General features: G+C 32.2%; 2 protein-coding genes across 2 annotated transcripts; one reads left to right on the forward strand and one right to left on the reverse strand.

Moving 5' to 3' along the window:
• Window positions 1–5,259: 5,259 nt before the first annotated feature.
• LOC139519412 (tryptophan 2,3-dioxygenase-like) lies at window positions 5,260–17,277 on the forward strand. Its single transcript, XM_071311486.1, has 13 exons — window positions 5,260–5,469; window positions 5,640–5,734; window positions 8,945–9,035; window positions 9,627–9,697; window positions 10,763–10,828; window positions 11,547–11,608; window positions 11,984–12,059; window positions 12,404–12,517; window positions 13,461–13,541; window positions 13,695–13,734; window positions 14,000–14,152; window positions 15,327–15,417; window positions 17,125–17,277. Exons 2-13 carry the CDS (start codon window positions 5,642–5,644, stop codon window positions 17,201–17,203), a joined length of 1,017 nt encoding a protein of 338 aa, XP_071167587.1. The 5' UTR covers window positions 5,260–5,469; window positions 5,640–5,641; the 3' UTR covers window positions 17,204–17,277.
• A 5,785-nt stretch (window positions 17,278–23,062) lies between these two features.
• On the reverse strand, window positions 23,063–28,344 carry LOC139513785 (uncharacterized). The gene is made up of 4 exons (XM_071302626.1): window positions 28,227–28,344; window positions 24,839–25,122; window positions 24,379–24,511; window positions 23,063–23,520 (listed from the first exon to the last, which is right to left on the reverse strand). The coding sequence occupies exons 1-4, from the start codon at window positions 28,342–28,344 to the stop codon at window positions 23,063–23,065; spliced, it is 993 nt and encodes a 330-aa protein (XP_071158727.1).
• Window positions 28,345–57,143: the final 28,799 nt, after the last annotated feature.

Genomic DNA, 57,143 nt, shown 5'->3' on the forward strand with positions numbered 1-57,143 from the left:
ACTGTCATATTCCTGACTTGGTACAGGCATTTTCAAATGTAGAAAATGGTGGATTAAACCTGGTTCTATAGCGCTAACCCTCTCACTTTAATGACAGTCTCATCAATTTCCGATATTTTTACATTGATGCGTTAAATAAACAGACACAATAAATATAATAGTCAAAATATGGGTACATCAGTCATCATCGTTTAACAATTTTAAAAGGAACAATTTAACAGAACACAAAAACATCTACTATCTACGAACACATTTATTGATTTGAGTGTCTGACGTCAGAAAATTTTATACGTCACATAAATTTGTCGTTCAATGTACGTACTAACCATTTTAGAATTTTCATGGGAATGTTAGCATACATGGTTAAAAAATCAAAAGTATGTAAGAATGAATTTAAGAAATAGACCTAGATTTAAACTAGTCCAAAAGTTATATATAGAATTTATAAGAATCCAAAAATAGTTAATTCCACTACGCGATTGAATGATTTTGACGTTTGTGGTTCAACGTATATTGTAATTCATAATAGAAATATATCATAATGACATATAAATAGAACAATATCATACTGACGGGATCTTTTAAAGTACAGAGTCACGTTATAAGAACAAAAGAAATACAAAAAGTCGCAAATACAAAACAAACCACAAATAAATGAAAGCCGATACAAACACATTGACGAGATGTATAAGTACCGAGCCACGTGAAACGGAAATCACATGAAACCATTCAACAGTAAAAGTAATATTAATAATAGAACAAAGACAAATGAAAGAACTATAAAACACATTGTTAAGATGATGAACAACATCAGTACGAAGAATCTATACATCAAGACCATCGTGTATTATTTGAGAAGTTGATACGGAATATTTATATACAAGGTCTTGGTACCTTCCGATGAACTTTTTTAGAAAAAGAACGAGACGTTCTTTGACATACCCCTGTTTCATCAACTTTCTACTCAGACACTGATGACGTATTACAAAGTTTGAGTAGGAGCTGCAAGCTCTTGAATATCGAATAAGTTGGGAAATATATATCCCATATGCAGGTGAAGTTGCTATATTGCTACTAAGGTGGGGGAAATTTATGATTTCAAAATTAAAATCGTCTCGTTTGTCATAGATTCTGGTACTGAGATGACTGTGTAAGTCAAATTCGAGATATAAGTCTAAAAATGAGGCGGAGGAAGCCGTGTCTGTTGTTTCTTTAATCTCTAGTTCTGGGGGATATATTAATGGAACCCAATCAGAAAAGTAAACACGTACCCTATGATATGATCCTTATGATGTTTATGCACAATTAGACCTTTGACCCCAATTTCACGGTTCACTGAACAAAGAAAATGATAGTGCGATTGGGGCATTCTTGTTCTAAAGCCACATTCTTCTTTTTGCTTAAATTTTATAAAAACTATAACTTAAATGACCATTATTTGAATTTACACCAATAATTCAAAAGACAATGTTCATGTTATACAGTTTCTTCCTCAGACCGTTATTATAGACTTTTAACTTTAAAAACCATCTTGCTTCCCTTTTTGTTATGTAATAACTCGTCTGACAATGTTATCTCGTGGTAACAATATGCGTTGACAACCATCAAATATGCGTAATTTATGTAATACTAAACTACAAAGAACAGGAATATCCCCTGACAGAACGCATAATCTGTAAAATAGAGATAATTAAAAGCCGCAGGTTAAGCGTTGTGATAGTGTTCCTGTAGCTAAAATTCTTAAGAAAAACTTTCTCTTGTTTCTGAAGGGAAGTGAAAAATATAGTTCCACATTTAATTTGAAAAAAAATGTTGGTACCTGTAGGCTCTATATCATAAATTGATAAAAGTGGTTTTTTTAATAATACAAAACACATTATTCTTCAGGAACGTAAAAAAGCGGGTCCAAAATGAATTGCAACAATGGAATGCTGAATACTATCGCTTAAACAATCAGCAAGCGTAGTAAATGATAATTCTATTTTACTTTATATTGTACAATTTTTATTCGTGATATTTATGTAATTTTTATTTTATTTTTTGACTTCCCTAATTGGTTCTGTAATACGGACTTGCTAGAGAATCTCACAGAGTATCCATTTCCATACCAATGATTGCAAAGAAATAAACTGGAGTTAAGTAAAACTTGTTTAAAAATGTAGTTAATTGTTTGTTATTTATTAAATTGAAATTTATATAAAATGATTTAAAATAAACACAAGTGCCCGATTCCGCAACGTTTACGGATAGTCAGGACGTCCCGTAAATATTTTCTGGTATTTCCGGACATAATCCGCAACGTTTACGGATGCGAAATCTCCGCAGCTTTTGTAAATACGAAAATTCAAATTCCGCAACGTTAACGGATACTTTGTGAATAAGGTCCCAGGACAAATTATCTGTAATAAAACAATATACAGAACACGTCTCATTCGGCCGAAAGTTCCGCACTTTTTAGAATGTACTTCTAGTCCAAATTTTCACTAAGCTGTTGGTTATGACTCAAAAGAAAATATTCCTATCTACACGTGTGGATATAGTTATTCCAAAGGTGGTGAGAAATATAATTTCTGCCAGACTCATCAATACATATCTTGCATATTATGAGGATCAAACCTGTTTCCCAAACTGCAGATGTTTGGATTATAAGGGGAAAAAGTAGTTCAGTTGAACAATCTAATGGCATCCTTAAATCAACAATTAACGTTCGAAATTAAAGGACACTTAAATTTTGTTAAATATTTGTTTGTTTTGATATTGTGACACAGTGATGACTGCTGTACCCATATTTTTTTACCTATTATGTCTGTTTTCTTCACGCACGCATCGTTGTAAATATAATGGAATTTGATACGACTTTCATACAAGTGAGAGGTTTAGCGCTATAAAACCAGGCTCTACCATTTTCTACATTTGAAAATGCCTGTACCAAGCCAGGAATAGGACAGTTGTGGTCCATTCGTTTGATGTGTTTTATCAGCTGATTTTGCCATTTGATAAGGGACTGCCCTTTTGGACTTTTCCACAGAGTTCCGTATGTTTGTGATTTTACTTTTTTTTTAAAAGGCAATAACCAAGCATTGAACATTGCACAGTATACAGCTTCAGTGACCCTAAATCAGATGTCAATGTAGTGATTGAATTGCCCTGGCAGTCAAATGATTAGTTCTAGTAAATAAAAACAGTTTATCAAATTGTAGTTAAAAGAAATATTATATTTTAATGTAGTACTCAAATTGCCCTTGCATTCGATTGAAAAACATAATTATTTAACAAATGGGAAAATAATTTCATAAAAGGGTTCAATTATACTTTACGGGCTCATGTCATTCTTTCACTGACATACTTATGGTAATACAGGACACACATAATTGTTATGGTTGAATGCGACTGCCAGTAAGGAAACTCTACTTTTGAATTACTTTTATAATTGTGTCTACATAAAGTTCGTATAGCAGCTATGCAATTAACTAATAAGTAATCTTGGGGGAAATGCCAATATTAAAAAGATGTAGAATTGATTAATATTCGTAAAAGAGAGGCGTGGTGAATGCGTTTGTTGAGTGAAAATGAATGAAGAAGTTGAATGCAAATTTAATACTTATTTCAATCAATAAAACTTTATGAATGTGAAACCCTTTTTTTTTTGCATTTGTTTACAAACAAAATAAAACATTTTAATAACGTAATTGTTCATGACGAATATGATCTAATACAAATACTTAAATAAACCACCGACCATTGTACATAACAAGTTAATTTTAATATGCAATGCCGGAGATCTACAAACCGCAGGAGAGATATACAAGCAATTACTTCTTATTGTGCAAACAATAGATGTTATATACCACAGTATAATGATGGAATTGTTTGTGCAATACAGAAATATAAGCATAGTTTGAAGTCAACTTATTGAAAAGGTCGACGATCCTTTTAGACGAAAAACCCTTTACATTACTATTCTTCTCATCCAAAAAGCTAATATTTTTTTGGCAATACAGTAAAGATTTATATGATATGAGTACCTCTATACTAAACAAGGGCGTTACAATGTTATTTAGAAAATATTTCTGAAGAACTGCAACATGATTATGAAAGTAATTATGAAGTTTTGTGTTAAACCGCCGAGTAGAAGTCAAAACATGTTTTAGCTTATAAGCAAAAACGTTCATTCTTTTCATATATTTTAGTTTGAATATAACATTTCATGACCGTTTATTGTAAAAAAAAAATAAGACATAACAAAAGCATTTTTGAATTTGAATTTATAACTCCCAATAGATTGGTTTAATTGTGAATGATAAACTATACGCATGCAATAATGGCGTGATTTTTTTCAAACCTTTTCCAGAATTGTTTGTAGTCTATAACACATTATAACAGTGATGTCATTCCAACCTAAAGTTTTGACTGCAATATAGAAATATGACAATTCCCTGGACTTTTTTTTTGTTCCGAATGTTAATCTCTCCATTTGAATGTTGATGCGCAAAAACACAACCACGTCCTGTTGGAATGACTGGTGAAGATTGGGACCGGATGTCACCTGTTGCAACGCAAATGTTCTGCCAAATCGGAAATCCCGTTCTCAATCATGTACAACATACATGTACCTTACACTTACTACTATTAATAATTTAAATTTTATCTAATCGTAAATAAGCAAGAAATATTTTTCACCGAAGATTAACCAAGCCAAGTCAATTTATTCAACCAGTAACGTAACTACTTGTCTATATTTTTTACCTTTACAACAAAATAATTATTTATTAAATATGCCTTTCTGCGATATACCTGTAATATTTTGCACTTCGTTTGCGAAAAGCAACTCTTGAACAGTCAATACCTTAATCTGTAAATAAATACTGGATTGTTCAAGAAAAATAAAACCAGTATTGACGAATATTCAGAGACGCTTCCAATTGTATTCCTCTTACATGTAACCATGTTTTATGTTTATGAAAACAACTGTCATAGTTCTGCCATGCTACAGCGGTAAACTACGGTTGCCTTTATTTGCTACATTCATCACTTTATGAAGAAAAATTACTACAAAGCAAATTATTAAGCTATCTTTGATTGATAATGTGAAATATCAAAACGGAATTTAATACGGCTTAAAAGTTAAAACATTCTAGGCGTGACATATGACTACAATTTATCGATTAAGAATTAATTCATCTTCAACAATTTTTATCACGTGCGCAATCAGAAACTAATTAAAATCCTTTACTGACTATGATATTCATATATATCCAATGAAATTCACGAGTTGCGGAAAACGGTTGGCCTGATGACTAGCCAAAAACAATTATGAATGGACAATTTAAAATTGGCGAATGACAAACCTCAGACTTATCACATACTGAAAAAAGTAATATATAAACATACATATTATATTAACTGCATTCAGCACTGTCATCTCTTTAATTTTACATCAATATTTTCGAAAAATTAGTGACTGCATAGGTAAGTAAATTGGTTATGACCTAAAACACCAAATGAATTGTTCCTTCTTTAGCCAAAAGAGAATATTCAACATGATATTCAGAATGAAAATATAATATTTGAAGTTTGATGATTATACCAATTATCATATATAGGCATATATTTTTAAGTAATATATATTTCCTTTACAGGAATGGAAGGAAAATCAAGAACGTCTGCCTCTGGAAAAGTTAATGGTGGAACTACTGAACTGGAAAAGGCAAAGTCATATGAGAGTTATTTTCAAGTAAGTCTGATTATTGAATCGTGATGCACAAAAAAAAATAATTCTCACTTTTACCTAGAATTTGGTTATTTCCTCAGACATGTCACAGCAAATTAATATTCTTACTTGGACATTTTATGAATCTCAGGAAAAGTCACAATTAAAATTTTGTTTTTGAATTGATTGTGGTCATAATAGTGCAACGGTATGGCGTTAATTGTGTTAATTTTCGAGTATACATGTGTTGCATGTCCAATAACTAACCAATGAAAAGAAATTAACAGTGAATAGATCTACCATTACTTTTTATATACATAACATTTTTATAATAGGAAAATCATAATATTCAACCTAGCGATCTAATAAATCGAAATGGTTTAAAACGATTAAGTCTGTATTTTTCTATTTTTTTTATTCATCAAGCGGATTTTTTTCAGCAAAGGAACGCATGTGCTCAGTGTAAATGATATATTACACGTGAAGACGAAAAACGAAATTGTGTTATTTCTCACTATCAAAATTTCATTTTCCTTTAAAACTATTTTCAAATATGTAAATGAGGTCTTTGAATAAAACAATCAGTTAAGAAGTTGCCTTGTCATTTTCTGGGATTTTTGTCAGATTTTCGGAATCCTCTGTTTTTATCCTTTTGAATGCCTTACAATGCCCCTTGGCCCCCATTTTTCTTTTTATAAATCTTTTACATGCATAATGATAAGCCATCTGTAAAAGTCTTATAAAATTTTAATTATTTTTTAACAATTTTTGAGAACTTAAACTTGTTAATGATAAAGCTATGAAAAATCAAGCGAGAATATTTTCCCGCAAAATTTCAATGGCATATATCTGGAAAATAAGCACATTGCCCTAAATATTTTTTTTTTTGCTTTTTTGATTCATATATATTAATCCCCTATCAATATACACATGTGCTTTGAAAAGTTAATCACTTTGAAACTGAGAAGCGAACTCCCTTAAGTTCAACATTAAAGTACTTACTTTAACTCTAGATATAACAAATAAAAACAAATGGAAAAGTAAATAAGTGGTGCACACCTTTGCTTTTTATAAATGAAGTTATTAGAATAATCTCTGTCTTCTAAATTTGGTTTGAAATATGCACTGACACATATAATTATAACAGAAAATAATGGCAACAGTAGTTTACCGATGTTCTAATCTCGCAAACTGATTTGGAAGAGACATGAAAGTGATTACAAGAAAAAAACCGAGACGGGGTGCAAGGCATAACTGGACATGCGAGTTCAAATTCAGTCAAAATGTTACAATCATTAACATTATAATTAGACGACAATACTAAAATTTTAAATCACGAAAACATGTCGGCTACCAGTTAAAACTCCGTCATATCATATCGGTCAATCAAATCTTGATGGTGAAAGCTAAACTTATAGTCGGTTGACTTATTTCTTTTTCCAAAATTTGTTTCAGCTGTTTAGATGCAAGAGAAAACATTGAATGTACCTACTAACACATGTACTCAGTGGAAATAGTTCTGATAGGTATTCAAGCTTTCCTCACGTTTTCATAACCAAGGTTGATTTTGATAAACTATTTATTTGGTTATTCATTGTAACTGACAAATATATTAAATGGGTACATGTATGCTAAACAACAAATTAGGAATACGCTATAAGTTTGGGTATCTTTACAAAAGAATGGACCATGTCTTGCATTAAAAATGTACATTACTTCACCAAACATATCGTTTTCTTGTTATTTTAGTGCAATTACCTATATTTCATCTTAACATATGTTTAAAATATTCTTTCAATCAATATAAAAAAATCATCTAAGTTCTCTTGAATCAATGCCGACTACTATCTTGGCATAAACACACTATCACTATTTCTGAGATGATTTTTTGTTTGTTTGTTATTCTATCTTTTTTAAATTTGAATATTCCTTAAAGTTCAGTATTTTTGATATTTACTCTTTTAATTAAATATTCCCTCTTAGCAAGCGTACTTATTTAGACTAAAACCATACTACGAAATAAATCTACAAATAAATATATGTTAGAACTACAAACGTACATTATATTGCCTTTAATGAAGTTCTTTTGGATTTTGTAAAGAAAACAATATATATCAAAGCAAAAAATAATTTGTTTAATTCAGTTCTGAATCATTCGAGCAAAAGCATTCAAACATTTTAGCAATTGTAAATATTTATTTTACCAATTGTATAATGGACTTATATGTAAAACGTCAGTAGTTAAAACACTCTTTTAAAGGTTCAAATGAAGAAAATGTAAATGGAGAACTGGGCGTATGAAATTGATTCAGTGTTGATGTCATATTTTGAGTACCACACAAAACAAACATTTGTTTCAATTATAAATGAAAAAAAATGATTAATAATTCTGTCCTATTAACAAAAGTCAAATTCCAAAGTGAATGCGTCGTGAAATGCTGTATTATGCATATTGAAGGTTAACTAATGATGTAAATGTTTGTATATAGAGGCAGTTCTTTATCGATATTTATATACCAATAATATTAAAAACCCATTTGATTAAATATTGTTTACTCCTCCCTGTAAACCGTGGATTACTTTATTATGTAATAAGATATTTGTATATGTTAAGAATTATATTACAGTCATTATAAATAAAAATATAATGAAGGACAGACTCAAGAGCCAAAAGATTTTCTTTTAATTTCCTATTAAAAATGTACCCATCAGCCAGGGTGACGCGTGGTTTATTTGAGTCAGCATTTTCATACACCAGGTCGAGATCAATTGCGACCCAGGTTCAGGTCACGTAGGCAACAGTAGATTAAAATAGAAGAATAATTCACATTTCATGGTAGTTAGTCAGCAAGTTAATGTTTTAATATAGTCTTGCTCAATTTGATGAGAATTCTTTTTTTCATTTTTCAACAGAATGTTATGAAAAGGAGTTCGGTACGTTGATGTGGTATATTTTCCGCAACTCTTGTGCTATCAAACCCTGTTTTAACTTTGAACCTTAATGTGTCTTTGAATTAGTTATGCTAATTAGTTATGCTATGTTTATTTTCCCCATCTTTTAACCTGGTGATGGACTTTCATTTTATGAAGTTATAATTTTTTAATTCCTAAAAATCTGCAGTTTTGAATTTAACCATGTCTGGTGGTCTATTTTTGGGCTATTTGTTCCATTGGAGGATTTTCTCTCTTTCATGGTTATAATTATAATTAGCTCAATCATATTTTTTTCTGTAGCTAGAGAAAGTTTTAGGAGGTGTGAGACTCTTGAGTGTAGCTAACAAAGATCCTGTTCATGATGAACATCTATTTATTGTCATTCATCAAGGTATTTATTAATCTTTAAAAGAAATCATACTTATTGAATATTTGAGAGAAATATAAAGGATAATGATGTAACAACGAAGCATAACGTTGTTTAGAACAAACTAAAAGTCGGTCTGAAAAGGCAAGCAGTTTTACCCTTTTATTTCGAAAATTAAAAAAAGAATTGTGAATGCATTGAATGACCACTTTCGAAGTTCACACGAAAAGAGTTTGATCGAAATCCAAATTTTAATTTGAAGTAATGTCTTACAAGGGGCGATATAGTTTCATAATAGAAATATGTCTATACACTATAACATACTCTTAATCGTCGATATCATATAATGGTTGTAAATATAGGAAACGGTTATTTTAACAAAATGTATCAACGCAATAATCTTCACTTAAAAGAAAACATGACAACTAATGAAACTGGTCAGACTCTAAAAATTACAAATTGTTGTACAACCTCAGACACTGAAATCTAGATACGAAACTGTGTAGGTAATTAACGATCGACGAACCATTAAATACTCCGATTGAGTAAAATTTTGTTGTATAAGGGGAAGTTGTCCTTACCACTTTGCTATCTAATTGTATTGTCTATTTTAAGCATATGAATTATGGTTTAAACAGATGTTATATGACATGGGATCTATAATTGAAATTTTTGACGGTAAACCGGTAAGTGAAATCTATTTACCAGAAATACATATATCAAAATCTATCATGTTATGTCTTCCTTTTATATTAAAAAGTAAAATAACAAAATAACGAACGCCGAGGAAAAATAAAAAGACCAAATTAAAAGCTCGAACACATCAAACGAATGGATGACAACTGTCATATTCCTGATTTGGTACAGGCATTTTCTTGTGTAAAAATGGTGGATTAAACCTGGTTTTACATTTACAGCTAACTAAATAGTTATCAAAGATACCAGGAGTCGATTTCACAAAAACAAAAATACGATAAAGATTTATCGTTAGTATACTGATTTGTTCATGACTTAAGGTGTCAGACCACCAATTAAAAATCCCTATCTGTTCAACCAAATTTTGCAATTTTCACAGCTTTCTAAATATTTTACCTGAAGTTTAACTTCATAGAAACCAGGTATATCCTTAATTGTACATGTATCAGCTTTCTACATGCCAATTTTCACTATACCTTTAAAGCCTTCTAACAAAATAACTGACCTTCAAACAAAAGTGCTCCAAAACAAAAACCTGGTTTTCTAGAAATCTAAAATTAGTATACTATGGAGCGCATTAATCCTCAATTTTTAAAGCAAACTCATAGACAAGTAAATTTTGGCTCAAAATGATCTAGATATATTTCTCTTTCACCAAAAGTTTCATTTCTGCAAATTTGTTGGTTAGTTTAAGTAAACAGGGACATCAAAAGCACTATTTTGTGTCAGAGTAGCGCTACTATTACATACATTCTAAATTGGAGGGAGTAATTGGTGGTCTGACACCGACCAATCTTTTTTTGTGAAATCGACTCCTGGATTATAATTAAATACGCCAGACGCGCTTTTCGTCTACATAAGACTCATCTCATTTGTATAACAGTCGCATATATTTTGTAATAAAAGCGTATTCCAAAACATTAAAAAACAAAATAGAATATCGGTCATCGCTTTATTACAAAAAAATAATTATGTTTTACCTAAAAACAAAACCGCTTTCAAAATGAAAATAACAAACTTTAGGTTTTTGTTTAAAGGGGATTTCTTTTTTTCAGGGACGTGAAGAAAAGCACATGTTGACCTTAACTCATAGGTTGGAAAGAATTGTTCTTATATGGAAGGTTGTCATATCTAATTAATTATTGTAGATTTTCTTCACAGAAATGATTTGTTGTTTAATTTTGTCAATGGTTTTTAATATTGATTTGTTCTGCAATATTATAAAAAGTCCACATTCGAAACAAATAATTTGAAGCATCCTGTCTTTCATTAGCTTGCTAAGCAATTGATTCTCCCTTTGATTGTACAAATAGTAAGGGCTGATTTGTAATATTTTGATAGTGATACACAAAAACCAGTGGACAAACATTCAAAAAGTAGACACTACTGAAGACGGCATCTCTAAAACCAGGAAGTGTAGATTGTCTGACTTAAATAAATTAAACCTTTCATGATGGATTTTGTCATTATTTTACGTCGCAACAGTATATCTCAATATAAAATAATCTCAATACAAAATAAAACTCGCACAGTTCAACAACCAACGGGATGATCTCGAACTAACGGCACATAATTTCGAGCGCAGGATTAAAATGTCCTCACTTCTAAAGGAGTGCAGCAGTATCTCTGCTCCTGACTTCTGATTTGTTAAAAAGAGAAAACAGATCTTCAAACAGTTCATAAAGTCTGGTGAAATCCAAGTAGTAACAAATATTCTTTAAATGTGAGAAAACTGACAAATGATAAAATGATCCTTAATAAATCTGTTTTGCTATCTAAACCTGAATTGTGATTATCATTACTTGTGGTGTTGTAACGGCAAACATTTTTATTTCTTAGTTGATGATCGATCAGTTATTCATCCTTGAGACCATTTTACCATCGAATTTCTTAGAAATAAGGTACTTTTATTAATGTGTATGCTTTTGATTTAAATACATAATCTTATTAAATGATATGTTAAATATTTTATGTCCTCCACACGTCTAAAATCTGCCAAATGAAAGACCAGAAAAAATGTGCCGATCACGACTTTACACTGATACGTATTTCTACATGGGACTAGAGAAGTTGATTTTATTTAGACACGACATCAATATAAAACATCGTCATAATTTTTATTATGAGTATGATATATACTCGTTTTTGAACGGTAAATTTGAACTCCATCTATAAAGAACTAATATACTATGTTATCTTTCATTTAGAAAATCGATATTCTGGTCGATTTTGTCAAAATGATTTATAAAAAATATTGAGATTGAATTTATTTTCAGACATCTCCTTCAAACTGCATCTGGATTTCAAAGCTTCCAGTTTCGACTGCTTGAAAATAAATTTGGAATTCGTGAGGTATGTTAATTAAAAAAAGGTTGACGCATTTTTGCTTTTTTATCGAGTTTTAATTTTAAGCTAGCAGAAAATGCGACCCTTGTACCGCTTTTTATAAGTGCCTTACTATTTTTTAAATTTGTTTGTACGATTGAAATTAAAGCCTTAACACATGCATCTGTTTTTGAGCAGGAATCTAATTTAAGAAACAGTATGTTATTGATAAAAATCAACACTTTATCATACAATAAAATAAAGGTATGCAAGGTTATTGTGGACAGTTATGCACGGAAAACAAATTGAAATTATTTTTATAATGAAATAACTTTCTGGTTAAAAAAACTATGTTATATTTTGATTATCAGGAAGACAGAGTTAAACATGGCAGCAAAAATTATATTGACATGCTGGAAAAAGAGAGTGCAAAAGAAGCACTGAGACAATCAGCCAAAGATAAAACATTGTTCAGCGTTGTACAGGTTTGGCAATTTAAAAAAAATTACATTTGATTATTTTTTTAATTTTTATGAAATTAAATACTGAGTGAAAACAAAACAGTAAAACGTATATCAAAAGATTAACAAAAAACTTTTAAATGAATATTTCTGACTTTTTAGAAAGGTAATTAGTTTTGATTATCAAAAAATAGATACTTGCTGTAAATATGATGTAAGTACTCTTAATTATCAAACATACAATACAGTACGATTGATACGAGTTTTGTTTTCATGAGACACGCTAGTGGCGCTTAAACACTTTAAGACCAAATCATGTATGTAATCACAAAAATACTAAACTCCGAGGAAAATTAAACGTAAAGTCACTACTCCAATTACAGAATCAAAATCTCAAACACACAAACGATTGGATAACAACTGTCATACTCTTGAAATTGTGTAAAGTATATTAATGCAATTCAAATGTGTTTGCTTATCTATTCATCCCTCTTAGTTTTACACACATAAGGGATGTTTGCAACGTAATATTTAGTCAAACAAGTTCTAAAATTATATTGCACATTTATCTTTTCCCTGGGTTTCTTTAATATATTTTTTTGGTGCTTACTAAGTCACAAATATTAAATGCTATATGTGTCAGTAAAATGAAAACGGTTTTCCTAACTTATTGCAAATATTTATTTAGATTTTCCTGTAGTCTCGACCGAAAAGTCCCGTCAGTATAATTACTATAAATGGCTACTTGCATTGACATATAATATTATCATACCACCACTCTAAGGGATATATTGCAACCCTACCCCACTCTAATGGCTATATTACAATCCTACAGTCATTTATTCAATTCTCGTTTTTCGTCACACTTTTGATTGACTTTGACTAACTAATCAATATTATTTCCATTTGTTTTCGAGACGAAAGCAATCGCTTTGATTGATTTATTTAGCCTTTATATTTTTTTCAGGCATGGCTTGAAACTATCGATGATATTGATCCAGACTTCTGGCAACGGTATGTGAAAGCTGCTGAAAAAAGTGCTGACAAAGTAAGTTTTTCTCATTAGCAGTAGGACATAACATTTATTTAGTTCCGAATCAAATAAACAATTAACACACTAACTGGCGTTAAGCAGTATTGTACCTAACCGTTTATCCAATATATTTATTTATTCATGTTAATAAGATGTTTTTAATTGTAGGCATCATTTCAAGGTGTTGTAGACAAAGCCACATATGAAAGTAAGATTTAATTAGAGTAAAAAACAAATAGACTTGTTTTATCAATGGTTTATTGCATAAGACATAACTGTAAATAAGTTCCATAAAGTTAAATGAATTTTTGAAGCACTTCAAAAGGGTTCTTCTGAATAATGGTCTTTTACAATAAAACAAAATTACATTTGTAGAAATAAAAAAATAAAGCACTGGATTCTTTAGTACTTGAATACTAGTATATGATTAGTTCCAAATTGATTTAAGCATTTGTGACAAATATGTTTTAAAGGTGATCATAAGAAAGGTATAAGACGACTCAGTCATAAAGCATTCAAAGGTGCACTAAAGATTACTCTTATGAGAGATGAACCTGGTTACTGTTTGCCGTATAAAGTCCTCACCCTTCTTACTGATGTAGATGGTTTGATCATGAAGTGGAGATGTAAGTTTGAATTTTTTTTATTATCTGAACATCTTTTAAAAGACTGAAAATAATTTATTTAGTTACCTCCAGTCTTTCAGTTAATTTCTGACTAGTTATAACTATGATTGGTATTTGTTCCAGGGAAAAGTATACCATACATATTCAGAATAAAACAACAAGGATTTCTAGTAGTCAGACTATCAAACGAAGAACAAAAGTTAAGACTACTGATTGTAAAACAGGTCATTTTGGCTTGTAGTTTTTACATAACCATTTCAACCAGACGGGGCTATATACGTAATAATTCTATATGCTCAGAAGCCAAACTGTAACACAAGTTTTACTGTCGATTGGATAACTGCACATATAATGTAGTACTATTCATCAAAGTATGGACATTCTGATTCCTACTAATACACATCCAGTCCATATCGAAATTCCTATATCTACCAGATAAACACGAACAATTGTATGGTCATTTTATAAATTTTCTGTAACAAAACATTGAATTTTCGAAAAACGAAGGATTTTCTTACCCCAGGAATAGATGACCCTAGCCGTATTTGGCACAACTTTTTTTATTTTGATTTTAGGGTCCTCAATGCTCTTCAACTTTGTACTTGTTTTGGCTTTATACTTAATTTGATCTGAGCGTCACTGATGAGTCTTATGTAGACGGAACGCGCGTCTGACGTATTAAATTATAATCCTGGTACCTATTAGTACCATAATGATCTTCGATTGAACTACATTTCTTGTCAATTCCAGGATATTACTCAAAATTGCAGATTGTATGATTCCGAAATGTACTAGATATATTTATTCATTAGAAAACACAAGCTTCTGATTTGTTAACTTAGCCCATTACAATATACTTCAGTGGTCCCCTGTATGTAGTTGTAAAACATCACTGTCTTGTTTGCTTGACACTTATATTTCAATTCAATTGCATACAAGAATGTTAAGCTTTGTTCTTATAATGATTTATCTAGTTTCTACCACAGCCTACAAATATCCCAATTAATACAGAAGATTTTGAAATTTTGATTTGTACCGAATATGAATTCGTCAGATTCAGAATTCCGACTTCCAGTGCTAATAATTACTTTTTTACTTCTTTTTTTCTAAATGTGAACACTTTCATTTTAATGGCATTGCATCTATTAATCATCTTTTATTATTTTTACTAAAGACGATCACGTGTTAATGGTGCATAGAATGATAGGAAGCAAAACCGGAACTGGAGGATCATCAGGCATTCAGTATCTACAATCTACAGTCAGGTACTGGTCAAATATTACAAATTCACGTAAAAGATATTCGTTAGCTGGTGTAAATTTTTATTAAAAAAGGACATAGTCTTATGATTATTAAACAACAATTGTTGAGTGATAAAACAAGTATCAAAGCACAATTCATTTGTACTAAAAGATTGTTTGGTGTCGAACTTTGCTATTAAATGCTCCGAAATGACAATGTAAAAAAAAATCAAACGAGAGAGAGAACTTACACTTTGATTTGAGTACAAAACATTAACGAAAAACAAATAATATACATCAATAAATGTCAAACACTAATTTGCAAGTTCCTGACTTTAGACAGACACTTACAGAATGTGGCGGTTGCCGAGCCTTCCAATATCCTTAAGCACAGCAGTCCACACAGTGCTTCATCTTTATACCTGATCTAAAAGATTATTTTAAATTGATCGTAATTTATTTACTTAAGAAATAATTCCTTCATGTCATGCTCATTTTAACATGGGTAGGCATTATATTTGTCGATATTTTACACTGAGCGTTAGCGAGGTGTAAAATGTGGTCAAATATAATGCCTACCTATGTTAAAATGAGCATAGAGCATGACATGAAGGAATTATTTCGATTCTAATAGGACAAATACAGTATTTTTATAGGTCGAAGCGTACGAAAAATCCGTAAAAATGTTTAGCTGTTCCCGTTTCCTCCCCGAGGAGTCTGTACATTACATTTCATATTTCATAAGTTTAAAAAATACGAGCAGGGTAAATATATGTTGTTCGATATAACATAAATTATAAAAGTTTATGTAAGCTACTTAAATGTATATATTTTATAGGATAATGATGGAAATAACTTTAATATAAACAGTAAATTTGTGTGCATGTGTCAAACATATTTTGTGCTCATTAGGACACGGCTTTGTTTACAAAGCGTAATAAGGACGTCATATTATAATTGTTATTAGTACATAACAATACACATAGTATTACGTTAAATGAACAAGGATATGACAACGAAAATGTTTTATCGACAAATGGATCATATATCCGTTGATACACACATTTTAAATACTTTATTTTTAACATTATATTTTTATAATTCTAATTAACCAAAAAAATCAATCATTGTATCATCTGAAATTGTTTTGTAAATAAGGTAAAATTTTGTTAATTGGCCTACATATTGAAGTCAATATTATATAAATAACACATAGCAGGGAGGGTGATAGAGTAGATTGGTACCCCGAGAAAACATTGTAAATCGCGGCGAAGCCAAGGTTTACAATGCTTTTTCGAGGGGTACCAATCTACTCTATCACCCTCTCAGCTATGTGTTATTTAATTTATTATACTGAATGTTTAATCATTATTGTCTTTTACAGATACATTTTATTTTAAAGTATTTTCTAGGAACGTCACGTAAATAACAACGTTACGGGTATAAAAAATCAACAGAAGGGAATCAAGATGGTTTTTTTATTTTGCAGTCAAATAATAGAATATGAGCTAAAATGTAGAACTTTATCATTGTCTTTAATAACGTGATGTAAATTCAATTCATTGTCCTTTTAATTATCGATTTTTGATTGGTCTAGACGAGAGGGTAACATTAAAAAAAATTGTCACCCTCTCAGCCATGTGATTGAGTAAATTAACACCCTCGTATCAGCCAATCAAAATATGGCATTTTAACGTGAAGTATAATAATACGACATATTTTTATTTTCAGCGACAAGTACAGAGTATTCATCGATTTTTTCAACGTGTCAACTTTTCTAATTCCACGAAAGAATTTAGAAGCTGTATAAAATACTGACAAATCTTGAGATTATATTTTTGTTTTTTTATGAAAACGTCTTACAATAACTTTACTAATCTATAATAATTAAATCTTTTATTTAGAATAAATGTAATTTTTGGTAGATTTGTTATATCATACTACTATCTTTAATATTCTATTGTAGTTCTTTTCTTTCTTTTAATAATATGAATACAAATAAAGAGTTTACAATTATTGTTGTTGTAATTAAAAGGAAATGTCATCTGTCGCGGAACTGAGGAACTTCAAAATTTAATCATAAAAAAAACAAATCTACTGCAATCTGATTGAAATAATGATCATTTGTCTTAAATTCGTTAACAAGGACCCGACAATGTGTCCTGCTTTTGCCCTAATCAATGCAGCTTAAAATAAGGAGACCGATAAGGATGTATAGATACGCGGCCACGTCCGGCTAAAATTGAATAACTAAATTCGATGCATACGGTCTACCTAGAAGAATCTTACATATATATAAAATGTTAAACCTTTGATGTACACGATGTGTGGATTTTATTGGAGGTTGACCATATGCTTGTACCTCAGAGTACACACATGAAAGTCTATCAGGAAAATAAATCTATAGTCGCCGTCACGTAAAATTGGCACCATGTTTTTTGTTAAAACATTTTTAAATATCAGCCGCGTTTACTCGAGATGATGTTTTTCTTTTAGCGAAAGTAAAATCCTGTCCAATTATCCACTACTGTCCTACCTTTTATTGTGTTTGCACTGTATAATCCTGACCTTCACATTTTTCAAGATTATTTACATTGTATAACCGCCATCTTGGTTTCTATGAGGGTCCCTTATTCCATAACATTCGTTACTCTCCGGTAATATCATTGTCATTGATGATACAATTTCCCGCGCTTTTTACGTAAAGATGACGAAAAGCTCCGAGAGACACACGAAAATGGAGAGCACGTGGAACTCCACGGCAACACTTCCGGTAATAACAATGTCAGATTCCACCATACAAATTAATCTTGGATTATGTGAAGGTTAGGATTATACAGTGCAAACACAATAAAAGGTAGGACAGTAGTTGATTTTTGGAATGATATTTGATTCCGCTAATTGAAAAACATAATCTTTAGTAAACGCGGTCGATATTTAAGAAAAATTTTGACAAAAAACATGGTGCCAATTTTACGTGACGGCGACTATATGATTTTATTATAGTACATCAACAGGGGTGGATAAGAATTATTTTGTTAAGATTTATTGTTGGTTGCTTACCGTGCAGAAGCAACTATTTCATGCATGTTCAACTAGAAAAAAATAATATTATAGAAGCCGTCTGGGATAAAGGTAAGGGGGAATTTCGAATGCAACTGGAAAATGAAATTGCACGGGACAGAAATATCGCCTTGCAACTGCAGGACTTCTACGAAGGATTCTGAACCTGCAGTGAGAGTCCCACGCTCTACATGAGGATTTAAATTTAACTTACGCATTCTGACTGAACTAGACTGTGTACTTGTACATCCAACACAGCCAAAGGAACGCCCCACTTTGACGAAGTTTTTATAGCCGTTTGGAAGAAGACCTGCGGTTACCTTAAATCTATTCATAGTCGCCCTTTGATTTCTTTTTTAAGATAGAGGTTAGCACGATTAACACTGCATTTCTCTTCACTTTCAGAGAAAAAGTGAAGTTCTCCTATGTCTCTTCATCTAATCATTTTCTGTTCATGAAGATAATGTACTAGTATTTGCCGGAACACTTAAACTGCTTGCAATTTGGACCGAGGTTATGCGGACCTTTCTACCTCTAGCGTGGCGTAGAATTATGTCTTCAATTGATTAAACATTAAGTTTCCTCTAAGCCGATAAATCCACTCTACGCGCATTAAATTTACCAATATGTTTCAAATTTCCAATAATAACGAAGAAATGCATAAACAAATGCCTTTTATAACTGATTTAAATGTAGCATAACATGTAAAATACTGAATATTGAAAATGTGTTATCTAGAATCAAACAATTTTGCGTTATGACCAATTAGTTTCAAAGGTTTGTATTGGACATGTTGAATAAACCATATTTCAAAACTTTGAAATGCTGATTCGCCGTTGATTGCTTAGATTGTGTTACAGTTGTTACAGGACAACCATTCATTTGTTACTTTAGCAACTGGTCTGCTCACCTTTGAAATATGACCGGTAAATGTAGTGTTTACCAAATACATTCATTCTTGTTAAATATACTGGCAATCTGTAGAATCTCACAATCCTCTTGTAACGAAATCTTAGTGATATTGTTCTATTTCGGTATCACAGGTTACATAACTTAATACGGTGTCCCTTCTACTTTCTGTAATTCTAATTTAGCTTTCATTGTTCGTTCTTCTTTTGATCTTTACGCCTTGTCGCTAAACTTCAATTTTTGCTAGTCAATAACCCAACCCAAATTAAGATCTAAAATGCATTGATATCCAATAGTTTTTGTGATACCCAAAGTGTGTTTATTGGTTTGTGTTGTCTGAAATTTCAAAAGCATAGCTTTTTTGAAAACATATTATGACAGTAGCAAAAATTTTGCGTTTCTCTTGATGTGAGTTGTGAATTGGGTTTAAAACCGATAGCATGAAGATGAAACTCATCTTTTCTTAAAATGTAAAATTAATAAATCTTTACGTAATCAGCTTGAAAAAGATATAAATAATATATGTCCAAAAAAATTGAAATTGTCCGAAACAGATATATTACAATTACTTCTACCTTTATTTAAGATTATGCAGCTTACTGTTCCCTTCATTAAAAAGTTTCTTGCACTGAGGGGATTGGACACAACACCTGTATAAATAGTACTGGTTTAGCACTTTATATATGATGTTTAATGTGTTATAATTTTTACATTGTGTATACATTTTAATGGTTTTGTTTATGTGATGCTTGTGTTTTGTCAGAATAACAGTATAAAGATACCATTTTGTTTTAAATGAATGGGATAGATTTACTCGCAGAATATATTCTAAGAAATTTCACAGAAAGTAAGTTATAATAAAGGCAACAGTAGTATACCGTTGTTCAAAACTCGTAAATCCATGGACAAAAAAAATTGGGGTAACAAACTAAAACTGAGAGAAACGCATTAAATATAAGAGGAGAACAACAAACAACATTAAAATGTAACATACACAGAATCCGATGAGAATAACAAATATGACATCAAAACAAAATACATGAATATGGGATAGAAAAGTACCGTGACACGTCTTATAGTAATGTGAATTCACACTCAAATATAAGAGAAAACAAACGACACAACGGTAACAGAACGTTAAAGTGTTACACACAGAAACGAACTATAATATAACAATGGCCATTTTCCTGACTTGGTACAGGACATTTTTAAAGATAAAAATGGTGGGTTGAATCTGGTTTTGTGGCATGCCAAACCTCGCACTATAATGGCTATGTTAAATACAACATTGAAATTGAAATGACAACATAATATTACAGGGCTACAATACAAATAAATAGGAAAACAGATAACCTGAACAACATCTATAAAGTAATTAATTGTGTTCTACATTTTAAGCACTATTATAGCATCTAGTTATTTTATCTGAACGTTAGTCATACACCACATCTCCTTGTCTTTATATTGTTGTTAAACAGGAATGGTCATTAACTTGAGGGGGAGGGGGGGCTGAGTTGCTTCCTGGACTTTCATGATGTTAAAAATCAATTTCAGAATGCCATGCTTGTCAGTCTAGTACAAACTAAAATGATTAACTTGACATGTTCATGTCCTGATATACATGTCATGTTTGCTACTGGACATTAAACCTCAGTAACCAAATCTTCATCATATTTATCATAAAGACCGTAAAGTACAGTTACAGTTACATGTCTGAAACGAAGAAACCATGTATTCCAATTCAGGCAAAGTGCAAAGATATTAACGGTACTTTGCTATCCCAAAATGTATGTATTAAGTTTTGATCTAACATTTGTAATTCTAATCGGATTTTGTCAAATATCTTGACGTCTTTTCTGTTATATTCATGTGTTATGGTAAAGAAACTTAGACCCCGTTCACACTAGCATTTTTTTTATCGTTCTAATTTGAATCGATCTAAATAGAACCAGTTAGCGTTCACATTATCTTTACTCCCAACGATCTCTATCGGTCTAATCTGAACCACAGCGTTCACACTACAATTAAAAACGTAATCGATCTGACCTAATTAACCGTAAAACTGTAAACACTGTGTATAAATAGAAAATAATTAATAAAATGTATGTGTTAATACACTGATACACATACTTGAAAAGAAAATGGACGAAGTTATTGTTTCTGTTGAATGTCAAGTTCAAATTTTAATACTTGTGTTCTTCCAGTTTTTATTCATTTTAAAGCAAACAAGAGTAGCAAACAAGTTGCATAATGAAGAAATGCTGCGGTTCATAAAAAGAAAAAAACAGAAAAACAAAAGAAGACAAAGATTTCGTCAATATATGCTCCGGCGAAGAAAACTTTTTTTCCGTTTGTTTGCACTTGCCTGTACCCGAAGGTCTGTCCACAGAGGAATATGGGTAAAACCAAGAACTACTGATTTATACCGGGATGTTATGAATTGGACACCAAATGACTGGTATGAAAATATACGTATGTCTCAACAGTCGTTCAATCATATTTGTGATCAGCTCTCTGTGTTTATCGAAAGAAGGACTACGAAATTTCGATCTCCTCATCCAGTTGGAAAACGTGTTATGGTGACACTTTGGCGTCTAGCAACGAATATTGAATTTAGAACATTGGGTCATTTATTTGGGATGGGACTTAGTATAGCCTGTATGATATTTCATGATGTGGTTGATGCAATTAACTCTATTCTTCTTCCCAAGTATATAAAGTTTCCAACAGGACACGCCTTGCGGAATACTATCGATGGATTCCGAACTAGATGGGGATTTCCTCAGTGCTGTGGGGCAATCGACGGGACCCATATACTAATCATCGCACCAAAAGAACATCATGCGGACTATTACAATAGGAAGTGCCATCACTCTGTACTTTTACAAGCTGTTGTAGATTACAACTATCGATTTTCTAACATAAATGTTGGACATGCAGGGAAGCATCATGATGCGCATGTTCTTCGTGAATCATCGGTGTTTCTAAAAGCAAGTGCTGGTGAGCTATTACCCAACTGGACTGAAAATTTAGACAATGTTGAAGTTCCACCTTTTATAATTGGAGATCCTGCCTATCCGTTACTAACATGGCTGATGAAAGCGTATCCCGGAAACAATTTATCCCAGGATAAGCAAAAGGTTTTCAACTATCGTTTAAGTAGAGCTAGTATGACCGTCGAATGTGCTTTTGGTAGACTTAAAGGTAGATGGCGTTGTCTCATAAAAAGATTGGACAATGAACTGTACAGTGTGTCGGGGATTGCTAAAGCCTGTTGCACTTTACATAACCATTGTGAAGTGCACGGAGACTTTTTTTTAATGAAAATTGGCTTGAAGATATCGACGACAATGTTAATGTGCCAGCAAATCGGAATGACGACAATGCAAATACTGATGTTAAACAAATTCGAAAAGCCATAACCAACTGGCTCAAAGATAATTAAAACAATCAGTTAATGAAAGTAGTTGTATTCATGCAAAGCTCACATGTCGTCTATATATTAGTATTAATAAACTTAACGTCAAATATTTGTCACTGATCTAAAATGAACTCGATCAAACATTAATAAATTATTTTAATCATATTTTTTTCAGAAAGACTAATGCACAAAAAAATCTTATTAACAATTTTCATGGGAAAACATCAGTATTACTTTTCTTTTTAAATGAGTTAGATAATTGCCCTCCTATGAACATCAGAATTCCATTTGATTTCTCACATTCTGTAAAACATCAGATGTCTGATAATTGCCCATGTTTGATGCTTGCATTGGCTGCATTTCAGTGTAATGTTGTTGATTCAGAGGACTTGCATTAATTTGTGGAGGCGGTGGTGGAGCTTGTTCCTTTTCAATGTAGTGCGGTTGATACTGGTGACTTAAGTTATTAGGCGGAGGCGGAGATTGTTGCATTCTCATTAAATTCATCTGCATTTGCATAAGGTTTGCCATGAATTGTCGGTCAGCATTCCTTTGTCTATCCTCTCTGTCTGCCTCTTCCCTTCTTCTTTTTTCCTTCTGCTCGTTGTCTAATTTCAAGCGTTTTTCTTCAAAAACCCAAAACTGTTTTTCTGATGTTTTCTCTAATTCTAAAAATTGCTCCATAATTTCAGCTGGGTCTGGTTTTTTTCGTTTTGTTGTTTTCATTCTTGTTCCTAACAATTGCAATAGAGTGTAAAAATGTGCTAGTTTGCAAACGTAGTTTAGATTGCATTATCTCAACAATGATTTTTAACGTTTTTAAACAAGAGGCTCTCAAGAGCTTGAATCTCTAGAGCCTGAGAAGATTTTCAAATGTTAGCAAACTTGATGAACAAATTGTGTACAATTGTCTGTAAAGGGCAATAAGTTTAAGGGGTCAATTAACAATTTTGGTTATTTGACTTTTTTTTAGATCTTACTTTGCTAAACATTATTGCTGTGCACAGTTTACATATATCTATAATAATATTCAAGATATGAAAAAAAAACTGGAAAATTTCCTTAAAACTACCAATTAAGTGGCAGCAACCCAAAATGGTATTTGGCCTAGTAGTTTCAGAGGAGAAGATTTTTTGAAATAGTTTACGACGACAGACGACGACGACGACGGACGCCAAGTGATGGAATAAGCTCACATGGGGATCTTCGGGCCCCTGTGAGGCTAAAAAAGAATCTAAAAAGGATCAAACCAAAATATGCACAAGACAGTTTGTCGGGCTATATTATCACAGCATATGGCAGATCTCTTTTTTTTTTTTAATTTATTGGCATTACTCCACAGCTGCAGTGATGTTCAAATATAGTGATAGTAGTCATTTTGCAAAGAATGCTACTCAGGCCTGTGCACGGAGTTGTCTCAAATATTTATAGAGAAGTAAGAGTTTTTGCTCCGCGTGGAAATCAGTAAAATGAAGAACAACAATAAAAGCGCTGTTACTTTGCTTTTTGCGATTTTCCCTGTAATTTTTTTTCTTTTTCTCAAGGATAGATAGACCATATGTTTTCTTTATAATTATAGTGCTATAGTTCACCTCTGCTTGTTTGCATTCCAGAAGACCCTGGTCTGGAGGGTGCTGGAGTTTCAGGTTTTGTTGGTCCAAGTATTGCAATTTTCATTGTTATTAAATCATACAATGTAATACCAGTATTTAGTACAAATATAATCTGAAATCAATCCAAATTCCATCTTATTTTTGAGAAATAGTTTTAGACATTCAAATGTGACGTCATATTTTAGTGTGCTGTTTTAGAATTTCAAATATGACGTCATTTTTTGTGCTTTTTTACGATTTCATATGTGACGTCACTTTTTTTACTTTTTGCGTTGAGGCCTCGACTAACTCGGGTGTGTATTTTTTCGTGTTGGTTTATGTCCTTTGTTTATAAAGTACACAAAGAGATAGACACAATAATGACACATACTAAGCTGGTTACATTATAATCTGATGTATAATAAAAATGGAAATATATATATGTCACACAAAATCTTACCGTAAGCTGATTTTTATAATCTTTAAAAACACAAACAGTTACATGCCAATTCATCCCCTTCTGTCCAAACCAATCGCTTTGTTTTTCTCTGAACAATAAAGGGAGGAATTTCATTGCCCAGTCCATAACAACCATGACTTCTCCATTCTTAAGGTTTAGAAGTTTCTCTTTTCTGCAAGAATCCTGGGCGGCCAATCTCACTATGTGGCATTTCCAACCAAAAACTGCGCTTTCTGATGTGCTTATATCGTGCTCTAACTCTCGCTGTTTTTCTATAGACAAATCTGCAATTATGATGAAAAATGTTTGTCAAGTCAATGAACAATAAAATTTTGCATTCGAGATTTCTTTGTAAATATTGCTATAAACTTATTAATACAGATATAACTTGATAATTCATTGACAAGTATTCTTTAGTTTTCTATGTTGCGTCATGTGTACTATTGTTTGTCCTTTTCATTTTTGTCCATGGCGTTGTCAGTTTATTTTCGATTTATGAGTTTGACTGTCCCTCTGGTATCTTTCGTCCCTCTTTTTTTTAGAGCCAGTGCAGAAACACACATTTTAATTTTCGTTTTTATTTTTTCCATTTTGAAAGAGTTACGTCAATGATGAGAAGCTTGCATTAATAAAAACATGGACATATGTGTTCCTCCGGCAGCAAGAGGGTTTATGCTCCAAATATATCAGAGTATTATACATGTAAATATTCACATTAACTTGCAAAAGGTCAATTTCCACCAGACACACCTCATATATGTTTAGATACACCTTGAGTTAGTTAGCCTGAATTGATGTTACTCATCCTCGGATTTCAAATGTTTGGCTTTGAGCGTTCCTGATGAAGGTAAATCCAGAAAAGCGCTTCGGACGCATTGCAATTATTAAACGTGTTGTTTTCTATTTTTACACCAAGATATTATTATGAATTCAGGATCAATTGTTTTCAATAATTTAATATGAGGGTGTGTTTCACAGATATTATATGGTTAAATCTGTGAAACACATGATATATAATTGAAAGCATTAATTGATGAATACAGGATATCCAATTTCATTACGTGTTTATTATAAACTCAAATAATCATGACCATACGTGAATGGTCAACATACTCATTTGGTCCGGAACATACACATTAATGTTATTTAGACCGGAGTAAATTTGTTTTGAAAATCAACCATTCCCAGTTAAAACACGCGGACGTGACAGAAGACACCATTATAAGCGTCAACAGTTAAAAATTAATCGAAATAGTAAACTATTTTTTTAAACACAACTTGTTTGACTGTCCCTCTGATATGTTGTGTCATATATACTTTTGTTTGTCTGTTTATCTTTTTCATTTTTAGCCATGGCGTTGTCAGTTTATTTTCGATTTATGAGTTTGACTGTCCCTCTGGTATCTTTCGTCCCTCTTTGATATGAAATTATGGTTTGAGTCGAGATATATATGTTTTTTTATACTAGATAATTCACCATTTTTAAGTACATAGCACTCTCAGTCTACAAGAAAGACAGTATATTATTGCTGAAAGACATAATCTTCCGTCTTATCATATGGTTATCTGACGGAAGATACACGTTAATTTACAAGCTTTTATTAATCTATGTCTCCCTTAATAAAGGAGATATTTGTGGAAGAGTTGGTTTTATATAAAAACACAAGACTTGTATACTCTATTCATCTCGGCATCACAAATGGCTTGCACATTCAAACTGTGGAATTTTTTTCTGCATACAAAAATCTGCTCGTCCTCACTTGGTCTTTTTATTGGTATTAACGTACCGTCAACTGCTCTAACAACATTGGACATAGTATACAAATAATGCTTGATTTCTCTCACAGAAGTCTGGTCAAGAGGGAATTTTATTTCGTGCATAAGAGTGGCAACCAAAGAAATTGTATCTGAGGATATTATTCTTCTTACCTAAGAACGGCTTATTGCATGGATGTCTCCTATCTCGGACAGAAACCCTCTTTTGCATAGTACCTTAAAATTGTCAAAACTTGATGCAAAAGGGGCGGGTGACGAAGTTTCTAAGTCAGGGGCAAGCACATCTACTAAGTCAAAAATACTACGTCTGTCTAAACGGTATCTGGAAATAAGTTCTATGTCACTTAGATTGTCTATAATATTGGTCCTATCTCTTTCCCTCCGCCGTGCCCTGCGTTCATTGTGTCCGAGTATAAGTAATGCGACGGCCATCTCTGACGCTGCGATTAATCTGAGATAGGTTCAAGTACAAACTAATTACGTTCGCGATTTGCACGCAATGTACGACCATCGCAAAGTACGATTGTTTTATCAAACAGAACTTTAGCATTGTGTTTGGTTAACGACCAAACGTACGCTAACGATTGCCAGTACCGGGTCATGATGAAAGTATTATGACAGTTGTTTTTCAACGATATCAATCTTACTTTCGTCAAGCTTAAAACTGTTTTAGATATGAGGAAAGACTAGTAGTAGTAACAACATGATATACAGATCATCAAGTGTTTTCTTTACAGATATCGTAAAATATCAAAAAAAGTTAAAATTGTTGCTAGCAGCTGATATTTTACGATATCAATGTGTAGAAAACCGATTATCTATACTTATTTAGTTCTTTTTCTTTGTCTATGTTATAACTTTTCCAATGAAATTATAATTATCAATGATAGACTTTTTTCTTAATTATGCGTTTGTATCTCAAAACAAATTATATTCATCAATACTAATTCAAATTATTATGAAGAAAAACTTACCATTATCACTTTTTTACGATAGCTGACTGTATTCACAGTTGTTTGATGTAAGGTGCTGGCAAAGCTTTTAAATAGCTTCCTGGTCATCGCTTCCCTTCCCATGTCCATATTTTTTTGAGGTACAAATAACATTACAGAGAGAATGGAGGAGGCTCAGTGTGAACAATACAATCACATGTATATGTCCCTTTTGCTTTAACTTTGTCATTGAAATAGTTGATTCTCTTTTCTATTTCTGATAAATTCAAGGCATTTATCAAATCGACATTATTGAAAATAACGCATTTTTATCTCATTAAAACTAAATGAATACAATTTATGATTCCATTAGCACGAAGTAGGGAATCGCTACTTTTAAAAAGCACCACTGCACCTCTGCAGAGATATGCATTGATGTCGAAATGTGGTTTTGAGCATTTTGAATAAGTTTCATAAAATTATATTGAGACAAACTAAAGTAAAAATAAAGAAGTTCTGAACGGAAAACAAATGTTAATGACTTACGAACGTACGAAGTACAGAAGGACCAGTATTACAATAATATCAGATTTTATATTTATATTATGCTAATGTATAAAGACAGCCCTTATTTAAAATATATCTTACAGTTCTATACATAGCAGGTCTGTACTCCATACCGAATTTTCCTCTGATATATTGCTTTGCCATTCTTATTTCTATTCCTGTTGGAGTCCTGCTCATTTCCAGCTCTATCAGCTGCTTGATTTCCTTTAAACCATTACTTTTTTCAAGCATTTTGTTTTATACTGATAAGCATAAGATTGATTACATGTTTAACAAGTGAAACTGCGAGCTACTGCTCACTGATGATACCCCCGCCGCAAGTGGATAATATTAATTGTGTAAAAAATATGCAAGTGTTCGGTAAACAGGAAGTTGTTGAGTGATGAATCTGAAAACGCATCACACGGTATAGCTGACTTATATTTACCCTTAAACCAAATTTCAGAAATCCTTGTATTGTAGTTCCTGAAAAAAATGTGACGAAAAATTTTCAACTTGGCTATCATGTATAAAATCAAACAAGTGTTCGGTAAACAGGAAGTTGTTGAGTGATGAATCTGAAAACGCATCACACGGTATAGCTGACTTATATCAAGCCTGAAACCAAATTTCAGAAATCCTGGTAGTGTAGTTCCTGAGAAAAATGTGACGAAAAATATTCATGGGACGGACGGACTGACTGACAGACTGATGGACTGACGGACTGACGGAAGGACAGACAGAGGTAAAACAGTATACCCCCCTTTTTTGCAAAGCGGGGGTATAAAAATACACCTGAATATGAATAAAATGCCTCCAGAACGGAAAAATATATCATTATACATAATATATTCAGGTTTTTTTTATTCAAACAAAGTAACATTTTTGCATTAGTTTCCGTCGATATTTTTCGCCTCATGGGCAGCAGGAAAAAAATTAGATATCTTTGCACAAATTAAGACCTGCAAGTATTTATGTTTAAACATTGGATGACAACTATTGTAGTGCTTGAGCTGTTCGGTAGTCTGCTCCCGAGACTATTTCTGTTTATTAAAAGAGTCAGATAACATTTCAGCAGCGTGAACATCTTCATTTGCTTGTTTCAAAACAGGAGGAACACATACAACTTGCAATTGCTGAATGGAATGGATTTCAACATGAATGTGAAAACTCATTTATTCATTACCACAAATCAAGCTAAGATAAGGATGTCAAAGCGCCAGTAAATCTGTAAATTGCTATACACTTTACACTACAAATTTGCAAATTGTTAATTCATTTTGTACTCGACACAGAACAGGAATTGCCTGTAACATAATATATGTGAAAAACCCAATCAAAGTCGTTAAAAAAATCTAATTAGGATTAGAATTGGTTTTTAAGTGACTCTCTCCTGAAATTTGGTTTTCTACACACTCCATATTCAAGGAAGTTGAAGGTATGAAAGATTTTAAGTCTTTTAAACGCGCGTCTGGCGTACTAAATTATAACCCTTGTACCTTTGATAACTATTTCTTTGAATTTTGGAATAAAAGTTTAAGGTGATTAAAAGTTGATACCAGTGTGGTGCTGAACGTGACCAATGACTATGTATACAACATAACTTGTCCATATCCATGCGACTGTTAAATTACAATACTAAAGTATACACGTACAATACTAAATTATACACGTGTATCAAGTGTATCATGATTTGAAAAGTACGTTGACGTTGCTTTATATACAGAATAACATCAACGATATATATAATTTTATTTGTACAAATTATGATTTATTTAGATAGTCAATTTAATAGAAAGCACCTTCAAGAATAAAGTTACATGCATATGTCAACCCACATTACTTCAATTAATAACCATTTGATACTTTAAGAAAGGTATTTATATTATTTTAAGAATTGTCAAGTACATTACACAATTAAGTTTGAAAATTAAAATTAAAAAAATTAGATTCAATGAAATACACCTTTTGTCGGTTAAAAACATATATCATTCCTCTATTTAAAACAATACAATTCTACTCATAGGTCAATTGTTGTTTAAACAGTTACTTGAGTTATTGCACAAGTTTCTACAATTTTGTTTTCTAACAATAAATTCTTTATATACTTCCTCTAACTAAAGCTTACGGGTGTTCGCTACTCAGTTTTAAAATTACAAGCTTTTAAAAACATTTCTTAATTGAAAGTACAAAAATGTATATAGATAAAGGAACTAAAAAAGCAGAAAAAAATGAAGGGTTCGTGACCTTGCTTTCAAGACACAAGCCATTTAAAAGTTGGCGAGAAAAAGATTCTCTCTAGACTTGCGTTCATTGGTACCTTTTCCCTTTCCAACAAGTAAGAAATAATAACAAGGATTTTAGAAGACTTTCAAATATGTCTTTTAAAACAATTTGTAATAAAAATATGAAAAGAAAAGAAGGGGTTTGTGTGCAAAAAATTTCAATTGCATTGAATGATGGATAAAATCAGAGGATTCCGAATGTCTGGCAAAAATTTAAGAGGAGCAAACATTCTTAATTCTACTGTATACATGAAAAAAACCCAACGATAAATGTCATTTAAAAAATCCATTTCTTCTAAATCTTGTTCTTCTCTTTCTGCATATCAAAGGCATCCATTATGTCGTAAATTTAACAGGTTCCTGGTACATTCGTGTACCGAAATTGAAAATAAAGCCTTGTTCACATGTTGAACAAAACATGAATCATGTTTCATGTTTTGTCAAACCTATAGATTTACATCATATTCGAATTTTATCAGGGTTTTGTCAAGACGTTTGAACTTAACTCAGCACTGCTTGGTATCTGTTACGCCTTATGCCCTGGCAATATTCTGGCTATAATCTTTAAATCCACATTTTTTCTTAACGCATCCAGCTTCCATTCCTGTGACATACTTCTGGTCAGCTCTCCACCAGAGGTTGTTTCTCACACCAGAGTGTTGCTCAGTAAGGTGTCTTCTCACAGCTGTTTTTCTTGTAGACAATTTTGAACAATGTTAATAATTAGAACATGTGCAGGGTTGTAGCAAGTGTTTTCAATTTCTTCTATGTTTTCTGTATAAAATTTTCTAAATTTAATGCAAGATGGTGAATTTCTTGTCAAATTTATCAATTTCCTCCACCTTAGTAGCATTATACTAATTTCACATGCATTTGGAATAGATATTTCCCAACTTATTCAAGAGCTTGTAGCTGCTGCTCAGATTTTGTTAAACGTCACCAGTGTCTGAGGAGAATGAATCAGTGGTAAACAATGCATGTCAATACACGTCTCTTCCTTTTCCCCAAAAAAGGTCATCGAAAGGTACCAATACCTTGTTGTTAAATATTCAGTATCATCTTCTTAAATGATACAAGAAGGTTCAAAAAATCAATTGATAATTGTTAGCTTAACGTCCAGTGGCAAATATTAGCTACATGATCCGGACGAAGCTTAACGTATAGTGTCAAATATTTGCTACATTTTCAAGACAAGAACAAAGTAATAATAAAGACGATATGGATGTTCTTTTCATAAGGCCATGGAAATTTGGATAGCCTGTCAGAAAATAGGGATATCATAGAGAAATATTCCTGCCTTGCAACAGACCCTTTTTGTACGTTTCAAAGAGCTTTATCCTTGATTCTTAATATGGACACAGCGTTGAACTTTCTCTACACGAGATTGAATATCTTCATCCTGACTTGACGTGACTGCGTACTTGGACATCTTGCACAGTCATACGGAACCCCAAACTTGCAATTAGATAAGGGATTTACTGTAAGTCAGCAGGAGACTGAAGTGAACATTTGTCTATCCCTCAGCCACCTGTAATGGGTAACCCCCAATTGATAAACTTTTATTTTTAAATGTTGTTTCTGTCACACGTTCTATCAATTTGTATATTTCACATGGTGTTCGATTTTGTGTTGTTTTCGTCTTATAGTTGATGTGTTTCCCTCGATGGTTTGTAACCCGGATTTGTTTTCTCTCAATCGATTTTTGACTTTAGAAAAGCGGTAAACTACTGTTGCCTTTATTTTCTTCAAATAGAATACGAAAGCAAGGTTTAGAAAAAAAGAACTTAATACGTGTATTGAGGAAAAAGACCAAGGTAAACCATTCACTCTACCAAGATGGAAGGTCGGGAGCAAAATCAAACTAAAACCAAACTGTTGGTCTACTGTTTAAATTTAATAACTGTGTTCTAAGATATGAAATTATGTTCGTTCTTGAATAACAACTGTTCTCAAAAGTGGTTATTAGGTTCTTGCATACTAGTAGTTGGATGCCTTTTCATTACTGCAATGTGTACAACAAATGTAATTAAATAATTTAAAAAAGTCTACCAAATGCTTGGTTTCTGTCTGAAAGATTGGCAAATTTTATATAAAAATAATAAAGTACATGTGTTTATATGTATTAAGGTTTATTCTATGACGCGGGACATAATTCAGGCACGAGCACATGCAAACATTGAAGATCAATCGACATCTTCAGGAATTTTTTTTTTATTGTTATTGGTTTTGAACAAAATGTTGGTAACTGCGACCCCCCCCCCCCCCCCCCCCCCCCCCCCCCCCAAATGGTGACTGGGGAAACGTAATATGGTCACTAGGTCTTCTTCTGTGCGGGATGTTCGCAGTCACGTCCAGTCTGAATGGGGACGTTAAATCCGATGTCTGGTGTTTAGAGGGTGCCACGTTTTTTGCACGTTTAGAGCCCTTGCAACAACTCTTTGAGGGGTCCGTATGTGGCCTGTTGCAATGCAAAATTGCTGTCCCTATCCAATATACCCTCATTTTCCAGTGGCAGTCCGAATTTCTCAGACCATCATCCCGAATGGCCTCTTTTATGACAAGACCTGCATATTGTTTTTATTGTTAACTTGTTCTTGTCCTGAACATGCATTACATATTTGCCACTGGACGTTAAGCAACAAACAATCAATGGTAACTGCGAGTACTATCATAGCTGAACTTTGTGTCTTTTTGTTGTTGTTGGGATGCAAAAGTACCTCGCCACGTCCACTGTATGTTTTCTTATTCTGTCAATCTGCTGAGTTAATAGTTATTTTGTACTGTTACACCACTGTCCCAGGTTTGAGGAGAGATGAGATCCCGTTAACATGTTTAACCCCGCCAAAATCTGTAACTCAGTGCTTGTCCTTTGTCTTTCGTTCATTATATTGTACATAAATTAAGTTGTTAGTTTTCTGGTTTGAATTGTTTAACATCTGTGTTTCGAATCCCTATATTTCTGAATTTGCGGTATGGGGTTTTCTTATTGTTGAAGTCAAAACAGTGATCCATAGTTGTTAATTTCTGTGTCATTTGGTTACTTGTGGAGAGTCGTTTCATTGGCAATGATACCACGTCTTTTTTATATACATAAATAAACGAATATTATTAGTTACATAGTGTGTAGTGATCTAATACGGTATATATGGGGTCAGTAAATTCCCTATGGGGTGAGATCGATGCTCGAATCCCCAGTAAATTACATATGGAGTGAGAGCGAAGCTCGAATCCCCATTTGGAATTTACTGAACCCATATATAGTGTGCTAAAGACCTAATACGGTGTATATGGGGTCAGTAAATTCCATATGGGGTGAGAGCGAATGCTCGCTCTCCATATGGAATTTACTGACCCCATATATACCGTATTAGGTCATTCGCTCTCACCCCATATGGAATTTACTGACCCCATATATACCGTATTAGGTCACTAGCACACTATGTAACGAATTTATCTTACCGACTATCTTAGCTTGTGAAATTTAGACTAGTGTCCTATCAAAATGAGCAAGTCTTCAATACTGTTAGCATTAAGAAACTACTTCCATTGATCTACAAAAACAGATACAACAATAACAACTAGTTAGGTTTAAATGTGTTTTATGAATTTACTTTCTTCGTCTGTTGAAACCTTTACGATTTTTTTCTCAGTACCGTTTTGTTTTTATAAAGGGACGTAACACCCCTACTAACCGTGTATGAAATAAGCCCCGCCTCCCTACTACCTTATAAGGAATATTAAGGGACCTAACTCTCCACTACTAACCGTGTATGAGATAAGCCCCGCCTCCCTACTAACCTAATATCAAATATACACGGTCTCCACGAGCCTCGGGGCGCTTTAAACCAATCACATTCCTAGAAATGTATAGGAGGTAAGATAAAATATTATAACAATGAACATTATTGACCTAAGTAAATAGCATGAATATAATTAATAACAACCAAGTAGTGGAAAGAAAACAGAAATATATACGCACAATTTCAAAGGTCGCTGCATAATAACGCAAGTCGCAGAATGATTGAATTATTAAACACGTACTACAATATGCACTGTTTGCTGTCCTTTGTTACAGGACACAATTTGCAACTTATAGAGAGTATATATAAACATCTCTTTCTACAACCATTATAAGACAATAAAATTGAGAATGGAAATGGGGAATGTGTCAAAGAGACAACAACCCGACCAAATAAAAAAAACAGCAGAAGGTCACCAACAGGTCTTCAATGTAGCGAGAAATTCCCGCACCCGGAGGCGTCCTTCAGCTGGCCCCTAAACAAATATATACTAGTCCAGTGATAATGAACGCCATACTTATTTCCAAATTGTACACAAGAAACTAAAATTAAAATAATACAAGACTAACAAAGGCCAGAGGCTCCTGACTTGGGACAGGCGCAAAAATGCGGCGGGGTTAAACATGTTTGTGAGATCTCAACCCTCCCCCTATACCTCTAACCAATGTAGAAAAGTAAACGCATAACAATACACACATTAAAATTCAGTTCAAGGGAAGTCCGAGTCTGATGTCAGAAGATGTAACCAAAGAAAATAAACAAAATGACAATAATACATAAATAACAACAGACTACTAGCAGTTAACTGACATGCCAGCTCCAGACTTCAATTAAACTGACTGAAAGATTATGATTTCATCATATGAACATCAGGCGCAATCCTTCCCGTTAGGGGTTTAGTATCATACCATCATAACATATATGAGAAGAACATAACCCGTGTCATGCCAACAACTGTTTTTAGAATAAATGTGTTTAGTTCCGATGCAAAGACCTTATCAGTGACTCAATATTAACGGCAAAATATGCAATCTTTAATGACTTGGCAACAGTATCGTAATTATATCCCTTCTTAATAAGTATATTCAAAGGTTTTGTAAGTTTCTGAGGTGAATACTGACACCTTTGTGCTTTATAAAGAATCTTTCCATAAAAAATTAGATGTGAAATACCTGAACGTATTAGAAGTCTGCATGTTGAGCTATATTTACGAATGATGTCTTTATACCGATGATAAAATTTAGTAAATGTTTTGACTAGTTTGTGATATCGAAAACCCTGGTGTAATAATTTTTCAGTAATACATAAATTTCTCTCGTTAAAATGTAAAACATTGTTACATACACGAGCGAATCGTACAAGTTGAGATATATAAACACCGTAAGATGGTGTCTAGGGAACGTCACCATCTAAAAACGGATAATTAACGATAGGAAATGAAAAATCATCCCTTTTATCATTAATTTTAGTATTCAGCTTTCCATTAGTGATATAGATATCAAGATCGAGAAAAGGGCAGTGGTCATTGTTAGTATTAGCTTTATTTAAAGTAAGTTCAACAGGATAAATTTCATTAATATACATACTGAAGTCGTCATTATTGAGAGCCAAAATATCATCCAAATATCTAAAAGTATTATTAAATTTGTTTATCAGATGTTGTTTCGATGGGTCTTTGCTTATTTTTGTCATAATTTGTAACTCATAACAATACAAAAACAGGTCCGCAATAAGTGGTGCACAGTTAGTCCCCATTGGAATTCCGATAAACTGACGATATACGGAATCCCCAAAGCGAACAAAAATGTTATCTAGTAAAAATTCAAGGGCATATATAGTATCAAAGCATGTCCAATTAACATAGTTTTTTTGTTTATTGCTACTAAAAATGACCTAAAAGAGTTTGAACATATATATTCACATTCTGATTTTTTGAATGCCCATTTAATTAGGTGTGTGAATTTTTTCTTAATGAGAATGTGAAGCAATGTTGTATACAGGGTAGAAAAATCAAAACTTTGAACAGATTCAAAATCACCAATATAAGCATGCAATTTATCAAGTACTTCCAACGAGTTCTTGACACTCCAAAAGTAATTTATTCCACTATTTTCGAAGGCTTTATTTGAACAATTTATTATCAGGTTTTTAATTGTACCAAGTGTGCTGGTAAGAAGAATAGACAATTTAGTAGTTGAACAATGGCTTGAAGACGAAATAAATCTATATTTGTAAGGGGTTTTGTGTAGCTTCGAAAGCCAATACATAGTTGGGACTTTCATTGTATTTGGCTCTGCTTGTAAAGCGGTGGCTAAAAGTTTATGTTTGTTACAGATTTTGTTTTTTGAAAATGGAGTCAGTTGGAATGTTGGTGAATTGGTGATTTCCTTTTTCAGCACTTCAATGTAAAATTTACGTCAAACAATAATAATATTATTAGCAGCTTTATCGGCCGGGACAAAAACAAATTCCTTGGCTAGTTCTTTTAGTTTATGTTTGATACGAGAAATAGAAATAGGTTTATTGTGGTTATGTTTATTTTTTATTTTATTTTTATCTAATTGAGTTGCATAAAAGGAATATATGAAGCCATAGATATTACATTATTACAGTTATCATCACAATACAAATTAAGTGCCTGTAATCTTTCATTGCTTTTTTTATTTTTTTATTGTTTTAATATACTACAAATGCTGTTTTGGGTTGAACATCTGATATATGTATGTGTCGTGTACAAGTTGCGATTTTGTACAGGTTATAACATGTACGAAAATATTGTACATGTTATAACTTGTATAATGCAAAAATACAAGTTATAACATGTACAAAAATACCTCGTTCATGTTATAACCTGTACAAAATATTGCTTAAAAATGGTTTTAACTTGTACAAATTTGAAAACTCAAATATCATGCTTCTATTATTGCAACAGATGTTATTAACCTCAATAGGTGCAAATGTTTGCACCTGTCCTAAGTCAGGAATCTGATGTACAGTAGTTGTCGTTTGTTTATGTAATTTATACATAGCCAGAAATTAGTAGTGGTTTTGCTAATTAATATTCATAATATGTAAATGAGAATTGTACCACGTGATAGTACTTTGACCTGGACTGGCTTGATAGGCTTGATATCATTAAAATCTTTAAAACACGGATATTATAAGTTGCCCGTCACAGAGTCCTTATTTACAATCACTTTGATATTTCCGTAAAGTTGACAGGCGGTCAAAATCAAAACAATGAACGCGAATTTAGTGAATTTTTCGTGCTTTCGTGAGTTTATTCTTCTTGAAATAGTGACATTTTAATTTTACGTGGGAACCTAGAGTTCAACGACTACACATACAAGGTTTGGACTTGCTTATTCTTTGGAAATTCAAGTTTCATATTTCACCCCGGCAACCAGTTTTTGTATTGACCTTGTAAGCCAATTTTCAACACGAAGTTTGCAAATTCGACGTTTCAGCCATTTTAGCCTGTATTTTACACTGCAATGTTAAAAGCCTCTCGCTTCGATTTTTAAAATAGCTCAGGAACCTGTATTTTTGCAACAACAGTCATTATGTTTCATTTAAATGGTGTATATTGTTGTGTATATTCATTTTCTGCCCCGGCAACCGGTCTATTACTTAAATTAAAATTAAAACAGACATTTTTTTCAAAATTCCCTATCCTTTTAATGTAATCTCCGTGACCCGTATCCGATTTCTTTAGTATAATATTCAAATAAGCAAAGTGGCGTTGATTTCTGGATATGACGTGTTTCTCGTTTCTCGTTTTTTTATATAGATTAGACCGTTTGAATGGTTTTACACTACTAATTTTAGGGCCCTTTATAACTTGTCGTTCGGTGTGAGCCAAGTCTCCGTGTTGAAGGCCGTACATTGACCTATAATTCTTTACTTTTTTAAATTGTTGTTTGGATGGAGAGTTGTCTCATTGGCACTCACACCACATCTTCCTATATCTATTGAAGGTGTCACTGTATCGGTTATGATAAAGTTCAAGGTTGAAATGGTGCACCATTGCTTAAAATCAATACATTGCAGGGCTATTCTTGACAACTCATAATAATCCGGCAACCTACAAAGATTTGGCAGGAAAATGAAAGTTGATAAAATAATAAATGAGAATAAATTTTTGACTATCCTAAGACCCTCATTAGACACCTATAGCCAGAATAGATTTATCTACAAATGAAATTGAGAATGGAAATAGGTAATGTGTGAAAAAGACAACAACCCGACCATAGAGCTGACAACAGCCGAAGACCACCAATACCTGCTTTCAAAGCAGAGGATATGTATATCTAAAACATCAGAATTAAATTCGCCTCATGCAATGATAGCTTACAATTTATCAAAAAAATAACAATTTGAGGTTAAATTTACACAAGTCATACTGAAGGTAAAAAAGGTTAACCTAATTTCAATAATTGGTGGGTAAAGTGTAAAAATACTGTCAGGTTGAATGTAAGTATGTTTACATTGTTTGTAGGTTGTTTTGTTTATTGTTTGTTTATTGTTTATAAATAGTTTGCAAATACCCCTTTCTGGCTTTGCTGGTTGTTATGTTTTAAATATGTTAAAGCCAGGAGTAGAACTCTGTGTACTGTTAAACACAGAAATCATGTTTATATTCTAAAAATGGGATATAAATTTTGAACATTAAATTCAGAATATATTTGATGATAAATTATTTTTTTTAAATTGTATTTTTTTTCCCAATCAAAATCTTGAAATCCTTATTAATGACTTGATTTGGTTTTAAAATAATGTTTTTATACATATCGGTTATATAAATTTTTTAAACTGTAAGGAACCAAACTTGTGAATAGTAGGTATTTTTTCCATTTTTATTTGTCTTGTTTCAAAGTATAAAATAAAAGACTTTATGTCCCCAAATTAATTATTTCAGTTAAAAGGCTCAGAAATAAATGATAAATAATTTGATATATAAAAGTTTGCATTCAAAAATATATAGATTTTAATACTATTCATATGGCATTTATAAATTTATTCCTATAAGTACTTTATTAATGAATTAATTTCTATTCATTTGAATTTTAGTAAAGGTTTTTAACTATTGAAATGTATTGTTTTTTCCTTTTTTTGATTTTATAGTTAAAATTTGATTCAGCTGTGAAACCATTAATCAAAAACAAAACTGCATTTTTCAAATGTATTTTTTTTTCCTTTTGATAATTGAATAAGGGTTTTTGAATTATTAATAAAGGGGTAAAGAACACGAGTTCTGCTCATAATTCAGTTCAAAGGTAATGATTATTTTAAATTGAAGAATTTAACATAAAATTTACAAAATGCCATTCTGTAGATAGCCTACCAGATATAATCTAGTAACTTCAATTTATTTCATCTGGAATTTTTTTAAGGAAGATGAAGATTAATATACTTTTTCTAATTATTTTGAGCTTGTTTAATTGTTCTTTGAACTGGATTGCTAGAGGGCCTCTAGATATTGTAAGAACAGTATGGACAAAAATATATTTCTGTGGTCTCATTTTTAGTTTAAAGAAATAAATATTAAAACATTTTGTTTCTGTCATTGTCAATATTCACAAACAATTATTTAACCTGAGATATGTGGTTTAATATGTCTCTGATTAATTCAATTAACAACTATGAGCTATTCATTTCTTCAGAAATTAAGGATGACATTTTTTATGGCAAGAATAACTGAAATGAAACCATGAAATATTTTTCAATACATTCTTACAATTATCAGGAGTGTATCCACCAATAAAACCGGTGGACGTGTTATATATATTCAAACAGTCAGTCTGTGCAGACCACTATTTACTTTTAAAAAATAACAGAAGAGGGGCATCATTGTTTATATCCTGATGGGACTATTAATCTCCTTACAGTAACAGGACACTGACAGGCAGACATGGTATTTAACAAATGACCGTTTTTTTCAATGCTAATTTTAGAAACTGAAACTCACATTTTTAATAAACTCTCAAATTTGTGCTTAATAACACTGCTTTACAAATCAATAATAAGGGGCAAACATTTGTTCAGTCATAATATGATCACCGTCGTATTGTTGTTGTTTAGGGATCGAGTTATTCCCCTTTGAACGTCCCATTTTTCGACTTGTTGAATCGTCACACCGCCGGTTTACCTATCGAGTTTTTCTATCAGTGAGCTTTTCTTCAACAAAATATCAATAGTTATCATCTCATCTATAGGAATATACGTTACTATTTCGTGTGTCATTTCAATTTCAATTTATTTATTTTCCAGTGTCACTTCCGCGGCCCGTATTTTCATCTTTCACCACCTAATTTGCAATGAATTATTGTGTTTTCAGCCGTTTAATAATAACGTAGTGAAAGTTTGGATCCTGCCGCATCTAAGCTTATACTTGGTTATGAATGGGAGAGAGGTTAAATGTATTTACGCAGCCTTTTTCGTGACGTCAATGCCGTTTCTAAAAAATGCCATTTTTTGAATGGAAAATCACGTGACCTTTGTCGCATTTTCGACGCCATTATGAGATTTGCTTCCCGGCTGGAAGCGTGGTCCAATGAAAACAATTTAAGCTCTCTCTTGCTTTTACAGATTAATCATATGAGACATTACTTTAGTTTTTGCATGCTATAAAACGAGGAGTATTACACAAAATGTTAAGGAATAGTTCTTAAAAATTTCAGATGAATTTAGTTACTAGTATCTAGTGTATTGCCATCTAGGAATTTCAAAGATAATGTATGCTTAAAGTAAAAAAAAGAGAAAAGAAATGTATGCTTTAAGTGTCACACTGATGTAAGCCATGACGGACTGCATGAAACATGCAATTACATGAAAACACATTATGCCAACATAAGTCATGACGAATACATTTCTGAAACTTTGTAAGTTTATGTTCCTGTAAAGAAAAAACACGTTCTGGCCTATTGATTGTTGTTCTTTATTCATTAATTAATTTATTTGTCTATTTTACTTCCTTTATATTTATTTAAATTTTTGTACAAGTTAACACCATTTTTAAGCAATATTTTGTACATGTTATAACATGTATAGGGTACTTTTGTACATGTTATAACTTGTATTTTTGCATTATACAAGTTATAACATGTACAATATTTTTGTACATGTTATAACCTGTACAAAATCGCAACATGTACACGACATATGCATGGTTATCATCAGTGTCCCATGGACACATTTCCCACTTATTTTTAAATAGGACACAAATGTATTTTAAATTTACGAGTTTTGTTTCATTCCCACATAAGACTGAATGTGATACGCCTTTTGATAAGGAAATCTAATTGGTGCAAAGAAATCTAGTCGGTGCAAGGAAATCTACTAGGCACACAGGCACAGCAAATAATTTCAGATACTGCTTGGTGCAGGTTATATATATTTAACCTCATAATTTTATAAGGATCATAAAAGACTAATATTTAAATATCTAAAAGCTTTCTATTAAAGAAAAATACTTTTCACCAAGTAATTCCACTTGGTGCAGCACCGAGCAAATCTGCTTGGTGCCAGCCAAAATGTACTTTGCAATATGGCAGACGTAGTTTTTATGATATTTTCCGAACAATGAATTAAATTCTTTTTATAAGATTTTAGACTAAACAATTACCAATATCTTGCCAAATCTTAAATTATTTTGTCATGTTTCTGCATAAATTTAAATATAATTCGCTCGGTGCAATATAATTTTGATTGCAAGTCAAGTTCAGCGATCGTTCTGCATTGAGGTGAAAAATCCTATTCGGTGTACGCAAACCTTGCTATTTATACTGTGGCCCCGCCTACAAATATGACGTTACGTACACAAGAAAAACATAACATGAGGAATAGCGCCGAAAAGTGAAAGTAACGATACACTGAGACAAATTTGGGCGAATGCACCGTTAAATGAAGATGATACGTCGATTAAATAGCATCATTAGATAGGTTTAAGTACATGTAAGTAAACTACTACTCTCATAAAAATACCATACGCGGCGTGCTCGGGAACATCTGCATGGAGAAGTGTGGAACGGAGGCCAAAAATTATACATTTGAACATTTCTCTCTTTAAGTTCTCATCTATTTGGCTTATTTTCCCTCCTGGTCTTACAAGTACATGGGTGAAAAACGTGTCCCAAAAGGACATGTTGTGTTCTATATAATCATATAAACGGTACCCCTGGATGTGCAACCAAATACTATGTACTATGTGTCCAAGTTCAGTCGTGATATGTTACCTGTAAAAAAAAGGATAATTAATCATTAATAAGACTAAAATTAAATAATAGTAACACTATATAAATATTATTTTACTTTGATCATATATAAACTCATCAGTTATTATATGTTATGAACAACAATTAGAAATATGTAAGTAATTGTAAATACTCATTCATTGTTACTTTGTATACTTAGCGACATAATAAATAGTAGCTACAATTCTTGTGATGAAGAAGTAATGACAGAAATTCTGGTCAAGTTTGGAGCATTTTCTTCCTATATCAAGAAACCAATTCCTTTCACTGAGGTCTTTCGCACTTCAATGATACACTTTTACCATCGTTATATACAGACGGAAGCTGCTTATAAAAATTTGCAAGAAAAATTGCATGAATTTATAAAGATTGCCTCCTTTGTTAAAATCTTCGGCCACTTTTTCGCTGGTTTTAAGAACTTTCAAGGTGAACTAGAATATTCATGATCATTAAATACTTGATTTTCCTCTATGTTGCTTTTGTTTTGTATTTGGTTGAGAATATGCTTGATATGACTCTCTACCAAAATCAAGTTACTGTCGAGATCTTTTTGCTACCCTATTAATTGTTTCTTTTTCGGTTACATGTGATTCACATATTTTCAAAATTTTCAATTTCTGTACCGAATTTTCAAATTGATTTGCGGTTCTAATTTTGATGGAGGACACCTATTTTGATACTAAACAATCTATTTTTTAATTTTTTAATTTACACAAAATAAAATAAAAAAAGTAGGGTCACCGTAATTGAAAAAAAAAAATCTTAAATACTGTTAACAATTTGAATTGGCGGTAAAACATTGCACCAAGTCTAAAAGCACCGTCAAAAGACGTTGGGCCGGTTTCGGCGATATTCCTGCAAGTTATGGACAATTCTTAACTACAATAAATGCACATTGATGTATAATGCATGTTGTTACTTAGTTTTCAGTAAAATTTCAAATTCCATTTAAATACATGCATTTCCTAGTTATTTGTATTTAAATTGATTGGAAGTTAAAGATGACCAATAATTTACCTTAAACGAACAATAATCCATAGAAAATGCTTTACTGGTGTTTGCATTTTCCACATCGGCTTGTATAACTTTTACAATCTTCTCTAACTTGTTACGTCATAACTACAATTCTGTTCCCTTTCATGAATGATACCTACCGAATTAGACTATTTACCGGATTTGTTATGAAATGAGCAACACGAAGGGTGCCACATGTGGAACAGGATCTGCTTACCTTTCCGGAGCACCCGAGATCACCGCCAGTTTTTGGTGGGGTTCGTGTTACTTATTCTTTAGTTTTATATGTTGTGTCATATGTACTATTGTTTGTCTGTTTGTCTTTTTAATTATTAGCCATGGCGTTGTCAGTTTATTTTCGATTTATGAGTTTGACGGTCTCTCTGGTATCTTCGTCCTTAACTTGGCACTGTATCAAAGATAAATAAATGTTTAAGATGAATATATTATCAATTTAAACAGATTTACTGCGACTTTTCGCATTTACTCATAAATGAAACTTCACCAACCCCAATGTTTGACAATCAATTATTGAAGATTCAGATGTTGACTTGTTGATTCTAATTGGTCTGAATGCAATTTCCCACTCCATGGCATATATATATATGACTGAAACTGCTGGGATTAACACTTTGGTTACTGAGAGGTAACATTTCCGAAGTAGTATATATATTACAGTGAATTTCTATAATCAGGGATTATGTAGAATCACTAATTTTTTTTAGTAATTATGTATAATCCCTGAAAATGAACAGTGAGTTTACATAATCACTGATCATTCTAACAATTATTCTACAAATTCCCTGAAATGATTTTAGGAATTGTCAATAATTAAAAGATCCTTTGTATGATAAAAATTAAATATAGACAAATTATAAATATTTTACTTATTCCTAGAAAGTTTAAAAGAACAGTAAGTCACGATTTAATTTGTTTAAGAGCTCCTTCCCTCTCTTATTAGCTCACCTGGCCCGGCGTCCGTCGTCGTTAACATTTTACATTTTGAACTTCTTCTAGAGAACCACTGAATGGGATCAAACCAAACATAGCATGAATGTTCCTTATGAGGTGCTGACCAAGTGTTGGTACTTTGTAGCCGATCCATCATCAAAGATGGCCGCCGCCAGCAGGGAACTTAGTTTAACATTGGACCCTATGGGAAATGCATACAAATGACTTCTTTTAGAGAACCACTGAATGAATGAAACCAAACATGGCATGAATGTTCCTTATGAGGTGCTGACCAAGTGTTGCTACTTTGTAGCCGATCCATCATCCAAGATGGCCGCCAGCAGGGGACTTAGTATAACATAGGACCCTATGGGAAATACATACAAATGACTTCTTTTAGTGAACCATTGAATGGAAAGAAACAAAACATAGCATGCATGTTCCTAATGAGTTGCTGACCAAGTGTTGTTACTTTGTCATCCATCAAACATCCAAGATGGCCGCCAGTGGGGGGGGGACTTAGTTTAACATGGGACCCTATGGGAAATACATTCAAATTTCTTCTTTCAGAGAACCACTGAATGGAATGAAAAGAAACATAGCATTAATGTTCCTGATGAGATGCTGACCAAGTGTTGTTACTTTGTTTAGTATGACGTCCATTATCACTGTACTATTATGCATATTTTAGGGGCCAGCTGAAGGACACCTACGGGTGCGGGAATTCTCGCTACATTGAAGACCCATTGGTTGCCTTCGGCTGTTGTTTGCTCTATGGTCGGGTGGTTGTCGCTTTGACATATTCACCATTTCCTTTCTCAATTTTACTTTGTAGCCGATCTATCATCCAGGATGGCCGCCAGCGGGGGGGGGGGGGGGGGGGGGGTTAGTTGAACATTGGACCCTATGTAAAATGCATACAAAAGTCTTCTTTTAAAGAACCACTGAATGGAATGAAACCATTCATAGCATGAATGTTCCTTATGAGGTGCTGACCAAGTGTTGTGACTTTGTAGCCAAATTTTATCTTTTTTTATATGATTTCAAAAACCCAAGTAGAGTCAGCTGAGCGATACAGGCTCTTGGGAGCCTCTAGTATTTCATACTGATTACACTTTTACATCAGTATGCATTAATATAAGATAGGGGCAGGTCGGCATGAATCTAGAAAAATAAAAAATCTGAAATATCTGACGAAAAAAAAATTATGTGATTAGCAATTTATGTAAAGGATATAAGCCGATAACAGTCCATTCTGTAAAATATTGGACAGGTCTGAGGCCGCAGGCCGAAGACCTGTTCAATATTTTTCAGAATGGACTGTTAGAGGCTTATATCTTACTTAAAACATTGTTTAACACGTCAAAAAGGTGAAAAAAAGCAATCAAATAAAAAAGATTTATTTTCATCAAGTGTGAAAATTATTTTGTGAATAAACTTTCTTTACATTAAAATTTATCCTACATGTTGCCCCTTTTTAACAGTAGCTCAACTTAAACAATACAAAAAAAGAAAGTACAGCTGAAGGTAAACATTGTACACATGTATTGTTGCATGTAGATTAAGACTCAGGGTATGTGTATCAGGATTTTTGCGTGCGAAAGGACTACTCTAATTATTCTGCAAGAATACCTTTACATGCGTTTTGTGTTTTTGAAATGGAGAAAGACGTTGAAAGTATATTCCTAATGCAAAAAAAAAAAACGGAGAAAGCGTTGATTAGTGATTGTGCTGATTCAAAATTTGGATTTACATCAAACGTGTATTCAGACATATTCGATTAAAGTGTTCAATCAAAGAGGATAGATATTTTAGCAGCTGATAAAGGCAAGTTTTATGTATATTATATTTCAAAATGTAGTCCTCTCCTATTAGTTTCTTGTTTCTTCTCGGGTTTTATTTTTTACCTGTTTACTAGGAAAAAAAGTAGAGAAAAACACATGTGAAGACAGGTTCGCGTTGAACCATAGTAGAGCACCGCAGTCGATTTTGTTTCAAATATATGATTTATAAGAATAAAAGATAACAATGTGCAATCGTTTTACATTCTGTTGTTGTTCATCGGGATTTTCATGAGAATCTTAGGGACGACATAAAAAATCAATGAATGATAACAAAAAACCTGAATTCAAATATTGGAGGTCAAAATTGCTTTACGTTTTGTTTAATTGATATTGATTTGATATATATATATATATCCTTATTGGTCCATCAATTGTCCCCAAATTAAGCTAAGAAGAGGGGTAGGGGGTCAGTGAAAAAACTTTATGAATTAATTTTTTTTTATCCTACATTCAACGTTTGATGTAGTACCTTATTGTTTACCCAAACGGTTCCACCTGATAATCCCCAATTATTATCTATTATTTTTCTGGAAGGTCGTGTCACCTCTTTTTTCCCGTTTATTTGTGTATTAATGTCCCTTGTGGTATTTTTTTCTTCTTTCCTTTTTATATTAGAGGAACACAATTTTGTCTTTCGGTTTTCTTTTTCAAAAACTGAAAACCTCTTTCTTACACACAACGATCACTACGAAAAAGTGCAAATCGAACACACGGTTGATTTGATTACAGCCGATTTCATTGAGTGTGTAGGCAAAGCCTGAAAGGTAATATCTTTGATTAGCTTGCTTGTTAGCTGAACCGTGAGGGCATTATTAGGTTAGGTAAACTACCCTCCTTTAAAAGTAGACTAGTCTGACAAATAACCAATTTATCTGTATGTTGGACTTCACGGTTCAGCCAACAAGCAAGCTAACTAAAGATACTACTTTTGCCTACACACTCAATGAAATCGGCTGTAGCATATATGCAGTAACGTTTCCTTTATTCTAATCAAGTTCTCATATTCATCGTCGTTCATAAGCGAAATGTCGCATTATACTCAAATCATATTCAAGCAATAATATCAGACTCAAAACTGAACTTGTAAATCAACGCAGAAACCAGAAAATTATAACAACTATTGTAGTCCCGTAGTTCATGAAGCAAGTTCTAGATTTGCACTTTTACACAGCGTGCATTTTATGTTGTTTTTGTTCCTTGTATAGTGGGGTGGTCTATCAAACGTTATAAACATTACTTCATTGATTTTTTAAATTGTAGATGAAAATGATGTTAGGAAGAATAAGAGCAACACCAGTGATCAATTTTGATACCAAAGATGGACGATAATAAATCTTTTGGTAGTGTTAATCAATTTGAAAGTGATTTTTTCCAAGGAAACTGTTTTGACGAATGGCAAAACCATTGTTTTTGATGGTGACTTTAATAAATCTTTTTTCGTAATTGTCATTTGTTATTTGGTTGCATTTTTTCTTTTCACATTCAGCATAAAAATAGTTGGCGGAATTGATTTTTTTCAGTGATTGAACTATCATTTACCTGTAAGAATCAGTTATACCACCTTCAGCTGTCCAATATTTTTAAGGAACAAGAGGGCTATTCTTAAAAATATTGGACAGCTAAAGGTAACATAATGGTTTCTTACAGGTAAATGATAGTCCAATCACTGAAATAAAGAACAGGTACAACAATAGAATGACGTCACAACAATGTTTTAAAGTAATAAAAATTCTTATTTTTGTAACTTCATTAGGGTGTAAAAGCGTTGATGAAGTACAGTTTTTATGAAGCGCTTCATTCTAAAAATGTGCGCACGGTCAACGCTTTTACAACCCTATGAAGTTACAAAAAAAAAGCATTCAATACTTACAATTACATTTTGTTTTTATCTAGAATCATAAAAACACGATTTCTATCAAGTTTTTTTTAAATTTACATATGCACTTTATTGTGGGACCTCGTGTAATAAATTTTAATTTCAGAAGGACGCGAAATTGCTGTTAGCAAATCAAAATAACGGTATAATGATGAAACATACATCTACACAATGTTATACAGAAATACAAGTACTATTTATCAAAATGTATGCACATTTCTAGGATAAGCGTCTCATTAGTATTCCTTTGTTTCAATACGGTTTAGGTTTGTTGTTTAACCTTACGTTTACAAAGAATAAGTGCTAAATCCACAGTGCATGTTATTTGTGGCTAAAAATAAATTTTAGATTTTATATTCCGAGTGATGGGATTTTTTAAAACAAACTAAAGAGCATGTGTCGCTCACCTTGGTCTATGTGCTGTAGTGCATATTAAACAAAGGACACTCTTCTACATTAAAGACAAGAATAAAATTCATGACAAAATTGTGTTTTGGTGATGGTGACTTTTTTTTGTACTATTTTACTGAACATTCATGCTGTTTACAGTTTCTTTTTCTATAATGATCTTGGTCCATACGTTTCAGAGGAAAACATTTTTGTAACAAATGTTTGCGTTGCACATGCATGATCTGCTATCCTGAACATTAAAGTATAGTCAATAAGCTGCTCAGATTGTGATCTGTTCAATAGCAGTTAAAACTCTAGACGTATATATCGTAGCAGCACGGGACGACGCAATGTAAAAGTTAACGGACGACGACGGACACCAAGTGATGAGAAAAGCTCACTTGACCCTTTGGCGCTAGTTGAGCTAAATAGGAATGAATTATAATTTTTCAGACAATATTTTCAAAGTTCTTTGATGCGTTTTCATGAAACTTTGGTGACTGCTTTATAAAGCTAAGAATAAGGTTACCTCCCTTTTAGTTTTTTTAACATTGAGAAATTATTTATAGGTATCATAAAGAGTGAGAAAGGCTATCGCTTATTATTAACAACAATATTAACAAAAGAAATATTCATTTCACCTAATAGGTCAAATATTCGAAATTTTCCATCCAGGTAGAACATTTGACCGATGAAGACGACTCAAATATTTCCATTGCAGTTACCACCCCTCAATTTAAGAATCGATTAAGCTCGATGGAGTATTTATACTTAATCATTAAATTTCCATCCATGAATTTATATTAATAAACATGCTTTTAAAACTAAGGTTTCTCTCCACTTCCGTTAATTTATTATTTGATTTATTATATGACATTTATAATTTTTTCTGAATACCCCTTTACCATCGATTCGCCTCTTCGGCATATTATGTATTCTAGCCGATTGAAAGTATTTGAGGTCATACTGTGTAAAATAATACCAAATGAATGTGCCAATGGTAATTGCTGCATGAACAAGGTGTGTTTACATAAAATTTAATAATCCTTTCTTTTTATATTTTTTTCCATAATGTTCAATAGTCTACACAGCTGTTACTGTTAGCTGTAAAATTGGTTATCGTTAAATTGTGGTCATCTTACGGCTTGAAAAATAAGGGTTACAACCAGCCAATAACACTATCATAATCAAGGTACAAACAGAACGTGGTTAGCCAAGTATACTAACCAAGAGATGGCGGTATTTCAAAAAGAAGATGAAAAGATAAAAGTTCTTCACCAATGGTTGAATATTGGCTCTATACCAGATAGAGATAAGGCGGCAAGTTTGAACCCTGTTGTACGCCGTTATTGGTTAAATTGGCAGAATATATAATAGTACGTGTAGAGGGAGTAACTTTTCAAAAATGGATTTTAGACGAAGATGACAGGCACAATTTACAGCTAATAGTTCCAGCTATTCTTCTCAAAGAAATTATGATAAATTGTCATAACACACTATTATTGGACATTAAGAAGTTGCCAAGACAAAAAAAAATGAGTCAAATTTCACTTGGTATGGAATTGGGAAAGATGTAACATCCCACATAAAAATCTGCCAAATAAGCAATAGATTGAAAAATTCTTCACGAAAGCCAACTGCACCTCTGGTGTATTATAGAGTAGGAAATCCAATGGATCGCATAGCAATTGCTATTATTGGACCTTTGCCTATTACAAAGAAAAAGAAAAGATATGTTTTAGTCATATAAGACTATTTTACTAGATGGATGGAAGTCTATCCAATGCCTCATCAAAATGCAGACATCATAGCAGAGAAATTGGTTCAGGAATATATAGCCAGATATGGAGCACCACTGGAGATCCATACTGACCAGGGAAGGAATTTTGAAAGTCAGTTATTTGCAGAAGTTTGTAAACTGCTAGAAATCTCCAAGACTAGGACCACAGCTTATCACCCATCATCAAATGGAATGATAGAAAGATTCAACAGAACATTAGCTGGAATGATAGAAGGATTCAACATAACATTAGCTGGAATGATAAAAAGTTTCATTAATTCAAATGCAAAAAATTGGGATTTGTATATTAATCTTCTTTTAGCAGCCTATAGAAGTAGTCCACATCCTGCAACTGGACACCTCCCTAATTTTATGATGTTGCGACTGAAATCAATATTTCCAGTTCAATTTTATTTCCATTTCCAAAGGCAAAAAAATATGCCAACGTGGAAATTTCAAAAAAAGGAAAAATGTTGTGGATCACTATTTAAAGACATTTACCGGAAATAGAAGTTCCATATTATTGTGTTTTATGTCAATTTAGAGCTGTCAACAAATTCAAATGGGAGAAACTATACACTCTTTCCCTAAGCATATTAGTGCTGGTAATTTATGTCTTACAAGATTATCCGATAACGCATATAACAATTGAAAAGAGCAAACCGGAAGAAAGAAGATAATAGACAGAAAGAGAACTTACCAGGAACCGACAGAAAGGATTCAAAGTGTTATTGTGGTGCCGAAAAGAAGACGTGAACTTTTTTAGTGACAATATTTAAAGAGACAATTAATACTACATGCACATAACTTGCCTTTTTTTATTTGTATATACATTTTGTTTATTTTCATTGATATAATTTTTAACATAATCAATAATACGTGTCGTGATATCAGATTACTCGAGACATGTGGCCAGAAATATATATATATATATATATATATATATATATATATACAACTCGTCTAAACATCAACCCAACAATGTTAGATCTGTAAATTTGCTTTCGCAAATTTTTGGTTCTTCCCTCGCCGGGATTCGAACCCATGCTACTGTGATATCGTGACACCAAATCGCCTGCACTGCAGCCGTCCCGCTAGACCACACGACCACCTGGGCTCTCAAAAAAAGAGCTTTCGGTGGGCATGTGTTACCTTTCCACGTCAGTTTTAATCTAGCGGCGTACTACAGTACATGATATATAAGGCATGAAGATGTTATTGTTACAGATCAGCTAAATTATCTATAGTAAAGGATCCTACAAATTAATGTAAGATACAGTCACAGAAAATATATATATATATATATATTTATCACATATTTTGTACTGATATGTACGTTTTTGAATGGCCAATAATAGCCGGAAGTCAAGGTTGGTTATCAGCCCTCGGGGCCGATATCGATATCAGCCCTCGAAATCCATATCAAGCCCCCGAGTTTAACTTCCGGTAAACTGTCAATCAAAGACTATTTGTAAACAAGTTGAACACAATGAAAAGAAATTTAGAAAGTTACGAATCTGCTGTAGAAGAAAAAAGTAGAAATTAACAGTGAAAATCACAAAAGTTCCCGTAAAATTTTGACGTCATAAAGAATTTATAAAATATATGACGCCACACTGGAATGAGTAGCGATATAGGATTCTTCTTAAGCATTTTTAACATTTGTAATGTAACATTTTAAAGTCGTTTAATATTTGCAATTCTTAGAATTAATATATTTATTGTTAATCATTTCTGAAACTTTTCACAAAACGTTGTTTACCTACTGTGATACGAACTTTTTTAAACTCACAGTGATACATTTTTTATTTTATTTTCGTTAAATATCTTTTTGATTTTTGATGAAATATCAAACATAATTTGGTGTAAGCTATTTGTTTTCTCTTGCTTAAAAATATGTGATAAATAGATTATTACATGTCATTTTTCATATGGTCCCTGGTATCAGCCCACGACCCATATCAAGCCCTCATGCTAAAGCCCTCTGGCTTGATATGGGAGTCTAGGGCTGATACCAGGGCAATATGAAAAATGCCATGTAATAATCTATAAATATATACATATATATTTTATTTAAGATAATTGATAGAAATAAAATTTACTTTTATACATGTATTTATAAGCTCCACGACAGGTGCTTGTTAAAATCGTTTTATTTAAAGTGCTAATTAGTGAAAATACCACATTTATTTTTTGTAATTTTGAGACGAAATTTTATTTGACGGAGGGCAGTGTTATGAACGTTTAATTATATTTTCATAGTTTTGTTTAGCCAAAAAATATTGTTCCGGGCAAAATTGACAGTTTCCTATTTGGCGATATGAAATTCCGCCAAAAAGTGGCATTCGAAAATTATCATTTGTTTCTCAGTTGTTGTTAATAGTACATTTCATTAGTAACTGCATTTCACCTGAGTGTTTTATATTCCTAAATCGCTGTAAAGTTGGATGAAATTGTCCATTCCTGCAATATAATTCTATGTTTACTTTAATAAACACATTTAACCGTGACTGGCAACGAGCTATATTCTTACACGCAAGGATAAGGCGTGCTAAGACCTAAAATATTTGTTAATTTGGGCCTTTTATAGGTTACTATGTGGTATGGGCTTTGCTCATTGTTGAAGGCCGTACAGTGACCTGCAGTTGTTATTTTTTTGTATCATTTGGTCTCTTGTGGAGAGTTGTCAATCAAATCACATCTTTTTTATATGTAATAAAAAATATTCTATTACACTGTTCCACGAAAAAACCTTCATTAATAACAATAAAAATCACATTCACACACTTAATCCGACCAGTTTTTATTACCATTAACAATAAAATCTGAATTAAATTTCACATAATTATAGTTAACATTGAAATGAATAATTCATCAGCTTAATTCATTATGTGTACGTTCGTCTCAATCCAAATTGTCTATGCTAGGATTATATTGTTATATCGGTCTCTTTTACAGACCAGAAGTATCAAACAGTGAATCAAATTACAGAGATTTGAAACCAAAAGTATTAACCATAAACCTTGGTTGTATTAATGAAAATGAAACGAATACAAATATAAACTTCAATACAATCTGGATAACTATATTTTATCAACTCAATGCTGATTACCATATTTGATTTATGATTTATCTCGGTTCGTAGAAGGTCGTCTTGCGTAATATATTATTTCGGTATAACATTTTCGTTTAAAATCAATATTTCATATAGAAAATTTAGCTTCAAAGAAATATACCTTTTGAACAACGCTGATATGAGAGTTTATAACTAAGGGAATTTTCCCTTATTTTAGATAGATCATTTCGATCTTTTATATTTACTTTTGTTTTACTTGTACTTGTTCATTTGTTGCATTCTTTTTTTCATTATCAAAGAGCTGAGAGCTTACATCTTTTTTGTTTCTGTTTTACGTTCTGAATTAATTATCCCTTAAATTAATGTTTAACCTCCTAAATGATTAATGTTCCTGTAAAAATCCTGAGCTCTCCTTGCTAGTTTTTTTTAATTATATCTTACTGTTTTGTAACAAAATAAACGTATATGGTTTGTAACTTATTGTCTAAATCGCTCGCTGATTCACGGCTTCATATGTTTTAAGGACGCTTGCCTTTTGATGAACTTCATATATTTACAAATAAATATTTTGTGTCGTTGGGTTGTCGCATTGATGTAAACCGATCAACTTCTTTATATTACTCATGTTCCATTTCAAAAGCATTTTGTTATGCCACTAACATCATGATCATGAATTATATGTTTAAGAATTAAAAACGAAATATGTTTATTATCCAACTTCTTTACCGACCACAAGTGAAGGATGACTGGGGTAGAGAAGAATGGTCACTTAGGGTCTTCTTCACAACGCCAGTAAAGCCCTTGCAAGTCCGGCGTCCATATTGCTGTATGGGATGTACAAATACGTAGCCACGTTAATTCCGATACCTCGTGTAGACAAAGTGACACGCTCTTTGATCGTGGAGAACACCCTTGCAACATTTCTGTCTGGTGTCAATTAATTGTCCCTATTCTAATACCTGGGATGGGGTCGATTACTTTAAAATGTAATCGATTAAATTACAATTACTTTGCTAATAAAATGTAATCGATTACATTACAATTACACTCTTTTTCATATGTAATCGATTACATAAGATTACTTTTCTTTAAAGTAATCATGATTAGTTTAGATTACATTGTATATTGCAATATCAAAGTTTTTTTTATAATTTTTTTATCCTCACAAAAAAGCTAATTTTGGTGATTTTATTTAAAGCCTTAAATTATTCATCTTAATTAAAAGAGTTTATAGACAAGTACGTATACAGTGTAACATGTGTAATTTGATAAAATAGCTATTACAGACAAGTGCATGTCCTTTCTCTAAAGATATAAGTTAACTTTATTTTTTTTCTACAAATTTTAACCAACTGCCTAATTAACCTAAAACCTGAACAAATAAGGAAAAATTAATTAAGTATAGTTTTATTGTCTGTTGGGACATAATTGACACATCAATTAATGTTTTTACAGGTGTTAATCACCACTTCCATTTTTTTTAACAAACAATAGGTGAGCTTGGGTATTTTATTGTCTTAATAACAATATCAATAAAGTTAAAAGTGGTTGATTGTCATTCTTTTGTTTGAAATTTTTTAATACCTTATCTAATTAATAATTATTGTCAGGTGAAAACACAAAACAGCTTTGTAACTTAGGAAAGTATATACATTTCTCTTTAAATTAAGAAACAGTTTATTTTAATAAAATATATTTTGTACTAATGAAACTTCTGACGTCACCTGTTGTTTACTATGCATATTGTTTGTACAATTATGCCATATGTATACACTGTACATGTACTAGGCAACAGTAGTATACCGCTGTTCAAAACTCATAAATCCATGGACAAAAAACAAAATCGGGATAACAAACTAAAACCGAGGGAAACGCATTAAATATAAGAGGAGAACAACGACATAACACTAAAATGTAACACACATAGACAAAATCCCACGAGAATAATATATATAACATCAAAACCAAATACATGAGTTTGGGATAGACAAGTACCGTGACACGTCTTATCGCAATGTGAATTTACACTCAAAAATAAGAGAAAACAAACGACACAACGTTATAATATAACAATGACCATATTCCTGACTTGGTACAGGGCATTTTTAAAGGAAAAAATGGTGGGTTGAACCTGGTTTTGTGGCATGCCAAACCTCGCACTTTTATGGCCATGTGAAATATAACATCAAAATGACAACACAGGACTACAATATAAATAAATTGGAGAACACAATTAACAAAGAATCACACGAACAACAGCCAACAAAAGGCAACAAGTTCAAAATTGGAACTAAATGTTTTCTGCATTTGAATTTCAATGTAGTTATGTAAAAATATTGGTTAAACTTATATGAAATTGGAGTTAATATCAGAAGTTTTCAATCAAGGGAAAAAAATCAAAAAATGCTTTCAAGGCATATTCTTGTATCATAAGAGCTCAATCTCACAACAAAATATTGGAGAGACAATTTCCTTTAGTAAACTGTTAACAAAATAAACACTTGGTTATACAAATTTGTTATATAGATGATACAATTTATCACATTAAACAAGGTCCTATCATTGTGAATACCAGTTTCATGATTTTTCATTCAAGCTTTACATTTTCTTATTTTCATATTGTCTATCAAAAACTATTTTCATATATATACAAGATTTGTAATCAGCAAGTAATCATATGAATGTAATCTTAAAGTAATCTAAAAGTAATCATGATTACACCTGTTTTTTGCAATGTAATCAATTACATTATGATTACTTGTAATCAGAAATGGCATGATTACTGATTACATATGATTACACTGCAAAATGTAATCGATTACAGCTGATTACGATTACTGATTACGATTACCCCATGCCTGTCTAATACACTCATTTTTCATTGGGAGTCTAAATTTCCACAACTCAACCGGACGGCCTATATTGCTAACTATTGATTTTTTTTGGTTAATTTCTTTTCGTCCTGAAATTTCATGTAATATTTTCCATCGTAAGTTAAGCACCCATCAATCAATATTATCTTCTTTTTTTTCGAAGGGACTCAATGAAGTCCTGTATCCAATTATGTGTTTAATCCAACTTTCCTCACTACCAAAAAAACAAAGAATAATAGTTTCTCATTTACTGCCACTGGGTCGCGATCGATACCGCTTATGATTGACTCTTATTCCCTGAAGGTCCTATCAGCTCAGTAGGCAATACCTCGGCACTGAAATTATTCAATACATATTCTTATTCAAAAGGTTAACAAATTATAAAGACCAAGGTTGATATCCTTCTGGCAAGTATGACTTAAATTAATGTGGCTATCTTGTTAAAAGGTATTATCGCTTCAGGGTAAGTTTGAACCCCTGATATATGTTTAAGAATTTCTGATGAAGAAATGCGCTTCGGATACGGTCGCCTAAAATTTCTTATGTGTTTATATCATTCTAAATATGTAAAATTTCAATCAAAATCAAATGTGTGCTTCAGTGTTTTATCATACACACAAAACGATAATTAGTATATTCGGATTTTGTTTCGATTGTTTTGTCTTCAAAGATCGTACGAGTCCAAACTCTTTTGTTTCATATATATATTCACTCATATATGTGATATTCAAACTTGTTTGTCCTTTCCAAAAATCTTGAGAAATAATCTGAAAAAAAAGACTCACCATAAAAAAAACTTCCAAATTAGATCTTTGTCCTAGATATAATTACTCTTTCGAAAAAAAAGAGCTAAATACTAATAGCGAAATATTATATCTTCATTCAATTTTTATAAATATTGAAAAAAAAA

Source organism: Mytilus edulis, chromosome 1 (assembly GCF_963676685.1).
Source record: "Mytilus edulis chromosome 1, xbMytEdul2.2, whole genome shotgun sequence".
Lineage (NCBI taxonomy): Eukaryota > Metazoa > Mollusca > Bivalvia > Mytilida > Mytilidae > Mytilus > Mytilus edulis.

Coding starts and splice junctions, on each gene's coding strand:
- LOC139513785 (XM_071302626.1), bottom strand. CDS start 28,344: ATGCTTGAAAAAAGTAATGGTTTAAAGGAAATCAAGCAGCTGATAGAG. Junction 24,512..24,838: donor ATTATAAAAATCAGCTTACG/GTAAGATTTTGT, acceptor GATTGATTTCAG/ATTATATTTGTACTAAATAC. Junction 23,521..24,378: donor TGGAATGCAAACAAGCAGAG/GTGAACTATAGC, acceptor TGCAATTGTTAG/GAACAAGAATGAAAACAACA.
- LOC139519412 (XM_071311486.1), top strand. CDS start 5,642: ATGGAAGGAAAATCAAGAACGTCTGCCTCTGGAAAAGTTAATGGTGGA. Junction 14,153..15,326: donor TTTGATCATGAAGTGGAGAT/GTAAGTTTGAAT, acceptor TTTTTACTAAAG/ACGATCACGTGTTAATGGTG. Junction 15,418..17,124: donor TATCTACAATCTACAGTCAG/GTACTGGTCAAA, acceptor TTTTATTTTCAG/CGACAAGTACAGAGTATTCA.